General features: G+C 32.6%; 2 protein-coding genes and 2 long non-coding RNA genes across 4 annotated transcripts; 1 reads left to right on the plus strand and 3 right to left on the minus strand.

The window, feature by feature from the left end:
• Positions 1 to 1,409: 1,409 nt before the first annotated feature.
• Positions 1,410 to 3,624, minus strand: LOC107913025 (cytochrome P450 84A1). Its single transcript, XM_016841457.2, has 2 exons — positions 2,591 to 3,624; positions 1,410 to 2,359 (listed from the first exon to the last, which is right to left on the minus strand). The coding sequence occupies exons 1-2, from the start codon at positions 3,530 to 3,532 to the stop codon at positions 1,736 to 1,738; spliced, it is 1,566 nt and encodes a 521-aa protein (XP_016696946.2). The 5' UTR covers positions 3,533 to 3,624; the 3' UTR covers positions 1,410 to 1,735.
• A 43,955-nt stretch (positions 3,625 to 47,579) lies between these two features.
• Positions 47,580 to 48,402, minus strand: LOC107944523 (uncharacterized). The gene is made up of 2 exons (XR_005904949.1): positions 48,266 to 48,402; positions 47,580 to 47,956 (listed from the first exon to the last, which is right to left on the minus strand). It is a non-coding gene; the product is annotated as an uncharacterized lncRNA (long non-coding RNA).
• An 8,664-nt stretch (positions 48,403 to 57,066) lies between these two features.
• On the minus strand, positions 57,067 to 58,154 carry LOC121209819 (uncharacterized). The gene is made up of 2 exons (XR_005904950.1): positions 57,681 to 58,154; positions 57,067 to 57,416 (listed from the first exon to the last, which is right to left on the minus strand). It is a non-coding gene; the product is annotated as an uncharacterized lncRNA (long non-coding RNA).
• A 10,192-nt stretch (positions 58,155 to 68,346) lies between these two features.
• Positions 68,347 to 69,012, plus strand: LOC121209990 (putative glycine-rich cell wall structural protein 1). Its single transcript, XM_041082047.1, has 2 exons — positions 68,347 to 68,605; positions 68,735 to 69,012. Exons 1-2 carry the CDS (start codon positions 68,347 to 68,349, stop codon positions 69,010 to 69,012), a joined length of 537 nt encoding a protein of 178 aa, XP_040937981.1.
• Positions 69,013 to 72,089: the final 3,077 nt, after the last annotated feature.

Consider the following 72,089-nt stretch of genomic DNA (forward strand, 5'->3'; position numbering starts at 1 on the left):
AAGAAATGTCGGAATCATCAATGGGAAGGCATTCCTCGATTTCAGCCATCAATTTCAACTTTGGCGTATAGTCAGGTTAGTTGGTAACCCGAATTCGGAGACCCCGACATGACATTCCGTGAGTGCTTTTGATTTCAACTTCCAAACGTCAATCTTCTATGCTAGAAACACTTACGTGGGCATGCCATCAAATTATACTGATAACAATCCACAAGTAGTATTAGTTTTAACGTAGGATTTACAAGAACGAAGATTGTACTCCCTACAACCTACACAAACAAAGGGACATCTAATAATGGACATGCAACTGTGGTTGACAGCGAAAAGGGATATGAAATCGATGATGATTCAATTTGGGAGTTGATAAGGGCACACTTTCAACCTCCATGCTGCCACCTCATGCCTTTTGCTGGAGAGTTTTTGTCTTCTCTTTTCAAAAAAGACCTACAATCCTAAATTTTGTTTAAAATCAACACATTTACGTAATTAACCCATCTAAAAAATGCCATACTTTTTTAAAAAAAATATATATAAAAGATGAAAATGGTGAGAGATAAGAGTATTTTGGTCGTCCACTTCCGCCTCACCTAAAAATATTACAATCATGTGGATATAAAGCAAAGAAGGAGCAAAAAATGAAGGTGGAGGCATTGGTGAGTACCACTCGTAAGAAATAGAATTCCGCTTGGCATCTCCAATTTTGGTAGATGATACCCTGGTTTTAATATCTACCAGCCTACCTACCATCAATTTCATGCCTTCTCAACTTTTGAATTAATGGAGTTTTCACATATATTTACCTATATTCCATAAATAATTAAAAGGATTTTTTATGTAATACAGACACATAACTATCATCTATTAAATAAATTTACATTAAAAAAAACTACAAGGAATATGAATAAAAATATGTTAGGATTACCAAATAATTAAATCTTGGATTTTAAAGTACTTGCTCTTTTAGGTTATTAAATTGCTATAACTATTTCTAAATTCGTATATTATTTTTTTTATGGAATTTTATTAATGTCTGGTTAAGTTGAATGTGATTCATTAATTGGGTTTTTAAAAAAATTAAGTAAATATTATTATGAGGGGATTTTTATTATTTTATATTTTTTTATGTAAAATTTTAAATATATATATATACAATTTGAAAGCTTATTATATAAAAGTTTAGATTCAGAGTCATAAAATAAATTTGAAAATGTTTTTGGTAGCATGGAAATGTTTAGATTAAAAAGGTGGTGACAATATTGGGTTACCTAACCCCTCTATTTATTTTTTCCTTACCTTTACCTTAAAAAGCATCAACATAAATAACTGAAAGGTTTCCTATAGAAGATAAAAAGGAACACTTGTGCTTGCATTTCTACACTAGTCCAAATAGCATTCCATTTTTCTGATGCTTTGATCCAAATCAAATGGTTTTTCACATTGTTTATTGAGAACAAAAATAATAGACAAATTTCAACACAATTCAAATGAGCAGCAGAATCTTATCCACAGGAAACGAGAGAATCCAATTTCTCGCTTGCATTTTTCCTTTTTAAAAATCTTGCCCCAAATATATAGTAATAATAATATTGATTATATTGATGATGATAAAAGAAAAACAAAATTCCAACTTGTTAAAGCCACCTCTGTCACCTTCTTCTTCGGCATTCCTCGGGTTTACTCTGCATAAGTTGCAATTCAAGACTCAATGGAATTGTTTTGATTTTTTACAGTTCCATTAAAAGAGTGGGCAAACGAGGCGTTTCTTTGGCACCGCATACAGTCTGTTCGCCCGAGGTGCAGTGAGTCCGAAAATATCGCTCATGTCCAATTCACTCGGTTTCATTCCATCAGGCAATTCCCACGTAAAACAGTGGAGCAAATGAGCCACCGCCATATCAAGAGCATATAACCCGAGTTGCATACCCGGACACGACCTGCGGCCCGACCCGAACGGGATGAACTCGAAGTTGCTGCCTTTGAAGTCCGGGACTCCTTCCCTCAAGAATCTGGATGGCTTGAAACTATCAGGATCCTCCCATGAGTTTCTGTCCCTGCCAATGGCCCAAGCGTTGATCATCACGCGCGACTTCGCCGGGATTTGGTACCCCGCCACCACGGCGTCCTCTGCCGTTTCATGGAGCAAGAGGGGGATCGGAGGGTGGAGCCTGAGGGTTTCTTTCAGTGTGCACTTCAGGTAGGTTAGTTTATCGAAATCGGATTCTTCCACACGGCGGTCGAGCCCCACCACCTCCGCCAGCTCCTGTTGGACTCTCTTCATTTTTTCTGGGTTTCTCATTAGCTCCGACAAGGCCCACTCGATCGCCGATGCCACCGTCTCCGTCCCGCCGAACATCACATCCTGAAAATCCATCTCCTCACTCAGAACTATACATATGTGTATATGTGTTTATATTCGTATAAAGAAACTGACAATGACATGCATTTTGATGTATATTAAGTAGCGGGGGAGGGGGGCACCAAAGGGACAGCGGCATTGGTCCCAAAAAAGTAAATGATATTTTAATCCCTTCAAAATTGTAAAAGTTGTAATTTACTACCCTAATATAAAATTCAAAGGAATCATATATACCATGATAATGGCTTTGATGTTGTCCCTGGTTAATTTGATTGAATTTTGTACATCTTCTGATTCGTTTACTTTGGCTTCTTCACTGTAAAAAGTGAGCAAATCATCAACCATGTCGGTGTCACCATCATCGGGACCGTCACCGTTCCTTTTCTTCTTCTCGATGTGATCGTCTATGATGGTGTCAATGAACTTGTCCAATGCACAACGAGCATTCTCTAGCCGTGTGTTGAGGCCTTGAGGATCGGCCCAACCGAGCCAAGGAATAAAATCCGCGATATTGAAAGCACCAAAGAGCTTGGAGAACTCTTGCAAGATCCTAATGAACTCGTCTTGCCCTTCTTGGGAGATAGAACCAAAAGCTGACCTGTAAATGATGTTCTTCGTAAGGTTAAATATCAACTCACCCATATTAATGGCTTTCCCCGTGTTGGCTGCAACAGCTTTCACAAGCGAATCCACTTCGTCCCTTATCGACTCCCATGACTCTGCTCTTTTCCTACTGAAAAGCTTCATGACGCTGAGCTTCCTCATCTGCCTCCAGAACGGCCCGTAATGAGCGAAAGCCATATCGGCTCTATCGTACGTCAGGTAACTAATGGCTATGGTGGCTGGCCTGTTGGAGAATATATTGTCCTGAACCTGAAGGACCTGGCGAGCCATCTCGGGGTTTGAAATGGCCACCATGTGTAGGAACCCCATCTTGAGGTGAAATATGCCGCCGTATTGGTGAGCGAGCTTGGCGAGTCCACGGTGAGTTAACTGGTCCATCATCATCATGTTGCCGATAATTGGCAACCCTTTGGGTCCTGGAGGAAATGGTTTTCGACGGAGCCGAGAGATGAGGCCTAATAAGAGAAGGAAAGGTATAACGAAAAGAAGGGCCATAGGCAATGGTTCCATGGTTTGTATCGAAGAAAAATCCATGGCTTGTTTTAGAGACATGAATATGTGTGTGTGTTCACAAAATATGCAACTCTTGGAATGTTGCTAGTTTTTTTTGTCAGATATTAAGGGGGGTTTTATACAGGTTGTTGAGCATGTTCTTGTAGGAAATATATAATATTTATTATATATGCACATGCACATTGGTGATTGGCTAGCTCTATTATTTATGGATTTATTTTTCAATATAAAATATGTTGTGATTTGCACGTGAAAGTAAAGACTTGGCTTGTAAGAAAATAAGTAAAAAGGTGGCAACATGAAATAATAATTCACCTTGTCTTAAGAAAAAAAGAGTTAATCTTATTAAGATCCATATATATGTATACATAACCATATGGGGAATTAATACTAAAAATTTGGAAGAACATAAATTTCTATATATGGTTCTTATAAACATGCGTATCCAATTTGTTTGTTACGTAGATTTCAAAACCAAACATCTAACTTATTCTTCCTAATTTTCTTAAAATATTTTAAATCAATTTCTTCCTTCGGGGCCCAAGAAGAAATTGTGAGATAATTTTAAATTTTCTTATTTGAATTTTTAATGTTTGGAGAAGTCAAAATACTTTTTTTTATTTAAATTATTAATATTTAATAAATCTAATATTACAATTTTTATCGGCCGAAAACCTCACATTAACAAAATTACTGTTGTATATTATGTATGCACTTTTAACATTGCCAACAAAGTTTTAAGTTATAAAAAGACGAGAGTTTAAATATACTATAAAATATATTCTACAACTATCCTATCCCTCCTCCCTCTATATATTTATCTTTGACTTAGTTAAGAGGAAAAGATTAAAAACCTAAAATTTTTTGTTGTAAGGATATTTATGTTTTTCAATAATTTTATAATTTAAATTTGATAAAAATCTCAAGATGGATTAAAGATAAAATTGTAAAATTTAAGATTTTAGTGTTGGTGTTAATTTATATATTTTTCCTTCACTCATTACAGATAGAATTAACAATACTAACATATTTTTCATTTAATAAAACATTGTTATACTACAAATTGAAAAATGAATTTAATTTAACCACAATTACAAATATCTTTTTTTAAAAAAAAAACCTACAATTATTACTCCCATAAAGAAAAACACACCCCACCTGGTTCTTATGATTTTATCACATTATAATTCATTTCGGAATGGGGACGGCTTAACTTCTTTGCTGGAATTATTTACCAAGAAAAAAAAAACACTTTCGATTAATCAGTATTAAAGATAGGTGTTGGATGTTATAATAAGACATTTTATAGTCTTAAAAAAATATAAATTTAAATTTTGAACATAATATTATTAAAAAAGATAAGTATAAATCTTAAAAAGACTAAATGTGGTTTAAAGAAATCATAATCAAATATATTGATTAAAGTTTAGATGGAAATTAAGAAATGAATAATGATAGAGGGGAAATATCTGAGGGGCAGGGATATTCATAAAGGAAAGGTGAGAGATTTGATGCAAGACCTTGCCTATAACTTGCATCGCTATCTGCCCTAGACATTGGAACCGTCGACGTTTTCATCTCACCAGTTTTTCGTATTTTATTTTTCACATGAAAAGAAAACATTAGTCTGATTTTATTTATGATTGAATCACTTAAAATCTAAGAAAATGAGGGTGAAGAGATTGCGTGTTGTAGCATCTGTTAAACGTCACTGTTCTTCTTCATTTCATTTCTGACTCCCACTTAAACTTGAATTTTAGCATTTCATTTGTTGCGTCAGTTTATCTCATTCAATACTTTTTCATTTCTCATTTACCCCCACTATAATCTCTTTTCATATTTAATAAAATAAAACACTAACATTTTTTTTCTTAATTAAATTCTTTTTTACTAAGTAGATGTACATCTCTACTTTATTTATGGTTTTTACACCTATAAATAGTGATTTTGGAGAAATTTTATAAATCTTTTAATTGATCAATAAAAATATACACTCTTTTGCTTTCCTATTTTCTTTGTTATTTACTTTCTATCTTTTTATTTTATAATATTTATTAATTAATTATTATTTTCATTCTTTTCTTTATCCAACATCTTTTAATTTAAAACTATACTATATTTTAATGTCAACATATCCTAAACGAAATGCATATTTTTAATTAATATCAGCTAATGACATCCCACAAAAAGAATACAATGGTTTATATTTGAGTGAAAAAAAATGTATTTCTTTAAAGCGAAGTTAATTTTAAAATTTTATGTAATTTATTTTTATTTTCTTATATATATTTAAGCTTTTTCTTTTAAAAAAAACATCTTATGAGTGAAAGCTATATTTCCTTTTTGTCCCTCTTTAATTTTTTTAATGATTTTGTTAAATTAATTTTAACTCAATTATATATTAATTTTGAGATTTTATTTCTTTTAAGGTAAATTATAAAAATAATTACTTTTGTTTGTCTTAAATTACATTTTAGTCACTTACATTATCGTTTTATTACGAAGTGGTTAATCTACTGTTAAACTCTATTACCTACCTAACACTTATCTTATTTAATATTTTTTTTGAAAATTCTGTATTAATTTAAAAAATTAAATATTAAAAATTTCTAAACTATTGAGTAAGTATATTTACACTAAACATCATTAAAGTTATTGTTACAAATAAGCTTCTCAAATACATAAAAAAAAATCCTTAAAGAATGTCTAAACAGCTGAAGTAGAAGTGGACCAACAACCTACCTATAGGCCCCTTCAAATGACGATTCAACAATATTTTAATAAGCTTTCAACCCTATGTGATTAATTATCTTGAAAATTACTCAAAAAAATCTGAAGAGATAATAAACAGGATAAGAATAAAAATGAATATCCGCCAAAGTAGAAACTACTCTCCTCCCTCTATCAACAAACATAAAATGAGAGGAGGAAATTAAAAGTTTCAAACAATAACTATTTCATATATTTACTAATCTTTTTTATACGTTTAATATAATTGATGTATACTATAAGTACACCTTTAAGTTGACGAGTAGGCTTAGAAAACAACTTAATTGATACGATATTAAGTTTAAAAACGTACTCAAATGGAACATCACCGCAAGGCGAATCAAATAACATGTTGCCAGGTGCGACTTGATGTAGTTTGAACCTAGTTGATCGCTTTCGATTTCAACAGCATTCCCAAAGCTGGCCTATAAGGTTCCAGCAGCCCTTGGTAAGTGTCCACCATGAAATTAATCAATTTCAGTTTTTGTTTGCAGTCAAAATCCCCAACTACAACCCTTTCACTTCAATCCACAATCCCTTCTTTTCTCAAATCACAAACACAAAAACTAAAACAACAGAAATGACAATGCACTTTTTTTACCTAAATTTGTTCAACTCGCCACGGGTTTCCAGTTTACTTTGGATTCAATGTTTTGGTTTACTGACCAAAATCAACCATTTCCTTGGTTTACCAACAAGCAAAACATTCTAGAATTTTCCGGTTTTATATATATATGAAAAAAAAATTTAATTTACCAAAAGAGGATATTTTCAACAGCCAAACTGATTCGCCGTATCATCTTAACTTTTTACCAATCATTATTCATTTATGTGTTTAAAAAATAATATTTTAGTGATACTGCCTACCGTTCTTAAAAAAATATTTATATTTTCTAACGTAAATACAAGAAAATAAAATTTTATTAGTGTTACCTGACACATCAATAATATCGTTTTAATTTTTTTTTTAAATTATTGGATGACACAAAAAAAATTTGCTGCATAGAAAAAGGAAAAGTATTTGTAGTACCAATGTCTTAGGCAGCACTAATAAAAAATTATTATTATTTTCTTATTTTTCTCTCCTGTATATATTAAAAAATATAAATATTTTTTTAAAATTTATACTGATACAATTAATGTGTACGACACCACTAAAAATTATTTTTTTAAACATGATTGAATGATGATTGATCAAAAAGTGAATGATGCCACCAACCAATCAAACAACACTAGTGTTTACTGTTCAAAACAACATATTTTCATAATTAATTTTTATTCCTTACCATTTTTGTATTTACTTTTTTTTATTATCTATATAAAAAATCGAGAATTTTCTATCTACTAAGATTTTGTTTCAAGTCAATTATTGATATATATTATTAAGCAAATAGTTTTATCTTAAGTAATTCCAGTTTCACTATTTCCATTTTTAGGTAAATTACTTAAAAAGGACATATTTTTATAAAGGTTATTGGATCAGGCCGATTTGGATAGAGTTGGACGCATTTTAAACGGATTTGGTAAGAAAACGCTTCCAGCTGGACATGCTTTTCTCCTTAGCCAGTAAAGTGCATTCAATTGGACGCGTTTTCACACTCTCTCTAAGTTTTTTTAGCTATTTTGTGGGTTTATGTTTAGGGTTCTTTTAGGGTTAGAGTTTTGAGTTCTTTTAAGGGTTTTTAGAGTTTAGGGTATAGATTTTTTTGTTTTAAGTCCTTAAATTATTATTTTAGGAAATTTTTTAATTTTAAATAATTTTATAATTTTTATATTTGGTGGAAAATATAAATTTTAGAATTGTTATCAATATTTTGAGTTTTAAAAATAATATTATTTTTAAAATTTTGAAATTATTCAAAAACATTTTGTCAGTATTTTTAGACCAATGGAAATTTTCAAAATTGACAAGTACCAAAAGGATATTTATACCAATTTGTTATTCAAATTGTAAAATTTAACTCGATTCGAAATCGAAACTCGAGTTACTCAATTTGATTAACTCGAAATTCATATTTTTTTTAATTTTTTTGAATCAAATCGAGTTTTGGTCACTCATAGTTTAAGATAGCTAGAGGTCGACCCGAAATGTTCAAAAAATATTATCTCAGGATTCTCGAGATATCTAACAGGTGAGTGACAAGTTTACGTATTGAGCAAGAAAGCACGTCCAACTGGAAGCGTTTTTCTGTCAAATTCACTTAAAATACGTCTAGCTGATGCAATTTTAAAAAAACTGATCTAATCTGATATTTAAAAAAACCGTACTTTTTAAGTAATTCACCCTCATTTTCATCCACCAAAAGCTCAAAGTCCAAGGGAAAAAAAGATATGTTTTTTTCTGTGATTGGTTTACATGACTGGCTTTCATGAGCATTCGGATGGTCAATCATACTTTGGAACTAGGGTTATTTATGAAATGAATAATAGCCACAAACAATGACCTAAAAATAGTCAAAACATATATTGAAGCTAGTGGGCATAGCAGTGCTGTGATGCTGCGCCTTAAAACTTAGTCCAACTACCACCTTATCATCATCAATTTGGGTTTCCAGCTATATAGACCATAGTGTGGAAACCAGAAAAATAATGCAGGTCTTAAATGTGAATATTAATAGTCCATTTCACGTTTGCGGTCTCCTCAAGGCTCTTACTATAAAACTTAGATTTGATTAAAAAAAAGTTAAAAAAACCTTCAAATTTTAAGTTAATTGAATCAATTTCTTCGAGTCAATTTAAATTCGAGTCGAGTTAAATTTTATAATTTGAATAATAGATTGGTGTAAATACTCATTTGCTTTCTGTCAATTTTAAAAATGAGTAAATTGAACTCTTTTAACAAAAATTAAAAAAATTTATAATAATTTTTAAAATTCAAAATATTTATGGAAATTTAAAATTTTATATTTTTCAAAAAATTCTACAAATTTTAAAAAAGTTTTTTGAAGAATATATAAAGAAAGTTAAAATTTTAAAAATTTTCTAAAATAATAATTTTAGAGATTTAAATAAGTTAATTAATGATTAAAGTTTATCATACTAAAGTATTTTATTTTATTTTTTTGTTATTTTGCTTTGAAAAAGTTTTCAAATATATATGGTTTTAAATTTATGTGCTCTAACATGAAATTATTTATACTATAACAAGATTTTAATTTGACACGTTTAATTTTTTAATTTAACTTGAACAATTTCACTCGATTCAATTCGAAAAAAATTCAAATCGGATTAAGATAATAAAATAAGACTCATCAACTCGATTAATTCGAAATTTTTTCACTCGACTCGATCGGATGCTTACACTTACTCACCAATCTAAATTTATACTATTTTAAAGAGGTGCAATTCAATAAAAAGATTTACTTATGTCATAAGAATAAATTTAATACATTTTTTATTATTGAATATCTCAAATAAATTTTTTTTTACAAAATATATATTTTTAATATAAAAAGTTGAAATGCAAATCGAACAACGATATATTGTTATAAGTACCTTGTCTAATTATGCCTGTAATACCCCAAACTCAGTTTAGAAGTTAAAACCAAATCTGGAGGGGTTACATCAACACATCGAAAACTAATTTAATAATTATCCAAAAAACATTCAAAATTTTACTTGATCTGTGATGGAAAATCTTTTCGGAATTTAACGTTGAAAATCAAAATTCGTTTTATCGATTTGAGAGATTTTGTAGTTGTGCGTTAAAATTTATTAAATACTGATGAATTTAGCAAAAACTAAGACGAGCTCAGAAATAGATTACAAACCCAAAAGATCAAGAACATTTTTACATTATTGCAAAATAATCTGAGCTCCCACATGTTATCTGGTCCTAAGTCAAAGACTTACCTAAACACACAAAGGTAAACCATGGGTGAGCTATAAAGCCCAATGTATAACCAACATCAATTACAATTAACAAAATATAATACATAAATCAGAGTAACACGGAGAACTTAATAACAAGTATAAGAACGAAATGGAATAAACGAGGGTATCCCAGATATTTCCATCATGCTAGTATAATAGAATAATACAAACTAACTAGAACCGAATCAGGTTTGGTTCTTAACCATGTCCAATTCAATTTTCAGCTTTCCCATTTCTTCATTAGAGGCCTCCAACCTATGGTCTCTTTCAATTTAATCCTCTAATTATTTCAAGTATCTGAGTTAATTGAAAACTAGGTGTTACATTTCTAATACGGGGTGGTTTTTTTTTGTATTGAGGGTTGGTTTAATTTTGTAGGTTTGTGATCTAGTTGCCATGCAAATGATTTAGGATTTGGATTGTTCTAGTTTGATTGATAATTATTCCTGTGTTACAACTAGTGGAGTCTATAACGTGGTCATTAGTGGGATCAAACTCGATGCTAAGTGGATCCCTAGTACCTAGGTTTGATATGTTTGTCCACACTTACCGCACTAATTGTTAAGAATTTTTTTAAATATTTAAACAATTAAAATTGGGACAATGTCATAATTGGTACCTATACTTGCATAAAATGTCTAATGTGGTACTTGTACTTTGAAAATGTTTATTACGGTATATGAACTATTAATATATGTTTTCTTATGGTCTTTCATAAAATGTCCAATGTGGTACATGTAGTTTGAAAATGTCCAATGTGGTACCCGAACTATTTATATGTGTTTTATTACGGTACTTGTTGTTAACACCAGTAGTGAATTACTAAGCAAGCCAATAAAAACTCAAGAGATAGATTTTTTTTTATCATCAAGTCCAGTTAAATAATATAGCATTGTGTGAAAAGCTAAATAAAAAATAAATTAAATTAAGTAAATATATAGTTAAGAAGTAAATACTAAAATTACATAAGCAAAAATATCTCGTAAAAGTTTTCTATTGCGAGCTTGATGATTGGTTTAGTAATTCACTAATAGTGTTAACAAGATGTACCATAGTAAAATACATATTGATAGTTCATGTACCACATTAGATGTTTTATAAAAACACAAGCACCATAATAAAAACATATATTAATAATTTAAATACCACATAAAACAGTTTATGACATTAAAAATAAATTTATGTGAAGATAGATAAATGAGAATTGGAAATGGGAAGTTACAAAAATTGTTGAGATTGAAGGTCTATAGTTTTCCAATGTTATAGGAATATAATTGATGATTTTCAAAAGATGGAAATCTAGTAATTGACCTTTTTATGTGTTTATATAGATGAGATGATTTTATTCTTTGACTTTTATTATTAGGGAATAACTTAATCTAATTTGCTTTCAACACAAACTTTCTAGTTTTTCATTATAGAGAGAAGTTGGACGCTGCCGTTTTATGACTTGGTATTAAACTTTATTAAAAGCAAAATAGGACATTGAATTGGTTAATGACTTATAACACACGTACGGTCCATTTACTTCAACAATTTAATTTTCCTAATACAATGATTATTTATTTATTTATTTATCTTATCTCATTCAAACATTCATTTTTCTTTTCTTTTTATCAAAATTGTACAACCCTAATTTCAATTTTAATTTTCTATATAAAAAAAATGGGGTTTGGAAGATGAGTTTAATCTACATAGTAATCATTTAAATATAATGATCGGGCGTAACCGGGGAAGGGGAAAATTCCTTTATAATCCCTCTTCAAATTTTAAAATATTCAATTTTTTTAACTTATTGATTAAATAAATATTCAGTCCTTTTTAAAATTTTAATAATTTAATTTAAGCATTTTTAATAAAAATTTTGAATTTAGCTTCTCAAATTTTATACTTTTATCTTCATCCCCTGAATTAAACTTCCGCCTTTACCCTTATTTTGATATATTGAATATGTGGACTTTTATCAACGATGAAACAGTCCAAATGTTTGACATTCACAAAAATACAGGGGGAAAATAGAGGTTCATGATATAGAAAAAGCTTAGGAACAATGGTGTACTATTCAGCGTATTCCTCCATTTTTTCCTCTTTTTTTTTTTTTTTTGTCTTCCACTATCTAGGAGAAAAAAGAGCATGACAACCCTCAAATTTTATAAAATAAGTAATTTTAATTATAGAATTAGTTTTTCTATCTCTTTTTTAATTTTTGAATTAATATTAGTTATCAAATCACTTTAAAATAAACTGAAAAAGTTAATATGGCATGGTATCCACGTGAATAATTTTTAAAAATTTGAAAATATAAAATTTATTTAATAATAAAATTATAATAATATTCTATAATATTTGGTTTTTTTAGAATTTTATTAATTGTTGACGTGGCATCAACAGAGTTAATAAAAATTAATTTTTTCATCCATTTAGGAGTATTTTGACGACTAACACTAGTTTAAGGGTTAAAAGAGGTAAAAAATTAAATGAAGTGTTAAAATTATTTTTTTTGCAAAGTTAGAATATCAAATAGGACATTATGTCAAAAAAAGGCTTCCTACAATCTGTTAAGCACCATAAATATCAGTAAGGTTAAAATATGTCATAAATCCTTGTATTCTTCTCAAATTTAGAATTTAATCCACATTTTTCAGGATTTTAGTCATTTTACCTTTTAGATTTCAAAATTTAGATTATTTTTTAATATTGTTAAATTTATTAATATTAATTTTAAAATAAAAAAGTAATCACTTGTTTGTTATATAATTAAAAAAATGATATTGTAACAAACATATATTTAACAAAATAATTTTAATAATTGGAACTAAATTTTTAAATATGAAAAATAGATGGACTGAATTGATAGAAAACAGAGTTAAAAAGGCCTGGGGCATGAGAACATAGAGTTACATTTTGCATTTGCATGGTAAAACCAAGAGAAAAAGAATTGAGTGTTGGGTATTTTTTTTTAAAAGTAAAATAGGATAAATGATAAATTTAAGGGCAGAGAATATATGGGTTCTCATGATTCTTGTTATAATCAATAGTCATTTTCAAACTACTTAACAAATTGTATAATCGTTGGCGAGTTAGAAAAATTTTTGTAGAGGTCGGAATTAAATTGTATATTTTTATGATAATAAAAATATAATTTTATTATTTTAATAATTTATATCTTTATAAATTTTTTAAAAAATAAATTAAATTTTTATTATTTTTAAGGAGACCATAATTAATTTATACAAATTATATAAGTAAAAAATAAAAAAGAATAATAATTGAAGGATAATGTAATTAAAAAATAATAATAAGTGAAAAATAATTATTCAAAAAATAACAATGAAAATGTAAAAACAAATTATTAAAATTAAAAAAGTTTAAAGGAATAGAAATGATGAGGTCCAACAACTATATTAATATTAGACGTGAAGAAGTATGAAGTCATGATTTGAAGATGCATTTGAGATTCAAGGTTGATTTAGAAATATTTATTTTTTATTTCACAACTTTTTAACTAATACTTTCACAAGACAAATATAGCTTTCAGTTTTGGTGTGGTCAATGCTGCCGCCCCAACCTTTTGTCCTATGCACGATGCTTACGTTGTAAATTAAACTGTAAAATCATTATCTTATTCCTTGTAACATTTATGATGTAACGAGGGTTAATATTCTGTCCATGCAATTCCCTACTGTTAATGTATAGTCGTTGCTTTTTTTAAATATTTAATTTTTTTTTTCCTAATCGAATCAAACTTCAACATATACGAAATTACACGTATTTAAATACTCGATGAAATACTATTTTATAAATCGGTTGCTTCTTCAAGCATTTAGAGTTTCTTACCTCATAAAATAATACCAAAGTGGATGGTGAATTTGAGTACCGAAATTAAAAAAACTTGAGTGGCTTTAGAATAAACACGTTTTCTAAAAATGTGGGCTATAAAATAAGAGATTGGGGGCTTATCCCCACATGAGTGATCTCTGTTTTTCCAAAACATGTGACGCTGGTGGAACAATCTCTGCGTTTAATTTTCCAATATTTGGACCCTTTACGCCATTGACATGAAGGTTTCGAGCATAGCCCGCCACTAGCAAAATCTTTTACTCACAATCACTTACCTTTTCAACTTTATAAAAAAATTTATTTTAACTTTTTATTTAATTTTTAAATTTAATAGTTTCAAAATAGATAAAAATTAATATTTATTAATTTTACTGATGTGATGTACACGTAAATATCACATTATTAATTAATTAAATTTTAAAAAATTAAAAAAATTAATTAATAACAAGTATGCATATGGGCTATCAGGTGGATGCTATATTAACATCTTTATCTATTTTGAAATAATTTGACAAACAATGATTCTTTTATAAAATTGAAGAGTTAAATAATTAATTTTATGCGAATAGTTTAATTAAACTTGTAAAATGTTTAACTAAATTTTACTTTTCATTACAATAAAATTGTGAATATTTTGATTTGGAATTTGATAAACAAATTGGAGAATGACATAATAGAAAATAAGGTGGCAAAATTGATGGTGCCCAATGACGCAGAAAAATCAGTACATCTTACAAATTATTCAATCACGTACTATAATGATCATAAATCATAAATTCAACACAGTTGGAGCTAGAATGGTTGTGAAAATAATTATAAAAAGATTCTAAAACTTTTCTCAATAAGTGAAAGTCGGGAAGATGACTTGTTTAGGGTTTATGGGTTCATCCGTAAGATGGATTATTTTTTTCCTTTTTAATGTGTAATGGAGAACTGTGGAATAGTGTAAAACAAATTTCTGATAAGATTGGGACCATACATGTCTATCAAATTATTGCAAACTGGGTTGGCAGCCTACTTTTGATCTTTAGGCAATAAAAGAAACTAATTCACATCTTCAATTTGGAATAATAATAATAATAATAATAATTTATCCTCTATTTTCAAGCTACCCCAATAATAGTAGGGAGTCTCTCCTACCGACTTAATGGTGGGAAATAAAACCGACTCTTACTTTCAAACTACCCTTATTTCAACTCAAACTTTGACGTGGGATGTGAGTATTGTAGCGACGTAAAAATTTCGCTTTCGATCGCTAATTGAGGTGATTTAGTGAAAACTTGAAAACTGAAGTTTGATTTTAAAATAAAGAGGGAGTCGCCATCGATTCTTTTTTATAGGTGTGATCGGACACCTGATAAATTTATTTTTTAAATAGAAAGAAGGCCGAGTTTAGGTCTACGTCAAAAGCCAGAATAAAGTAGGGTTCGGGAGTCGGTTACGCGCGAGGAAGGTGTTAGCACCCTCGCGACGCCCAAATTGGTATCTTGTTAAACATATGTTGTCTTGATTTTCAAAAATACAAGTTCAATGTAGCATTTAATCGTGATCAGATTAAAACACGAGAGATTTTAATTTTCTTGGTTTTTGAGAAGGACATACCGTTTTAACACGAGTTGATTGATGTTCACCCAACATAGCGATGAAATCGATAACTTAATATTAAATCGGTATGTTGCCTTGCTTATTGAAATTGATTTAAAACATGAATAAGAATATTTTTTTTTAAAAAAAACAATAGAGACTTATAATAATGTTGTAATAAAATGCGATTACGAATATATAAAGCAGATGATAAAATAATAATTATAAGGTATTCACGATGCATTTGATACTATGCATGATAATAATAACATTAAACACGAGATAAAACAATAGATTGTATATATATACATATAATCATAATTAGTAAAGTGATGGAAACATGATGTTAAAAACATTAATAATGCGACCTATACACTTACGTATATGCATTAAAATATAAACATAATAGTATTACGAAGTATATACATAATATTAAAGATAGATATAGTATATACATATTAGAAATAATAATAACGTTAGAAACAACTATTAATAATATTACATAAATATATATTAAATTAATTAACGTGAAAAAACAGTAACATATGAGTAAATACAAATGAAAGAGAAATATAATAATAATAGCGATAATGCAATAATAATAATAATACGAAGGTGTGATAATACATAAGATAGTACAAAGGTAATAATAATAATAATACGGATGATAATAGTAACCATATTAGGATACAAAAAGCATATATATAATATAACAAAAAAATATCAAAATAAAGTAAAAAAATAATACCATTAAAAATATGTATACGTATACCTACATATATAATAAGAATAATATACCCTAATATTAATAATAATAATAATAATAAAAAATAATAATGGTAATAATATTGAAATATAAAAAGCATATGTAATATAATAAAAATATTAAAATAAAGTAATTGAAATAATACTACTCATGAATATATATACATATATAAATACAATAAAAACATACACTAATATATAATAATAATAATAACAATGTGATAAAACAACAAAAGCAAAGAAAATGATGGTATTGAAACTAAAATAGAAATTTTTAGGAGCAAATCGAAATAAAACGAAAATATGGGGCCCAAATATAATGCGCATAAAGGGACAAGGACCTTGAGGGGAAATATTCCGAGCCTTCAAAACGACTCCGTTCGGAGATTTGCACATTGAGAAGTTTGAGGGTTAAATTGAAAATGGATAAACAAACGCAGGCCAAAATTATAAAAACGAAAAGGACCATATTGAAACATCCTCAGAAAACAAAAGGACAGTGAGTGCAATTGTCCCAGTCACAGCAAAACACGCGGATCTTTAAGCGTCGGGTCGGGTTGCACGCGGGTCAAACGAAACGACGCCGTTTTTGGCGTTCGAACCCTAGGTACAAAACAATGTCGTTTTACCCTATTATAAAAGCCAAGTTTTTTTGAAAAATTTTCATTTCCTTCCTTCTTTCTAAAAAAAAACTGAAACTTCTCCCCTAAAAAAAACTCTCAAGCCTTCCCCTCCTTTCGGCGGAATCCCGGTCGCCGGACCAACACAGTTCGCTGCGCCGACCACCGTACACGGTGGCCGGAAATTGAGAGGTAAATTTTTTTTTACTATATTCATGCCTAAATATTTACATTATTTTTTTATAAAATAAAAGTTAATATGCATAAATAGGTTCGAAAAAGAAAGAAAAAAAGAAAAAATAAGGGGAAAGTAAATAAACCTTTATCTCGTAAACTTTAACTCTGTTTGTGGTGCTGTTTGTTGCGCTTTTGTGTTTGTATTAGAGTTTTTCTTATCTTTTGATTTTTTTGCTCCCTTTTTATGTTTGTAAATCCTTTTTTATTTTTATTTTTCAGAAAATAAAAAGGTCCTCTTTGTTTACATCTTTGGGGCTTTTATAGCTCGATTCTGCTACTTGTTTGCTGTCACTTCTTCTCTGATATTTTGTAGGTGCAAGTAGCGGTGGCAGGTGGCTGACAAACGGTGGAGTTGGAGGTGGCAGAGGTTAGGAGCGGCGGTTAGGGGGCTAGGATTTAATTGAGAAGAGTTTAGGTTGTGGGCTAGGGTTTTTTAATTTTGGGTTTGGGTAGTTGGGTTTAGGTTATTTATTTGGGCTGGGGTCTGATTTTGTAATTGGGTTTTTAGTTGTAAATGGGTTTAATTGGTTGGGTTTTAAGGATGAGTTTATGGGTTTAAATTGTGTATGGATTATAAAATGGGTTTGATGTTTGGACTGTTAGTTTTGGATTTGGGTGTAGATGGGTCAAAATTGACCTACAACAGCTGCCCCTCTTTGCTCATTGTCGTGTAACGGGAATAGAGCAAAGACACAAAGAAATGCCAATTTTGCCCATTCTTGCCGAGTCTTGACTTCTTTGGTGCTCTTCTTGCTCAGGTAGTTTCTTTCCAGTCCATCACATCTTGTAGCTTTGGTTCAATCCACTGTAACTTCAAAGAGATAGAAACTTGTATTTTCCATCTACTCGCATCTTCAGGGATATAAGATTCGTCGTGATCTGCTCTTCTACAACTTCAAATAATATAAGATCTACAACTTCAATCCGCTCTTCTACCGCTTCAGTGAGATAAGGTTTGTGGTATTTTTTTTTGCCACTTCAGAAAGGCAAGATTTGATGTCCTCGATCAGCTCCACTGCAACCTTAGGGAGACTAAATCTAGTGTCTTCAATCAGCTCCAATATTTATTCTTTACTCGGCATGTGATCTTGAGCTCAACTCATTTCTCGCAATATGAATTGACTCTTTAAAAACAGACATTAAAAACAGAAATTGAAAATAGCTCAACACGTGAGCCAAAGCTTAACTAACCTCTCACAGTATGAGTTGGTTTTTGAAACTTAAAAGAAGATTTTGAAAATACCTCGACATGTGACCTGAGGCTCAACTCACCTCTCGCAATATGAGTTGATTTTTGAAAACTTAATTTGAAAAGTAGATTTTGAAAATACCTCGACATGTGACCCGAGGATCAACTCACCTCTCGCGATATGAGTTGATTTCTAAAAAATATAAATTGAAAAAAACAGAAATTGAAAATACCTCAGCGTGTCCTGAGGCTCAACTCACTTCTCGCAATATGAGTTGATTTCTGAAAAATATAAATTGAAAAAACAGAAATTGAACAGCAGAAATTGAAAATTCCTCGGCGTGCCCTGAGGCTCAACTCACTTCTCGCAATATGAGTTGATTTTTTTGAAAGATAAAAATTGAAAATACCTCAACGTGTCTTGAGGCTCAACTCACCTCTCGCAATATGAGTTGGTTTTTAAAAACAGAAATAAAAACATCAAAATACCAAAAGATGTCATCTGGTGGAACTCAGGTGTCTTTTCCTTTGATTCAGTATAGCTATCATTACATTCTCTTGCTCTACTGGAGTACCTGTATATGTCATGCATGATGTTATTATGATATGCACATGTTTGTCTTAAATGTCTTTATGCCTACACGATTATGCTATGCGCCTTAGGCATGTTCGTCGTATGTCCTTTTTCGTCACGATTTTCGTGATGATCTGCATTCATTACTTTGGTTCTTGACTTTCTCTTTAGGCCCTGTACCTATCCTCAAGCTTCACGAACAATCTGTGCTTTTCAGATATCACTCTTTTGCCCCTGGTTGAACTTTGTTCTTGCTTTGAGGCTTTTGTACCTATCAAATTCTCGTCCGGGTAATGCTCAACATTTTTTTTGTTCAAAGTATGTCATTTCACTATTTATCATTTAATTAAACCACATATTTAGATGCATGAAAATGGTCAGGTAGGGACAAAAGGATACCTCACATTTATTCATTTCAAATGTAGCAAACAAAGAAAGTTAACCAAAGATAGTGAAAAACTGTCATAAAGAGAAAAGGGATCGCATTCAACGGGTACAAATGCTTTAGATATTCAATGCATGAACTCTTCCCCGTTCTTCAATCAAGAATCTTTTCAAGCATGGCTTCTTGCGTAGAAGATCTCGAGCTTTCAGAAATGCTTCAAATACTATAGCTTTGTCGTTTGACCCACCGTTCAAATCGCTTTGATCTTTAAGCCCAGGTTACTTCGTTAGGACGCCCTCTTAGGTTTTCATCCTAATCTTTTGTGTTAATCAAGACGCCCGTTTTAGGTTTTCACCATGATCATTTTTTTTGGATGCCCTTTTCGGGTTTTTATCTTGATTTTCTTTTTTCAAGCATAATATTTTTTTACAGAATCTGAATTCACTGGATTAGGTAACTGATTCCCATCCATCTCAGTGGGAATCAAAACTTCACTCGAGAATGCCTTCTTTACGATATATGGTCTTTCCCAGTTTGGTGCCTATTTTCCTCGGAAGTCTTTTTGTATTGGGAGAATCTTTCTCAGCACGAGTTCTCCTTCGTGGAATTCTCTTGGCCGTACCTTCTTGTCATGAGCCGCTATCATTCTCTTTTGGTACATCTGTCCGTGAAAAATTTCCTTTAAACGTTTTTTCTTCGATGAGGTTTAACTAGTCATATCGAGCTCGAACCCATTCTGCTTCCTCTAATTTCGACTCCATTAAGACTCGTAGAGAAGGGATCTCAACTTCGATGGGTAACACAGCTTCCATTCCATAGACCAGAGAGAAAGGAGTTGCTCCCATAGATGTCTGCACAGATGTACGATATGCATACAAAGCAAATGGTAGCTTCTCGTGCCAATCTTTATATGTCTCGGTCATTTTCCCAATAATCTTCTTAATATTCTTGTTGGCCGCTTCAACAGCTCCGTTCATTTTCGGGCGATAGGGTGAGGAGTTATGATGCTTTATTTGAAATTGCTCACACACTTCCTTCATCATTTTGTTGTTTAGATTCAATGCGTTATCTGAAATGATTCTTTCAGGCAAACCATATCGACAAATGATTTCCTTTTTCAAAAACTTGCAAACTGCAGTCTTCGTCACATTGGCAAACGAAGCGGCTTCTATCCATTTTGTGAAGTAATTAATAACCACAAAAATGAATCGGTATCCATTAGAAGCTTTTGGGGAAATTGGCCCTATGACATCCATGCCTCACATAGAAAAAGGCCACGGAGAAGTCATGACATGAAGGGGCGAAGGGGCTACATGAATCTTATCGCCATAAATTTGACATTTGTGACATTTTCTAGCATAACTAATACAGTCACTCTCTATCGTCAGCCAGTAATAACCAAGTCTCATAATCTTTCTGGCCATAGTGAAGCCATTGGCATGTGCCCCACAGATTCCCTCATGGATGTCTTTAAGTATTTTTCTGGCTTCAACAACATCCACGCATCTCAAAAGCAGCTGATCTTTTCCTCTTCTGTACAGGATGTCCCCATCAAGAACGAATCCCGCTGCCATTCTTCTGATTGTTCTTTTGTTATTCTCATTTGCTTGTTCGGGATACCTTTGATTCTTGATATATTCTAAGACATCATAGAACCATGGCCATCCATCTGGTTCTTTTTCAATACTGAAATAATGTGCAGGGACTTCATATATGCTCATTTGAAGAGGCATTATTTCTGTTTCTCTGTTTGCTTTGAACATTGAAGCCAAAGTGGCCAGGGCATCAGCCAATTGGTTTTCTTCTCGTGGGAAGTAATTAAAAGTTATTTCTTTGAATTCTTTAATCAGTCCTGCCATTAGGTCGCTGTATTTGACTAATTTCGAATATCTCACTTTCCAATCTTCACGGATTTGGTATATCACCAACGCTGAGTCCCCGTACACCTCTAAGATTTTGACGTTTCGTTCAATGGCTGCATGAAGTCCCATGATACAGTCCTCACATTCCGTTATGTTATTAGTACAGAAGAAGTTTAATCTGGCAGTGAATGGATAATGGTTCCCTTCTGGTGATTCTAAGACTACTCTAATCTCATGCCTCAATGCGTTCGATGCACCATCAAAACTCATCTTCCATGACTTCTCTTTTGGTAACTCGCACTCTTTTTCTGTAATGCACATTAAGTCTTCATCCGAAAAATAAAATTTCAATGGCCCGTATTCATCCATTGTTCGAGTTGCTAAGAAGTCAGCTATTGCGCTTTCTTTTATCGACTTTTGGCTCACATAGACAATGTCGTATTCTGATAGTAAGATCTGCCATCGTGTCATTCTTTCTGAGAGTGCAGATGATTCCATCATTTACTTTATTGGGTCTAGCTTTGAAATTAGCCATGTCGTATGATACAATATATATTGACTGAGTCTCTGAGCTACCCAAACCAGAGCGCAACAGTATTTTTCAATGGACGAATACTTTGCCTCATATTCAGTGAACCTTTTGTTGAGGTAGTAGATCGCCTTTTCTTTCTTTCCTGACTCGTCGTGTTACCCCAGTACGCAACCCATTGAATTTTCAAACACAGTCAAATACAATATCAATGGTCTTCCCGGAGTCGGCGGTACTAGAACTGGAGGACTAGACAAATATTGTTTTATCTTATCAAAGGCCATCTGGCATTCCTCATTCCATTCTCCCGAGTTATGTTTTCGAAGAAGTAGAAAGATTGGGTCGCATTGGTTGGTAAGTTGAGCGATGAATCGGGCGATGTAGTTTAACCGCCCTAAAAATCCTCTGACTTCCTTTTACGTGCGCGGAGGTGATAAATCTTGAATGGCTTTTATTTTATCTAGATCAACCTCGATACCTCTTCCACTGACAATGAAGCCTAGCAACTTTTCCGAGGTAACCCCAAACGTACATTTGGCTGGATTAAGCTTTAGCTGAAACTTTCTCAGCCTTCTGAACAACTTCTTGAGGTTCACTACATGCTCTTCTTCCCCTCAAGATTTCGCAATCATATCGTCGACGTAGACCTCTATTTCTTTATGCATCATGTCAAGAAATAACGTCACCATAGCTTTCTGATATGTTGCCCCAGCATTCTTTAACCCAAATGGCATCACCTTGTAGCAGAATGTTCCCCACATTGTTACGAAGGTAGTTTTCTCCATATCCTCAAGGGCTATCTTGATCTGATTATACCCCGAGAATCCATCCATGAAGGAAAACAATGAATGTTTTACTGTGTTATCCACCAATGTATCAATGTGGCGATAATCTATGCACATTCGTACTTTACCATCTTTGTTTGGTACCGGGACTATGTTAGCCACCCATTCTGGATATTTGGAGGCTTGTAGGAAGCCAACATCAAATTGCTTCTTGACTTCCTCTTTTATCTTTAACTGCATTTCAGGTCTCATTCGTCTTAACTTTTGTTGAATAGGTTGGCATTCTGGCTTTAATGGGAGCTTATGGACCACTACATCTTCATCCAATCCTTGCATATCCTGATATGACCATGTGAAAACATCTTTGTACTCGCGGAGCAAAGCAATCAAATTGTGCCTGGTGCTCCCTGAAATAGAGGTCCCAATCTTCACTTCTTGCTTCTTTTCTTCAGTTCTCAAATTTATTGTTTTAACAGATTCTTGATGAGGCAAAATCTGTTTATCCTCTTGTTCTACCATTCTTAGCAAGTCAGGAGACGAGACATAGTCTTCAGCATTTTCTTCAGCTTCGAATTCTCCTAAACAAACAGCCTTCTCAAAATCGATTTCAGGACTCGTAACGGGTTTGTTCATGCCGTTGATATCTGAGCACCTGAAAGTTGAATGGAAAAGGAATCTATAAAGAAGCATCAAAGTATTGGGACCAACAGGCATGATGTGAGATATATGCAATGACAGGTTGTGAGAAGAGGGAAAAATTATGAAGTTAATGAGAATGTAAAGACTATGACAAAATGTATCTTCATTACTGTTCATTTAAATGATAAAGAGCAAATCATAAGCTCTTACAAAAGAATCCCTCTATTACTTAGGGACACACAAAAAGAATAGTGTTAATATTGAGCATTACTCTAGAGAAGATTTCGAAACTACAATGAGCTCCACAGCAGTCCAATTGTTCAAAACAAATCCAGGAGGACAAGGGCATATCATTGAAACATCTTTAACTGTATTACTTCCTTTGTCAATGACATTTATACTAACATTCTGAAGACCCCTTTCAATTAATAACATTATGCTTCGTGGATTATCTTCCCCGGGGTATATCATTCCTGCAGATGTAAATATTTTTGACAAAGGAGGGTACGTTATGGGCTCCCATTCGAGTTCTCGGCCTAAAGTTCTAGCGATCTTTCTTTCTTGATCTTTCTTCCATTATTTTCTTTTTTGACGCACATCTAGTTGGAACCCTAAACCGTATCGAGCTTTGTGATATACTGGCTTTAAAGCCCTGACTATTACTTGCAGGTACCTTCCCAAACCTTTCCTTTCTCGGGCTCCTCTTCCCACAGTCATCTTGATGCCCATCCTGGTATTTTTCGACAGTTTTGGCACGGGAATTCTGTTTCCCTCAGCGACGAATGTGGCATTGACAAATTCAAGGGATCGGAAGGAATATTCTATAGCATCTTTACTCACTTCAATATATGGTGCGTCGGTAGAAATAGACGCTACAATGTCTTCTTCTCCCTCGACAGTGACCAAACAGCCATCCATGATAAATTTCACTTTTTGATGGAGAGAGAACGGAGCTGCTCCAGCTGAATGGATCCAAGGTCTTCCCAAGAGGCAATTGTATGATGGTGTAATGTCCATGACTTGAAATTCAACATCGTATGGGCCCACTTCCAGAAGGATCTCAATCTTTCCCATGACTTCACGCCTTGTCCCATCGAATGCCCTTATCGTGGAATGATAGGGCCTTAAATAGAACAAATCCATCAGAATTCTGGAAAGTATGGTCAAAGGCATGACGTTAAGTGCCGACGCATTATCGATGAGCACGTTCGGTATTATGTAACCCTTGTAGCGGGCTGTGATATGCAATGCTTTCACGGAGCCTCTACCATTGGGTGGTATTTCATCATCACTAAAAGAAATGAAATTATCTGCGTTTAGATTATTCACCCATCTGTCAAGCTTTTCAACGGATATATTGTTTGCCACATAAGCTTGATTCAACACCTTTAATAAAGCGTTCCGGTGTGGCTCTAAATTTAACAGTAGAGATAAAACTGAGATTCGTGCTGGTTGCTTATTCAATTATTCTACCACATTGTACTGACAGTGCTTGATAAATTTCAAGAACTCCTGTGCTTCCTCCTCATCCACAGGCTTTTTAGTTTCTTGCACGGGTGGAGTTTCCTGCTCGACTTCAGCCTCATACATCACTACCTTTCCTTTTTGCTTCCAGCAACTGTTCTTCTTTATCGACTCAATCTCTTTACAATAACACCGCCCACTGCGAGTAAAATGGCCTACCTCTCCAACATCTCCAGTTGTGGTTTCGAATTTTTCATCTTCAGGTGTGACAATATTGATATCGTATTTCCACGGTACCACCTTGTCGTCCTTGTAAGGGAAAGGAGATGGTACTTCAATAATCATATTTGGTTTTACCGGCTCCTTCTTCGCGTCGTAATAAATTATTAACGGTTGGTCGGCGCTATACGAGAAACCTGACGATTGATTGTCAGAGGCGCATATTTCTCCTCTATCGGGCTTTTTGCCTTTATAAAAAATCCCAATCTCCTTATTATCTATCATATTTTGCAGTAATCTCCTAAACTCCTCGCAAGATTGAATGTCGTGCCCTTCAATACCATGGAATTCACAAAAACTTTGACCTTTTGCATTTCTTCCTTTGAATACTCTATTAAGATGATAGAGCAACCCCTTTTCAACTAGTACCTCCCAGATTTTCTGCAGAGGTGTTCTTATTTCAGAAACCCATCATCTACTTTGTCGTTTGTCCTCCTCTCCTACTGCGCTCACATTCCCTTCGATGTGGTTTAAGAATGGGTTCCCGGTCGTACCGCCAGTACCGTCGAATCGCAGAATACCCGCATCGATGAGTCCATGAACTCTCATTTTAAAGGCAAGGTAGTTATTCGTAGAGTGCCCCTGGTTCTCGGCATAGCATGCACAACTAGCGTTTGGATCGTACCGTTTCGGGTATGGAGGCTTAAGGGGTGTCATGTAATGCGGGGATATCCATTGCTTCTCCAAAAGTTTTGGGTACAATTCCCCATACGACACAGGAATATGAGTAAATTGCGGTTTCTCAGGATTGGGTCTCGCTGGCCTTTGTTCGTTTTTAAGCTGGCCCTGAGAGGGTATAGTATTTTGTAAAAATGTGGCGGTTGGTCTTGGGTTACTTGTGGCGTAAACGGGGTAAGAAGAGTAAGTGGGTGGTGCTTGGTAGTAAGGGGTTTGGGGAGGATAATAAAAATTCGAAGGTGGATAATTTCGAGGTTAGGGTTGGTTTGGATACGAATTAGGGGTATAACTACTTGCCATTCCCACCATATGAGCTTCTGGTTCTTTCTTCTTCATGGGCGCTACCCTTCTTGAACTTTCCTGACCTTCCATTCTACTGCTCTTGACGGTATTCTCTATAAGCTCGCTGGATATTACAATATCCGCAAAGTCCTTCGTGGCACTTCCCACTATTTTGTCATAAAACGGCGTTTTTAAGGTGTTGATAAAGAGAACGGTTATCTCCATTTTTATTAGTGGGGGTTCCACTTGGGCTGAGACGTCTCTCCACCTTTGAGCGTATTGCCTAAAATTTTCTGCTGGTTTCTTTTCCATCATTTGTAGGGTCATTCGATCAGGCACCATATCCGATACATGCTTGTACTGCTCACAGAATGCTGACGCCAAGTCCTTCTAGGATCGGATCTTTTCCCTACTAAGCTGATTGTACCATCGAAGAGCCGATCCTACTAGACTATCCTGAAAACAATGTATGAGTAGCTTATCTTCATTCACATAACCGGTCATCTTCCGGCAAAACATGATGAGATGCGCTTTTGGGCATCTTGTCCCATTGTACTTTTCAAAATTCGATACCTTAAACTTTGGAGGCAAAACTAAATCGCGTACCAAACTGAGCTCTTTAGCGCTCAGTGCAGAGAAGACTTCAGTGCCCTCTATCGCCTTGAGCCTTTCCTTTAGGCTCCTATATTTCTCTTTTGCATCGTAATCATCCAATTTCAACCTAACTATCTCTGCTGAATCGTCCAAATCTGGAACGAGTGGATCAGCAGGACTAGCCCCCCGGGTTTTATATGAATATTCCTTGCTCCAGATTGGTAGGTGGCGCAGGTCGTTGCTCCATGCCTGTAGATTCCCATTGAGCGTACCCTCTTCGTGTTGCGTGGGCGTGCAGTGGAGTAAATCCTAGAGGATGAGGCGGATCCTGATCGAGGTTAACCCTTAACTGTGGTTCCACAACGTCAGGGTTCATAGGTCCCTTTCCTTTTACCAGAGCCGACATCATTTCCATCATCTTGGCCATTTGATCCTTCTGTTCGAGTGACTCTTCTCGAGATCTCACCATTAAGTCTCTTGTCTCCTGCTGCGACTTGGCCAACTGCTCTTGTAATTCCCTTTGGATTCTTTCTATCCTTTCAATCCTTTCATTGAATTCAGCCTCCATTACTCTAACTTCTCAGCGTGTCCTATACAAATGACGTGGTTCCAGTCTTGTGGTATTACAACTGCGAATTGTATGTTTTAACCTCAACGAACGATTATGGGATATGCAATGAATGAATGGATGAATGCATAAATGTCAAATGAATGTTAGTCATGAATGCATATGCAAAAATTTGGTGTTGATTTCAAGATAGCCCCTATTTAGGCATTTCATTTATCAAAAGAGTCCATTACAAAACATTTTGCCATTTTCGATTCAGCCATTACACAAACTTCCTAGCTATATCGCCATATTTCTTTACTCGTGCTAAGAATTCTGATATGTTTGATCTTCGATTTGGAGGTAATTGGCACATGAGAATTTCAGCTTCTTTCGATAGTTGTACCACGTACATGGCTACCCCACGAATTTCATTGATCAAATAGCTAAGTCGCATTTCTTTTTCTTTGAGGCCCTCTTTGTAGGCACGAATGTCTCTATTATACTGACTATTCTTTTCTTCTAAAGCCTCCAAGAGAGTATCTAGCTGTTGTTGATGATCTTGCAGCATGTCTTCTAAATCCCGTATCCTCTCTTTTAGTTCTTGGCGTTTAGATCGACTAGTCATTACCTCGGCAGACATAGCTTCTTATTCGGCGTTTTTCTTCCTTAGCTCCATCATAGCCCGCGCAGCCTTTTCTTCTTCTTTCTTCACTTTCCCTTTCCAGAATTCCATCCCTTCTTTGATGTTGCTAATTTCCTCCTTCCATTCTACTAATGATTTGCCAAACCCACTGTTTTTTATTGTGCCTCTTAACTTTTTATTTTCCAGATGGAGGTCCCTTAAGTCATTTCTTACGATTTCAGCTTCTTTTTGCACTTTCTCGGTTCTGGATCTTTCAATCTGAACATCGATTTTCAGTTGATAGTTTTCCTCTTGAAGGGCGCTAAAGTCCCGAGACATCTTGGCCTTTCCTCATTCAAATTCTTGTCTTGCCATTTCTAGCTCAGATGGCACTTCTTTTGAGAAAAGATTCTGGACGGTGTAATTTGTCGACGAAACATGCTGACTATTCATTCGTTGCTTTCTCCATATGACATAATCTTGGGTGAGAGTGTCAACGTATAGAGCTAACTCAATGAGATGAATTCTCTTCCAAGACTTTGCGATATCTCGGACCCTATTCATATATCCCTCACCAGTAAAAGTAAACTCAGATTATGCTAATCCTCCGGTGGCGGGTATGAATTGTCGTGAAGAAAATTGCCTTTGGACCATTAACGAAGCTTATCCAATTCCTTCCTATAACCCGAGTAGTGGCACCCAATCTTGATTTCCAACCTTGTATAACAGAACCAAAGGGCGGATCCACGGTGTTCTCCAGGTTACATCTTCAGCTCGAAGGTTCTGAAAAACTGAAACCTAATGCTCTTCAGTGACATCCTTTGGCCATTCTATTTCAAGATAGGCTTCCAATGGAGCGAAGGTTTTTGAAAACATGTGGTACGGTGTGCGCTCTACTTTCTAGAAATGGCTCAAAATCCAGATATTGGGTAACTGCGCGCATCCGATAAAGCGTCCTTTCTCTATTTTCCTACAACTGTTTAAGGATCTGAAGGTCTCGGCCAAGATAGTCGGGACAGGGTTGATTCCTTGCTTTAATCTTTCGAAGAAATCCACCACCGCAACTTTTATGTGTCCAAGGACCTTCAAGAAGACGATCAATCAATAAATGGCCAAAGCGAAAAGATTCACTCTCTTCAACACATCGGGATAGCTTAGAACCAAATCTCGCAGGGAAAACCACAGGATACAGATGACTTCATTCTTCTTCTTTATTTATTTTTCGGCCCATATATCGGTCATATCTGTCAATTTCACTATTTTTTTCTTGAAGGTCATCGGCTTGGGCTCTTTCACATATATTTTATGGAATTGCACATTATCGATACGAAGCAAAGCAGCGTATTCTTCTATAGTCGGGGTCATGTCTTCCTTATTGAAAGTAAAACATTGATAGGCTGGATTCCAAGATCTGATCATGGCTTGAATCAAACGCTCGTCTATGTTGATAGTGATCAGATGGGCTATATCTCCGTACCTCTCAGTGAAGATACCCCTAGTGTCCGAGTCCCACTGATTCCAAACCCGAACCAAATCCTCAAGGTTATTCTGGCAAACATTCACAATTACGTGTTCGGGCAGATTGGCAATACATCCCTCCACTAGACTATCCCCTTTTTCTTTCTGAGTTTTTAGAGACCAGTCCCGAACCATAACATTTTTCTCGGTTGTTTGTATAATTGACTCTTCCATTAGAAACCCGTATTTTGGCAACCGATCTCTAGTCAACACCTTCCTAATATGATGCCTATAATGCATGATGAAAAATAAAAATAAAGACAAACAACCTTAGTTAGTAGTCACAACAAATATAAATTACGGAAAATCCAAATAAAAAGTGTAAATGTCAAAGAAATAAAAGGTAAGAAGCGTTTCTCCCATGTACTTATTTTGGTGACTATTAACGGACAGAGGTTCGGCATGGCTCTAATTAGGTGGTCCATATGGTTCACTATATGCGGTTTTGGTTCTAGATAGGTACTCAAATTGTCCGTACTGTCATCAACTAAGATTAGTACGAAGCCTCGGTCGTAGCCCATCACAGGCTCACGAGTTCAATTCGCCTATGCGGAGGGACAAGTTAACTCACGAAAGCATAAGTCATATGTAACCCGAAAGTATTCACTAGCCTGTGCAGAGGGACGAGTTAACTCACGAAGGCATAGCGTTTACTTCCACTTAAGCGGACGGAGCCCGGGTAGAGAGCTCATGTGATGCAAAACAACAAGTGCACGGTGTGTGGGGAGAAACTCACAAACCTTTAAGTTTTCTTTAAAAACTAAACCAAAACTAAAACCATAAAAATTTAAAGCTGAAAAACAACCAGATAAAACAAGTTAGAAGAATATATACAACACGATGCAAATGCATGATTTTTCAAAAACACAATTTTGGGATCACGACTAAATATTAATTTGAATAAGGAATTTTGAAAATTTTGACAACACGCGTTTAATTCGACTCGACTCTCAAAAATGCGATCCCTAGTGGACTCGCCAGCTGTAGCGACGTAAAAATTTCGCTTTCGATCGCTAATTGAGGTGATTTAGTGAAAACTTGAAAACTGAAGTTTGATTTTAAAATAAAGAGGGAGTCGCCATCGATCCTTTTTTATAGGTGTGATCGGACACCTGATAAATTTATTTTTTAAACAGAAAGAAGGCCGAATTTAGGTCTACGTCAAAAGCCAGAATAAAGTAGGGTTCGGGAGTCGGTTACGCGCGAGGAAGGTGTTAGCACCCTCGCGATGCCCAAAATTGGTATCTTGTTAAACATATGTCGTCTTGATTTTCAAAAATACAAGTTCAATGTAGCATTTAATCGTGATCAGATTAAAACACGAGAGATTTTAATTTTCTTGGTTTTTGAGAAGGACATACCGTTTTAACACGAGTTGATTGATGTTCACCCAACATAGCGATGAAATCGATAACTTAATATTAAATCGGTATGTTGCCTTGCTTATTGAAATTGATTTAAAACATGAATAAGAATATTTTTAAAAAAAAAAACAATAGAGACTTATAATAATGTTGTAATAAAATGCGATTACGAATATATAAAGCAGATGATAAAATAATAATTATAAGGTATTCACGATGCATTTGATACTATGCATGATAATAATAACATTAAACACGAGATAAAACAATAGATTGTATATATATACATATAATCATAATTAGTAAAGTGATGGAAACATGATGTTAAAAACATTAATAATGCGACCTATACACTTACGTATATGCATTAAAATATAAACATAATAGTATTACGAAGTATATACATAATATTAAAGATAGATATAGTATATACATATTAGAAATAATAATAACGTTAGAAACAACTATTAATAATATTACATAAATATATATTAAATTAATTAACGTGAAAAAACAGTAACATATGAGTAAATACAAATGAAAGAGAAATATAATAATAATAGCGATAATGCAATAATAATAATAATACGAAGGTGTGATAATACATAAGATAGTACAAAGGTAATAATAATAATACGGATGATAATAGTAACCATATTAGGATACAAAAAGCATATATATAATATAACAAAAAAAATATCAAAATAAAGTAAAAAAATAATACCATTAAAAAATATGTATACGTATACCTACATATATAATAAGAATAATATACCCTAATATTAATAATAATAATAATAAATAATAATGGTAATAATATTGAAATATAAAAAGCATATGTAATATAATAAAATATTAAAATAAAGTAATTGAAATAATACTACTCATGAATATATATACATATATAAATACAATAAAAACATACACTAATATATAATAATAATAATAACAATGTGATAAAACAACAAAAGCAAAGAAAATGATGGTATTGAAACTAAAATGGAAATTTTTAGGAGCAAATCGAAATAAAACGAAAATATGGGGCCCAAATATAACGCGCATAAAGGGACAAGGACCTTGAGGGGAAATATTCCGAGCCTTCAAAACGACGCCGTTCGGAGATTTGCACATTGAGAAGTTTAAGGGTTAAATTGAAAATGGATAAACAAACGCAGGCCAAAATTATAAAAACGAATAGGACCATATTGAAACATCCTCAGAAAACAAAAGGACCGTGAGCGCAATTGTCCCAGTCACAGCAAAACACGCGGATCTTCAGGCGTCGGGTCAGGTTGCACGCGGGTCAAATGAAACGACGCCGTTTTGGCGTTTGGACCTTAGGCACAAAACGGTGCCGTTTTACCCTGTTATAAAAGCCAAGTTTTTTTGAAAAATTTTCATTTCCTTCCTCCTTTCTAAAAAAAACTGAAAATTCTCCCCTAAAAAAAACTCTCAAGCCTTCCCCTCCTTCCGGCGGAATCCCGGTCGCCGGACCAACACAGTTCGCTGCGCCGGGCACCGTACACGGTGGCCGAAAATTGAGAGAGGTAAATTTTTTCTTCTTTTTTTTTACTATATTTATGCCTAAATATTTACATTATTTTTTAAAATAAAAGTTAATATGCATAAATAGGTTCGAAAAAGAAAGAAAAAAGAAAAAAATAAGGGAAAAATAAAGAAACCTTTATCTCGTAAACTTTAACTCTGTTTGTGGTGCTGTTTGTTGCGATTTTATGTTTGTATTGGAGTTTTTCTTATCTTTTGATTTTTTTTGCTCCCTTTTTATGTTTGTAAATCCTTTTTTATTTTTATTTTTCAGAAAATAAAAAGGTCCTCTTTGTTTACATCTTTGGGGCTTTTATAGCCCGATTCTGCTACTTGTTTGCTGTCACTTCTTCTCTGATATTTTGCAGGTGCAAGTGGTGGTGACAGGTGGCTGATAAACGGTGGAGTTGGAGGTGGCAGAGGTTAGGAGCGGCGGTTAGGGGGCTAGGGTTTAATTGAGAAGAGTTTAGGTTGTGGGCTAGGGTTTTTTTAATTTTGGGTTAGGGTAGTTGGGTTTAGGTTATTTATTTGGGCTGGGGTTTGATTTTGTAATTGGGTTTTTAGTTGTAAATGGGTTTAATTGGTTGGGTTTTGAGGATGGGTTTATGGGTTTAAATTGTGTGTGGGTTATAAAATAGGTTTGATGTTTGGACTGTTAATTTTGAATTTGGGTGTAAATGGGTTAAAATTGACCTACAACAAGTATATTTTAAAAAAATTATATTTGATAATTACTTTTTTATAAAGTCTAGTTATTATTTTATAATTTAAAAATTTTTAAATAAAAAAATATTATATAATTAAACATTTTTAAGTTTACATTGCAATAATACCGATATCAATTGAATCGATTTAAAAATATATATTATTTATATAAAAATAAAGATAAAGAAGAAAGAAAAACATTTTCATCACAGGACAAACCATTCTCCATGGGTTTTATTATTTATTACAATGTGGAAAGACTTCAATTTAAGTTTTTGAAAAGTAAACTTGAAATGTGGCAACACCCCAGGAGCTGCCGCTTTTGGATCTTTCTAAAATCAAATCAAATAAAAAATTGTAATTAAAAGTAGGAGCAAAAAGTAATGAATACATGACACCCGCATTACAAATGTTTTTTTTTTTTTTATGGTTTTACGGACAGTTTGGATCACAGAATGTAAATACATAATCATGTTTACTTCAAATATAATATCTTAAATCAATAATGCTAATACAACTTTCAAAATTTTTATCACATTCTTAATTACTTCAATCTATTTTCATTATAACATAAATGAATTAAACTATCCACTTATTATTATTATTATTATTATTATTTGTTGGAAACTTAATTATAGTATCTTAACTTTTAATTATTTATTTATTATAAAAGAGTTTTTTTTTATTTACAACTTTTTAAACATTTTCGTTTGTTTTTTTTTTCTCTATTTTCATAATTAATTTCCACTCTCATCATAATTTAATAACTTTTTTTCATCCTTATTTAGGATTAAGGTTAATTTATGACAATATACTTTTAAGCAATTTTATATTTTGTGGACCAAACAACATAAAATTACATTTTAACCAAATTAACTCAACATAATAATATAATGTAGTCAATAATATGTTAAATAATTTAAAGAAAGAGTAATCATAGATAACCCCAAACATTATCCAATTCAAACACTTCCTAATAAACTTTGAATTGCCATCTTTTTGTTTTGCTCATCAAATTACAAAAACTTTCAATTTTAGCACTAGTGTTTTTGATCAGTTCTAGTTTGATTACTCTCCATTAAATGGTTAATGGAAATGATGGTGTTTTCTTTTTTTTAATTGGTATAATAACATATTTACTCCTTAGTACTCACACATTCTATCAATCTGAACTTAATTCTTATAATTTAACAAATATTACCTTTCACATTTACAAATTCTATCAATTTAGTCCTCAATCACATGTATATTGTGAAAAATATAAAATATTATATTTTTTTATATTTTTTTAAGGAAATCGTACCCAAACTAGATAAGAAATTTAATATATTTCTCTTTCAAGCATAAAAACAATTAACTCTAGGTTAATTAATTGAAATTTCTTTCTAATTAAAACCTCTATTATCGCATTAATTCAATCTATGGATCCTTCTATTAGATTTTACTCTAATCTGGTAGATTTATGTCATCCTATTCTTAGGATTGCATACAGCTCTATTCAGTTATGCAATATCTAATCACAAAAAGGGTTTATTCAACCTCAGACTTATGCACATCAAACATGGATTAACACTCTAGAATTATTAACCCAAGAATAATAAAGCATTCATAATTAAAAATAAAGAGTCTAAGGTTGTATTGCATTAAAATAAAAATCAAACAATAGAATCAATCCTAGGGTTCATCTCCCTTAGCTATTAAGAGAATTAGTTCATACTTACAAGAATAAACACCAAAAATGCAATATAACTACTAAAATAAAAGAAATCCATGATAACTCCCTTGGAAATCAGCTTCGACTCTTGAATCTTGATAGAGAACTGCTTGGAAATTGGCTTCAATTGTGTTCTTTTGGTAACTTTCGTGCTATCTCTTGATGATTGCTTATTCCCCCATTTATTTCCTTATTTATGACTTCTTAAAGTGCCAAAAAAATCTAAAAATCACAACTTTCAGCTGTTAGTGCACATAGCTTCCGAAATTGACGTGCTCTAGACACACGGCCGTGTGTATTGCCCGTGTGAAAGTATATTTATGTGTACAACTTCCAGATTACTCCAATGTTCTAATTGCCACCCGTTTTTCACTCCTATTGCTCCCAAGGGCCCTATTAAGCATCAAAACATGAATATAAAAGGATTAGAAGTATATAATTTACAGTTAATGTCACATAATCACCCAAAAATGCACTAAGAATGACACTAAAATATGTTACTTTTGACACTTATCATGTTTTCTTGCTTTTTTGCATTTTGCTACTGTGCTTTGATGTTGCTTCCCTACTGTTCTGTTGCAATTTCTTTATTGGCTTATTGTTGTTTTTGGTGTTGATTTGCTGTTTTTTTTTTCAGGCTATTTCATTGTTGGTTTTAATGTTTTTTTGCTACTGTTTTTTGTTGCATTCTCGCTACCATTTTGTAGTTTTTTCATTGCCATTTTATTATTGTTTCGTTGTCATTTCACTATTATATTGCTACTATATTATTGTTGTTTGGATATTGTATAACTCTTGTTTTATTGTTAAGTTTGTTACTATTTTAGAGATATTTGCTTGCTAAGTTGCAATTATCTTAGTGTTATTTAAGTAAAAGACTTTTTAAATGTATTTTCAATTTGTTGGAAAACATTTATTTAAATTTTTTTAGTGTATTTGATGTATTATATTTTTAAAAATTTGTTTTTATATAAAAAATAATCTAAAAAATTTAATGCGGGTCAAGTCGGGCTTAGGTTTAGCATTTTTAATCTGGACCGAGCTTGGGTAGAATTTTTACCCATTTTTTAGGTTGGATCAGGCCCAAGCCTAAAAAATGGGCTAGTAGATCATGCATTAGCCCGATCCAAACTTGGCCTATCCCATGATTAGGTCTATCATAATGCAAGGGCATATATTGATCAAGTAATAAAGTGATAAGAAGAGACCGTTCCCACAAAACCAAATTCTAAATACCAACTATTTAATTTTATCTAGTTCATATCAATAAAAGTAATTGTAGTTAGTACTAAAATTAAACTAAGCAAATTACAAAGATTTTTACTAAATTAAAGCAATGAAAACTTTTGAGTTTCTCAATCAATTTTATGTAGCTAAAACTCTAAGTTCACTTAATCCAATCAATCAATTATCTCTTATTCAATTGTTCAATCTATATAATTACTAACTTAGGATTTAATGGCATTAACTAAATCTTTCTAGTATCTAGCTAAGTTAATCCCCCTTCCCACTAGTTATATTCCTATGCTAGGCAAGTTGGGTTAGGCCATTAAGAATAAACCTATTGGGTTGATTAGGGCATCAGTTATATTTCTATCCTAGTTGCAAATTAACTTGTTCGTCAGACTTACTGGAGTTAATCTTAATCTTTTAAGTCTAGATCTCAACTAGAGGTGTCCATGGGGTCGGGCCAGGTTCGGGCTGATCCCTAACAAAATTTTAAGCCGGTTTGATAAGCGAAAAATGGGCCTAAATTTTTTTCCAAGCCTTGCAGGGTAAAAATGCTAAAACCCCAGCTTAGCTTGATCCACCTGTATTAAAATTTTTATATATAAAAAAATTTAAAAAATATAATACAGCAAAAACACAAAATATTAAAATAAATGTTTTCCAACAAATTAAAAACAAATTTTTAAAAAAGGTCTTTATACTTAAATAATACTAAGATAGGTGCAACTTAATAAGCAAATATCTCTAAAATAGTAGTAAAATTAACAATAAAACAAGAGTTATACAATATTTAAACAATAACAATATAATAGTGAAATGATAATAAAACAGTGGGACAACAGTAGCAAAACAACTTTTTTGGCAAATTTGAGTCCAGCCCGAGTAAAAAAAACCTTACTTGAGGCCTAACTCGTTTTCTAAACGGGCCTTATTTTGTTTTGCCCAAACCCATTTTTGGGCTTATATTTTTGCCTGAACCCCTCTCACTTTTCAAGCGGGCCGGGTGCTCTGGCCTATGGACAAGTTTAATCTCAACCCTAACTTTCTCTTTCAAGACAAATTAAGGTTATCAATTAAATATAACTTGATGGTCCGACAAGCAGATTAAATAAGCATAGGATTGGATAAATAATTAACATAGATCAAAATAATTGAAGAGAAAAATTAATTAAGATATAAGATCCATCATCATTCTAGAAAAATAGTTTAGTTCTACATGAGTTGAGAAAATATCACACAAATAAATTCAAAAATAATCTTGAATCAATAAAAAGTAAAAGAACAAATAGATCAAGAAGTTAAATCGAGCTCCCCAAATGTATTTTCTTGTTTGCAAGCTTGAAGTTTCTCTTAGTGTAACAAAAAATTTCTTTTGCCTCCAAAATGATTTCTCTTATTTTCTTTCTCTCAAAAACTGTTTAGCTCTTAACCTTAATTTTTGGGTTTCTATTAAGTCACTCCTTCAAAGAAATTGTGGTGGGGCGAATTGTTTGTTGTCAAATTTTTTTAATTGAAAAACATGCTCCACCATAAATTTAATCCGTTGTAGCAGAAGAGTTCTCTTTACCACTTCTTGCATTATGCTGTAATTAATTTATTCTTCACTTTGGACCTACAATGGCAAAAGGAAAATAGTAAATAAATCCAAACTAGCTTTAAAAATGATGGAAATGAACAATATTCAAATAAAACATAATTAATCCAACAAAGTATGAAATGAAATAGAAACTAACTTGAACCTTAAACCCTAATTTGTTGCCTAAACTTTTTTTGTCCAATTTAGTACTCAAACTTGTCAAATATTATACAAACTACTCCAATATACTAATAGTGTTGTTTTCTTATGAGGTAGCAAAAATAACCAATATATCACCAACATGTGATAGATGACAAGGAAATTTTTTTATATTTTAAATGTTCAATTACCTTTTTTTTTAAAAAATTAACATGTTGAATTTATTTTCTTTAGGTTTTTTAAACTCTTGTTTTTTCTTCAATATTCATTAGTTAAGCATAGCTCAAAGCAAAAAAATTTAACATGGATTTTCCTTGATACTAATGATACTTTAATAGAAATTGAGCGTCTTGTGAAGACCAGATCATACTTTTAAGCATATAGTCCTCTTGAATCATTCCTGCCATTAACAATCAAAGTAATCCTAGCTTCTATGAAAAGTAAGATTTCAGCATATTGTTGAGTGAAACAAAGGAAACTCTTAATAAATGTAATATTTCATGCCATTAAATCTCATGACAACTACCACATGTTGGTGATACATTAGCTATTTCTAGTTCTACAAAAAAGTGTTTTTTTGGTAATTTGTATGAACATTTGAGAAATTTAAGTATCAAATCGGACCAAAAAAATGCTTAGGTCAAATTAGAAAAAAAAAGTCAAGTTGAAGTACCAAATTAGATAATAATAATAATAAAGCTTAGGTGTCATACCCCAAGTCTGGCATATCCAAGATTTGGGAGTGTAAGTGGTGAAATAAACTGTTTGGTGAAGTATAATCTGCCCATTTGCTTCTTTAGCGTATATGAACCGTCGTGTAAGTTAGTGAAGGTTCTATTTCAGATTATTCTGTTAATTCAAGAGAAATGTTTTGTTAAGCGAAATAGTAATTATGGTATGAGTTATCTTTAAAGGTATAGTTCGCTTTGTTTGCCTTAGTATTATTCTGGTTGGGTTGTTAAGTGACCTAATCAGAAACCAACTAGATAGACTAGTCTGATATCTTTTATGCAGGGTTCTCATTTATGTTTATTTCAAAAATTGTAGACCATTAAGAAGGACAAATTCTGAAATTTGTGACACTTGTTAAATTCCACTAAGTAGGATCGATCATATTTATATGTGTAAGAAGGGTTCTGTAAAGAGGTTTTTTTTCTTAAATACACTACTCTTTGATTCTTTTCTTTAGTTCAATGGCATCTTTTTCTCCTTAAGTTGGGAGCTAAAGTTTTTGGTTTAATTAAAGGTCGTTCCCTTTCCAAGTAAGTATTACAGTTCTGCATGTTAAGTTCTGAAGGAGTAAGTCTGTATATGGGATATGAATAGTAAGGCTTTAAGTACAAGACTTTGCTTAAGGTTGTTAGCAATTGAGATGATAAGTAAATTGTGTGTATAAGAGTTGTGATAGTGAATTTATGTTCTTTAAGCAATTGTTGTTACTGGTTCGAGAAGGATGTTTGAGTCCAGAACATCGAACAACTGTAGGTGAGTATCAGGTGAGTCTATACCTTGACTCTTATTTATGAAATGTTCAAGTAGAATTATATATATAAAAGATGGTGTAATCTACAACAATTGGTAAGTGTAGGAGTATAGTAAAGATGAGAGATATGTTGTAATGATATTTATAAGTTCTGTTGAAAAGAATGTTGGTTGGTAAGCATGCATATAAAGCTTTATATCCAAAAAGTATGAATCATTTTGGAATACGAATAAATCTGGGTAAGTGAATACAGAGCAATGTCCCTCTGTGATGCCTTTGGTAGGGCAATTATATTGCTAACCAAACTGGCAGATCATGATATGAAAATAAAGGTAAGACTATGAGGTTGAGACCCATGGCATCGCATGATATGTAAACATTCACGGTGTAACCTCCAGAACGATGAAAACTAGACAGGCTGTTCACGATACATGGAAGTATGCAAATCCATGCGAGTAAGACCCATGACAATATATGATTGTATGAATGTTCATGGTGTAACCTTCAATAATGTGTAGATTGGAGGGGCATATCACAATATATGAACTTATGTGTAAGTTCATAAGGGAGAAACCCATAGCACCTTCTGTGAAAGTCCATTGGGACAATTAACACATGATTTTGTATGATGCCCTAGTGTGGCTTATTATGTTTAGTCCTTGTGGCGTACTTTGTTAAGTTTGTCTAGTAGAATATGATTATCTACTCTTAGGGTAAGTTCTGGATAAATTCTTATTGCTCTGTACTGCTTTGATAAGGGTTATGATACATCTGGAATTAAGATAGTTGAATAAGATCTGTGATGTAATTGAATAATTCGTAAAGAAATTTCTTGAAAAAAAAAGAATGTATTTGTATGTTCATAAAGGGTATCCGCCATGATAATTTATTAGTTTGAAATTTGGGCATGTTTGTAGTTATGAATGAGATAAGTATCCATTAGTCTAAATTTGTCTATACCCTGTAGGGTCAAATCTAGGCTATTTGGTATCCACTATATTTGAACAATATAATGTATTCTTTTAAAATCTTGTGAAATCTGAGTTATCGTATCTTTGAGTATCTAGGGTTCTAAAATAAAATTATGTGGAATTTATTTGGATTATCTATATAATTCATTATTAGTGTGATCTTGTAGGGTATCAAACGAGAATAAGATTTGACTAGCAAACTGATAGTATTTAAATCTGCGTGAGCATCCACAAAATGTGTATGTATCAACAAGTGAACAATATCCGTGATCAACAAATTTTGAAATCAGTATATGTATGAAGAGATGGTACGTCTGTATTGGGCTTTGAAGAGTTATTATTTAAAAAGACCCTTTGGGGTTCTAAGAAAAAGAAGAGATTAGTGAAATATCTGTATCTGGAAGGATCTTAAGTTAGTTAGATACTTCAGAGAGAAATAGTACGATTAAGAGTATAGTAGTTGGCATTTAAGTGTAAGCCTGAAACTGCGATAGCATCTGCCCAAACAAAAGTAAGTGGTAAAAAAGGTATTTGGCATACAGAAGTTTCTCAAATATGATTAAAGAATTCACCAAGGTATTTTGTATTAACTCTCATTAAGTTTTCTTGAGCTTATAATGCTTGTTATTGTTTCAGGTGATGTGGTAAGAGAATGTGCCATGAGAGACTATGCTAGGAGTATGTCAAGATGGGTTATTATTCACATAGTGGAAAAGTGGTGTATTGTAGGGTTACCCCCTAAGAGTCTATTTTTAGTAAATTTATGTGTTGCAATGTAGTAATGTGTTGTACCAAGTGTGATGCAATAATTTAATTTTTAAATACTTTTTTTTCTTCTTTGAAATTAACTCTTTAAAAGAAATGATAAGAAAAATGTTTTAAGTAAAGAGTGTTTGTCTACTATTTCGAATTTCGTTAAGCATTATGTGTAGTAACACCCAAGATCCGAACCCGGTAAATTAGGTCGGGTTGAGGGTGCTACATTAGGTGTCAAATTAAGAAAAAAAAATGTAAAATTCAGATATCAAATTAGATGAAAAAACTTAAATACCAAATTAAATTAATAGGGTGGAACTTAACTCTGAATCACAAAATTTAAAATACAGATAATAATTTTAGTACTAGTGTGCAAGGATTAAAAAAGAGAGTTGACTAATTATTCAAATCTAAATATAATTATTCAAACAATAAATTTAAAATAATTTATCACTCAAATAAAAATTTTAAATCCAAGAATTTAAATATATTTAATTTTAAAATTCATATTGAAATTTAAGTTTACTTAAAATATTCAAACTTCAGACTCTTTCTCATTCAAATAAAGATATACATGTTTGTAGTAATGTGAACAGAAATGAAATACATGTTGAAGAATGAAGGGGCCATTAATGCATGAAAAAGACATCAGGATGGGATATTTCAAAATTTCAGCTCTCATGTCATTTCTCTCATCTGAATGCTACCAATTTCTTTTATCCACCAAATCTTGGTTTGAATCCTGTGATTTCAATTGATGATAAAAGCCCATGCTTTTCATCTGTGGGCCGAAGCAACACTAACTAAAATTTTCACCAGGCTTATGCCAAATATGAAAAAAGGTTTTGCCCCTCACACATGAAGGCCATGAAGCAACTGGGAAAGACATAGCTTGAAGAAATGGGATTTGAGTCACATCACATGGAGAAATGATGAGATTATCTGGATTGCACTTGAGGGATTTTGAGTTGAAACAGGGAATGGGCTGTCCAAGCTCCATCATATTTCAACCACTACGAATTTCAATCGTCAAGCAAAAGGCATATTATCTCACCTCACATGCTATGTTTTGGAGAATTTATTACCATTTCATATCAAAATGAGTCATTCTCCTATAATACATTTTTCATCGCCTTTGTCCTCTTCATGCGGCTGCCATTACTTTTCCTCTAAAAGTTTCAGTATAAATAAATGGCATAATAATTTATTTTTCCTCCAACTTTATAAAAAAAATCACTTTAACTTTATATTTAATTTTTTTTATCTTTTTCAGTCTTTCAATTTATATTATTTGTCAAATTACTCTAAAATAAATGGAAAAATTAACATTTGTTAATTTTGCTGACATGGAATACACAATTAATTATTTTAAAAAATTTTAAAAATCTTTGTTTATAATTTTTATACTTTTAAATAATTTTAACTTTTTAAAAAGAAATATATTTTTAATTTTTAAAAAATTAATTAATTATAGGCGTGGCATCCACATAGTAATTCACGTGTATGACATGTCAGTAAAGTTAACAAACGTTAATTTTTCCATCCATTTTGGGGTGATTTATCAAACAATGCAAGTTTAAGAACTGAAAAAGATTTAAAATTAAATTAAGAGCTAAAATAACTTTTTGTATAAATAAAATGGAAGGGACAAATAAATAATTAATTTAGTAAATTTAATTAAAATATAGTGCTAGTTTTCATTGGTATTTGAAAAGGGTGAGATATATGATAATTTTTTATTTAAATGAACATAGGATGGTTGATAGTTTAGTATGGTTATATATAAAAGTATTTATCTAAAAAATAAATAGTTATATTATTTCTTTTAAAAAGGATAAAAATATATTTTAGAATGTAACAAACCAATGCATTTGTTTTGGTATTTATTAATATATTAGTAAATATGAATGTGATATAATATTTTGAGTGTGTCAATTTAGCAAAGAGTTTTTTTTTTTTTTTTATCGTCTAAACTTTATACCTTTAGCATACATCAAAATGAAATGTAACATACAAAATTAAATTAATTTTTTTTTCTTATTTCATGTACTTACCAAAGAATTTGCATTTGTGATTTGTTTATGGATGGTTTTGTTTTGCTACTGAATTGTCTGTCCTAAAAGTTCATGTGATCATTCGGCCTCCCGATTTAAATTTCTTTTACTACCATGCTCCTTAGTTTTTCTATTTCATTTTAATACTTATTATTCTTTTGTTATATATAAATTTTAGTAAAAAAAATTAACAGTATTAAAGAAAATAAGTAGCACACTCAATCAATGAAATCGTGTTAGGTGACATTTCTTTATTCGTGATAATTAATGAAATGATATGTTATAAATTTATTAAGTATTAAATATTCAAATTTCAATTTAAAATATGTATAATTTTATGTTACAAAAGAAATATTAAATTTAAAAAATCAACCTTTAAGATATATCAATTATATAAAATAAAAAAATTTATAAAATATAAATAATTCAAAAAATAAAATAGGAAAGGTTTCTAAAATTTTAAAATTATATATTAAAAATTAGTTAAACTTTTAAAATTTTAAAAAATGTCAACTCAAAAATATAACTTTCGGTAACTAAAATATATAAAAATTATTAAATATATTTTTTCAAATAAACTTAAAAAAAACAAAAACTATATATTTAATTTCTAAAAAAAACTTAAAGCTACAAAAAATTAGAAAATCAAGTTAATATTTGACCAATCAACATAGTCAATTTTGATATATGCGATCTAATTAATGGTCAATGGCCACATCATCACTAACATGGAAGAAAGATGTATGGTGCGTTCTCATTAGTTGGTGTGTCACTTTTTTTTTAACAACATTAATTTTCTAGACAAAAATCTAATAATTTTTTTTTTGGTGAATAACAAAATACACAATTGAAATTAAACTAACTCTTCTAATAGGGAATTTTCAAATAATCTGAAGTCTGATCTCCTATCACGAACCATCCGAACAAGACCATCAGCATATTTATTTTCATCATGAGAGATATGTTGAATTTTCTAAAGCCTTGCAATTTCCAAGAGCTAATGAATTCTCCTTACAAGAGCCAAAGTGAAACCCCCGAATGATTCCTCTTAAATGGCATTCACCATTTCAAGATTGTCAGTTTGAATCAAAATGCTTCCATAACCCTGTTCTAGAATAAGATTCAAACCATTCAAGATACCTCAAAGCTCAGAGTCCAACACCATGCACATACTCAAATATTTGTTGTGGTCGAAAATCCAGACTCCATTATGGTCACACACATAACCCTTAGCAGCAGCAATGCTAACATCCATCCTGACAGAACCATCCGTAGTCAGGCGCACCCAATTCCTTTCAAGTTGGGGGTTACTAGCAATACCTCTTGCTCTATATACTAGAGATTTTGGAACAGAATCGTACTGCTTCACCCAACCTTAGGATATCTTGATGATTTCATCAATGTTCCATGAGTAGCCCTGAAAAATGAAAATGTTGCGGTTCTTCCAAATTCACCAAGAAATCATCCCAAAAAGGCACGTCCAATCAACTCCCTTTGGATAGAGAAACTACTGATTAAGAAGTTTTTTTGTCATCCACTCAATAAGTGACCCAGAGTAAAATTAGGACAATTTATCCACTGGAATAATCTTATTCCAAATACCCCTCACCACAAGGCAATCCTTTAGAACATGCAATACATTTTCAGATCCATGTCTACAAACTTGACAAGCGTTGTCAATTCCAACTCCTCTTCTTCCTCTCTCAGCATTTGGGAGCAAACATTGTTTGAGAACGAGCCATGGAAAAAATCCAACTCTTTGTGGACCTTTGAATTTCCAAGGAAGCTGCCAAATGGGTTTCTTCAACTTCTAAGTACGTTCCTAAAACTTGCCATAAGCACTTTTGAGAGAGAAAGAGCTTGTCAAAATGCCCTCCCAAATGATCCTGTCAAGTCCAAATGAAGGGTGGGGTGGCGAAATTCCAACAATCTTATCAATGGTTTCCATAGTAACCCATAAATTGAAGAACTTTAAATTCCACGAACCATCAGCTGTAACCATATTGCTAAAAGGGCAATCCATATTAAGATTAGAGCAAGAAGGAATTTATTTAAATAAAGGTCTGATATTTGGAATCCACAGGTCACGCCATCAATTATTATGTCTCCCATCACCCACAAACCAAAGTAAATTTTCACAAATGATTGGCTATACCTTGGTGAGGGATCTCTATAAGAAAGAACAAGGTCCTCTCGATAAAAACTTAGGCAATCTACATTGAACCCTGTATTTTATGTGAAGAACCTAAACCCATAAGACATTGGAATTGGACACAATATTGAAACTAACATTCAACATGAAAGAAGCATTATGATCTTTTAAATGTCTCAACCTAAGACCTTTATATGATTTAGGTTGGCACACTAATCCCAGCTCACTAAAGCCATCTTTTTAATCCCATTATAAGAACCCTAGATAAATTGTCTCACCATTTGCTCGATCTCTTCACGCAATACTTTAGGGATCGTCATAGGCTGCATAACTTGGAATCGACAATAATACTGACTGTGCCAAGGTTACTCTACCAACTAGAGAGAGATGTTTAACGTCTCAGCCAAAAAGCTTGTTATGTACCTTATCATCAATGAAACATAAAGTGTTGTTAGTGACCTTATCATGAAAAAGCGGTACTCCCGAATAATGCCCTAAACTACACACTTCCTAAAATCCAAGAATTTTCTTTATGCATTCCCTTGATTCATCATCTACTCCATTTGAAAAAAAATATTAGTTTTCTACATATTAATTTGGTGACCTGAAATCTCATAGAATTCATCAAGAACTCTTTTGACAACTCTTGCTTGGTATTCATATGCTTGGCCAAAGAGTATCAAATCATCCGCAAAGAAGAGATGTGACAGAGGTGGGGCATTACGAGCTAGACGAATAGGAGTCCAATTGCCTGAACCAATGGTGGATTTGATACTATGGCCTAGCCATTCTATGTATAAGATAAAAAGATAGGGGGCAATAGACACCCCTTTCGAACCCTTTTAGATGGCCAAAATTTCCTAGTTAGGGTGTTGTTCCACAAAATCTGCATAGAATTATAAATAGCTGATATAATAATATTTTGGAGAAATATAAGAATACCTGCAGCTTGGAGGGAAGCTTCGATGAAATCCCAACGAACATAGTCATAAGCTTTCTCCAGGTTAATTTTGATAGTCATCCATCTCTTGATATTGTGCTTGCTCCTCATAAAATGGCTATGTAACAACCCTTAACCCTTATCCATCCTCGGAACAGGATTACGGGACATTAACAGTTAATACAGTTCAGTTATGAACATTAATTAAAATAATTATTTACACTTATCCTAAATTTAACATATCGTCCCTTTAATGGGCCTTCGAATTCCAATATGAACAGTAAAATCAATTCGGGACTAATTTAAAATCACTACAAATTTTTCTTAAAATTTCAAAATTTTCCTATCGAATAGTACCCACACGTCCGTGTGGTCTATGGGACACGCCCGTGTCCTTTATTCGTGTAACTCTCTGACTTATTACTTATGAAGAAATTAGTTTCACACGGCCAAGACACATGCCCGTGTGCCAGGCCGTGTGGACTCAAAATAAGTCTTACAATTCAAGTTTACCAACCTTGCAAATCATAAACCACAAGCAATTCAATTTCTAAAATTTTAACATGTTATATAATCAATCATAATCATTTGTAACAATATTTACAATAATATCCCAAAATGACCACTTTTAACATCCAAGGTACATGCCATTTACCAAAGGAAAGTACTTTACCACTTTGAGTTGGGGATTACCTTGAATGCTAAGTCGTTAATCACTTTCGTATCTAACCAGCGCACGAAAATAAACCGTATGCTGAGTATGCACTCAATGGTACTTCTATAATCTGAACACTTAACAATATATCATACACTTAAATCATATGCCAATCACAATTATATATATATTCATTACAAAAATTAAATCTTTTATAACTCACTCAATTTTTTTTCTCATCTACTAACCCGATTAGCTTTCAAACTAAATTCACAAATCATTTGAACGATAATATTTTCTATTCATATCCAGTTCAGAGATACTTAATTCACATGTCTCACTCATACTTCAGTTCACTATTTAATATCAATAAATAATATTCAGCTATTCACTTCTCAATCAGTAATCTGTTTTATTCCAAGGTCAATATCAGTCAATATTTTTCAATATCAATCAATTTATCAATATCAGTCAGTAACAGTCAATATTTTTCAGTAGCGATCAATTGATCTTTATTATTCAGTAACAGTCAACCATTAGAGAAATCAGTCATTCAATACTTTTATTTACCCCTATTAACATGACTCAGACATAGACGGATACATGGATCCAACCAACACACCAGTACGGCACTCAGTACCTCATCTGCTATGCCGAAGTAAACAGTAATAGTACGGTACTCAGTACCTCATCAGATTAATCCAAAGTAACAGTAACAGTATGACACACAATGTGCCTCATCGACTTAAAGTCGAAGTAACAGTACGACACTTATAGTGCCTCATCGACTCAAGGTTGAAGTATCCCTAAACACTTCCAATCCTATGGCGTGCCAACTATATCTGACTTAGCCCGATACAGTTAATAGGGTATTCAATTCACTTTCAACTTTTCGAATCAATTCACATGTTAATTAATCACATAAATTCATAATTCAATACAATTCAACTTACATTTTCAATAACATATATTCAAATTCCACAATAATCAAATATTCATATTTATTTCATCACATTCCCAATCAATTTAATTTTTTAATATAACATACATTCAATATTCAATTTCCACATCAATCAAATATATCCATATAAATTCAATAAATTTATCACATACCAAATCAATCGATTTCAATTGTAAAACACAATTCAAATAATTCTCACCTTAATTACTTGTAATAGGCCCATTTCGCCCGGGCCCATACAAAAACCAAAAAAAAAACCAAAATAAATAAAATAAAATAAGGTCCAAAGTCCAACATTACAAAAAGCCCAGCTTTTGGCCTAATACCAAATTTACATTTGACCCACATACAATTGAAGCCCAAATTTTAAACTCATTTTACAATAATGCCCAATCTTAAAACGGCCCAAATGGCCTGAGCAAATTGAAACTTCTGGAACCCTAGGGTTCCTTTGCGCCGCAGCCTTCACGAGTGGCCTCGCCACATCGTACGTGCAACCCCTTTCCTCCGTACACCCCACAAATGGCCTCGCCATGTCAGCAGCACCACGACCTTCGTACCTACAACGAACTATCAACTCACAGTAGATTGACAGCAAATAGATCTAAGGGAAAATTTTTTGTATTTATTATTATTATTCTTTTTATTCGACTATAAAGGCCAGTGAAATCGAATGTAAAGAGGATCTTTTCCACAAAAAAAATACAATACAGATACAGAAAAACAAAGAGCAGGATTTGACTTTTTCAAATACAATGAGATTTTCCATTTTTCTTCTCTTTAAGAGGTGATTGGTGATTCTGATTTTCCTTTTTAAGTTTTTTACAACAAAAGAAAAAGAGCAAAAAGAATGAAAATATCAAAGGTACCTTCTTCAGCCATCGTTATTCACGATCGAAATGGATTAGCGGCGCATTTGAGCCCTAGCAGAGGAGAAAGGGAAAAAACCCTTCTGCTCCTTTCGATTTTGAGGCAAATGCCTTTGAAGGGAAGGTTTCTTTGTTTCTTATGCATAAAACAAACGACACTGTTTAATGAGTGAAAGAACCCGCGCGTCGACCCGACCCATAGTCGGATCCGAGCATTTTATTCTAAAAGGGGATAATTGTGCGATTTGTCCCTCCCTTTCGCGCTACTATTCGGTTGGGCCCAATTTGAATTTGCTTTATTTTTAATTTTTTATGGAAATTTGCGTGTTGTTTCAAATTAACCTGCGCTTAAACGTTTCGTTTTGGAATTTGGTCCATTTGCATTTTTAATCCTTGATCATTTGAGCGCATTTTATTCCAGTCCTAAATTCTATTTTAACAATCTGATTTATTTGTAAATTATCCTTCTGATCTTGTTTTTATTCCAATTAAGTTTCTTAGTTTATATTTTTGTATTTTTATGAATTATTCATCATTCATTTTTTGACAGATGAACTTAATATATTATTTTGAATTATTTTATTGATTTCACTATTCTAGTTTCATCTCCTTTTGTATATTTTTATTTTGTTTTATCATATAACTTGTTTATTTCAAAATTCTCTTTTATGAACATTCTTTGCTTCAAATATTATATTATTTTTGTATATATTATTTATATTAAACTATTTGTATTTTATGTACATTATTTATTCATATATATATTGTTTTGTATATAATTTATATTGTTTCTTCATAAAATTATTTTTTTACACTTATATATACGTAAATGTTTCCTATATCATCAGTTTTAAATTGTTGTTCATTATGTTTTTTTGTACATATTGTTGATTTTATATTATTTTATGTAAATATTTTCTTTTAAATCTTTATGTATATATATATCTTCTTTTAAATTTATTTATGTATCTAATCTATTTATTTATATATATTTTATTTATATTAAATACTTTCACAAATTAGCTTATTTGTATATACATTATTTATATTAAGTTTTCAGTTTCATATATATCATTAGTTAAATCAATTTGTTTTATTTGAAATTATTCTATATATTATTATTTTGAATTTCTTTTTACATAATATATATTCTAATAATCATTTATATTTTACTAGTTTTATATACATATAAAATATTTCGAATCCTAGCATGTGTTATTCCTTTGTATATGTTTCATATGATTTTTAAATTGTTTTGTAATATGTTGGCTCCTAGTTTTCGTATTGTTCTGCATATTATATGTCATTTTTTAGTTTTTATGTTATTTCACATATTATTGTTACGCATTATTTTATTCGTTTTTTTGTATAATTATATCAATTGTTATTTATCCATGCTTGAAAATTTAGTTATATTTTTCTTTGATTAGTTATATTCTATTGTTTGTTTTGTTAATTTGTTTCTTAAACTTATATTATCTTCATTCACCAAGTATAGTACGTTATTTGTGCATATTGTCCCATGTGTATAATTTCGCTTCTAGTTTGCAAATGTTACTTTGTAATTTGTAACTTTTTGTTTTAAAATTAATTATTCCATTTTATTTCAAGTCAAATTAATGCGTTTTGAGCTAGTTTTACAATTGTTTATTTGAAAATTCATTAAAACGAAAGTAATGTTTGATATTTGGAAATTCAAGGAATCGTGCCTTATCGTTCTGGGTTTCAATTTCCCGTTTGTTCAAAATAATCAAATATTTCTTTAGAATTTAACTCGTGTTTCCTAAAACTCTAAAATAAGGCAATGTTCAATGTTTGGAAATTCGTGGAATCGTGCCCAACCGTGCTGGGTTTCGATTTTTCGTCGGACTAAATAATTGGGCATCCTTTTGTAATTTCCAATGTATAAGCTTTTGGAAGTCGAAAATTAACTGCGTTTTCGAAGGTATAAAGGATCATGTCCTATCGTGCTGAATGTGATGCTGTATTTCTTTGAAAAGAGAGAATTTTGACGACCAACTTGAGCCACTCAAATGTTTTAAAAGGAACCATATTTCAAAATCTTTTTAAATCTTAGATATAAGGACAGTACTTAATCAATTTGGTACCAATTCTGGGCGTAGTGAGGGTGCTAATCCTTCCTCATACGTAACCGACTCCTGAACTCGTTTTTTTAAATTTACATAGGTCAAAATTGATTTAAATGGAATAAAATGTTTTATTAGGTGATCCAATCACACCTAAGAAAAAGGATTGGTGGCGACTCCACACTTTGTTTTAAAAGTTGATCCCCGTTTTTTCGAAAATAAAAAAATGGTTTCGACAGCTTGACGACTCCACTGGGGACTGAATAAGAGAGTCAAGCTATAAAATTGATTAATTTCTGTCCTTTTGTCTAAAATTGGAAATTTGATTTGAAAATCATGATTCTTTGTTGCATTCGTTTGCATGATTGTTATTGTTTGAATTTTGTAGTGTACTCTTACATTACATTGCATGACCGTTATGGTCACACCTTCTAAGTGAGAGTGAGAAACTATGCCTTCGTGAGGTTTTCATCTCCGTATGGGCTAGTGGATTACTTCCGGGATACATCCGTACCTATGATTTCGTGAGATTTTCATCTCCGCATGGTCATAGGAAAATGTATTCCCCTGAACTGAACTCGATCCATATGAGCCTATAATGGGTGAGGATTGAGGAATCTGCTGGTTCAGGTACCCTTTCTCTAGAACCAAGCCACATATAGTGAACATTGAGAATCCACCTTAGGTAGAACCTTGCCCAAATTTAGTGGTCACTCGAATAGGTACTTTATTTGTTATTTATTTCTTCTGTACTAACGTGTTTTGTTTATAACTGCATTGCATTACATCATTATAGAAAGGAGGTGTTGATTCATATTTGATTGCTAAATAGAACAGTTTGTCATAAGAAAACGAATTTCTTGATAAAGTGGATTATAATACGGTTGTCTGAATATGGTCCAAGTAAACACAATGGAAAAAGGCTGATGGTTCACGGTGGAAAACAAGACTTTACTTGAGGATTCAAGCTAATAAAGATTGTTCGAGAGCTGTCACATCTCGACTTTCTTAAAGGAGCTAATCAACATCGCGAGGATAATAAGTCACGGCCTGGATCAAGCAAAAAGGAGCTAGTGGAGGCATTTATTAGAAGCTTGTGAGATTTGACTTTCACGAAGAAAAGGGATCAGTTTCTTCGCCTGGAATATGAAAACAAGGCCGTATACGTAATCCGTTTTATGTAAAGGAATTTGTTTTCTAGAAATGTTGTTTTAATGGAATTGAATTCAAAATTAACGCCTTTCTTTCTTTTGCATTCATCCCATGCATTTGCATTGCATTCATCCCATGCATTTGCATTGCATTGCATCGTTGCATCATTTGCATTAGATTTTTATAAAAGGGTCCCTAATTAGTTGAAATTATTTTAGTTAATCTGGGAACCAGTAAAAACTTACCAACCAAGCGTCGTTACGGTACCCGTGCTAACACAAAAGATATGGACCAAAAATTGGAAAGACTTGAACAACTTCAAAGAGAGATGCAAGACCAGTTACAAATACAGATATAAGAGCAACTGGCGAGGACTCGGCAGGATATAAGAGACCAGGTGTTAGAGTCTCAAAGGAATATGATGAATCAGTTGTCCCAATTTTTGACTATGGGGCTTGAAGAAAGAAAAAGTTCCATGATTAATGTTGGGGAGAACAATGAGGAGTCACTCTACCTTCCAAGTTTCATCCCGAAAAATGCTCAGACATGTCCGCAAGGTGTACCTATTATTAGAACTTAGCAATATCAGGCTGGCACCTCGGCACTAGTGGATTACCCGATAGGCTCAGGCTCTAGTCCGGGGGGCAACCCAACCAATCTTGAAGTTCCTGATCTAGATGAAACGGAAAAAGTAAAGAGGGAGTTGCTAAGACATTTTGAAGATGGTATAAGTGGTTAGAGGAAAATTTTAGGGCAATGGAGAATGTTGACTTCTACTGTGGGATTAACGCCAAGGATCTGAGTTTGGTCCCTGGTCTAGTATTCCCGCCAAAATTTAAGACTCCAAACTTTGAAAAGTACAATGGGACTAGTTGTCCAAAAGCTCACATCACAATGTTCTGTTGAAGGATGACAAGATATGTTAGTAATGACCAATTATTAATTCATTGCTTCCAAGACAGTTTGACCGGGTCAGCAACTAAATGGTACAATCAATTGAGTCATGCTAAAATCAATTCATGGAAGGATTTAGGACAGGCTTTTATGAAGCAGTATAGCTATGTAATAGACATGACACCCGATAGAATTACCTTGCAGAATATGGAAAAAAAGCAAAATAAGAGCTTCAGGCAATATGTCCAAAGATGGAGAAAGGTAGCAGCACAAGTCCAACCACCTCTTTTAGAAAATGAGACTACGATGCTTTTCATAAATACTTTGAAAGCCCCGTTCATTGACTATATGTTGGGAAGCGCTACGCTGAGTTTTTTAGATATAGTAATGTCCGCTGAGATGATTGAAAGCACGGTAAGAAATGGACAGATAGATGCAGGAGAGAGTGTTAAAAGGTCAACCCCGATGAACAAGGAAAATAAAGTAAACATCGTGAGCTTGCCTTCTAAATTGGTCAACATAGGCCAGCCGAGGGCTGTAACCACTAGTTATCAAAGAGAATTTGAATGACATATCCAAAGAGGGAACCAGGGAATAAAAGTTTCCAAACCCTTATGTACTTAGGGATGTTTTAAGCAATGGGACTGTGGAAGAAATCCCAGTATTTTTTAGAGCTGATCTAGAGTAATATTCAAAACACGCTTGTTGCTTTAAGCCTAAGGGCAATAAGAATCCTTTTGTGAAATAGGCTTGTGTCCAAAAAATTTTATTTCAATAAAATGCATTCTTTTTGAATAAATATTCTTTCATTCTTTATATATTCTTTTGTTCTTTAGACTGTCTTTTAAATATGTTTTCATTCTTCATTCATGATTATACCATACAAATAATCATCCTTAGAATCATTTATTCTTTGGAATTTGCCTTTGTACCTACAACAGGTCCCTAGATATCAACGACATGAGCAACGTTGTAACTGACTCCCTTTTGGGGTGAGATATGTGTTTAAGTGGATCTCAGAACTTTGACGATGACAGAGATTGTGACTAATTTCCTGATTTGTTAAGGACGGTAGAACAAGATAAAACACGGATCCTACTTTACGGAGGATCAATAGACATTGTGAGTAAGAGGCAAAGATCGAAGCCTGAGTCACCACAAACACAAAGCGAATCGTCATTGAGTTATTCCAAGAATTCAAAGATGTTATCGCATAATCATGTCAGGATATACTTGGGATACTAAGACTTGTGGACGCTAAAAAATGTCTATACGGGTGTCAGAATGACACATGTTAATGGTTTCATGGTAGCTACACTAATTATGAGGTTTGGTTACTGTTGATCCATCATGGAAGGGGATTGAGTTAGTTAGGCTATATTTAGGGAAACAAAATTCATGTGCCTCATTCATTTCTTCACATATTTTCTCTATGTGGGGCATGGATGTTATCATGCCATTCTCGTCTAATATACATTGATTCATCTTGGCAATCATTGATTACTTCACAAAGAGGGTGAAGTTCACTTCATATGCCAATATTACAAGGTCGATAGTCATCAAATCTCAAAAAAAAAAGAAGAAAAAGGGTTGCTGACAAGTAATGTCAAAAAAGGATCGCTTCTAATACAACTGCACAATGTCAAAAGTTTGCAGTCTGTTCAAAGATCAGACACTATATCACAGTGTAGCAAAGGCATCCAAAAAGAAAAAACAAAAGTACAAAAATAGAAAAAAAGAAAAGAAAAAGCAATAAAACGATAAAACAAAGGTCATAGTGAAGGACAACCTTGTAAGGATTGGCATAAAGAAGTTATCATTTACCTTTTATGCTTACCGAACGTCGGCTAGGACCTTCTCTGGGGCAGCACATTGCTCATTGGTTTATGGGATAAAAACAGTTTTGAAGAAGAGATTCTTTTGCTCCGAGTCTTGTCAGAGTTGAAGTTGGATAAGGCAGAATGGATCAAAGCTTGATATGATCAATTGAATTCAAAGAGACGAAATTCTGTCGTGGTTTAATACACCAGAAATGAATGATATGAGAAAATTCCATGAGGGGAACTTGATATTGAAGAAGATCCTTCTTATACAAAAGGACTTCAAAGGAAGAAATATGCCAAACTAAGAGGGACTTTATATAGTAAAGAAGACCTGTTCTGGAGGAGCATTGATATTGACCGAAATGATTTGCCTAGTTTGAGGAATTCAAAATGCAGTCAAAGAGTATTCTACCTAAAATGGGAGAGGCCAAGGTGAAAACCTGCAAAGGGCGCTTTGAGACATTAAAAAAAATCGAAATGTAAAATCAAAATCAAATGAAAAAAATTAAAAAAAAAAAGAAAATCAAAAAAATAAAAATAAAAAAAGAAGAAAGAAAAGGAGAGGCTAAGGCAAAAACCCGCAAAAGGCGCTTTGAGACCAAAGGGGATTTGAGTTGAAAACCCGAAAAGGGCAGCTTAAATTTGTATCAAAATAGGGCATACAGTAGTTTTGCTATGCCTGAATTAACAATAAAAGAAGTATGTTACGTCTTAGGGCATCGACAAAGTACTTCGGATCCCTTAAACACAGATTGAACTTAGAATGGTCCTCAAGAAGTTGGTACAGAGAAGCTCAAGCTGTGATATCTGGGCACTTAGCTTTCCATTTTTACACATTTTTTTATTATCTTATTCTTTTCAGGTCATGTCCCAATAAATTTCTTTCTTGGTTACATTTGCTTATTTGTTTCGAGATATGTTCTCAATTAATTCCTTTCTTGTCCATGGTCATGATCTTTTTCAAGCATTTTGCATTGAAATAATGATTTTTGGACTAATAATACTTTCATAAATGGAGTTTCGCATATTACTTTAGGAAGTTTCTAAATAATACAGGAGCCTGAAATAGGACTATTGTTTAAAACTCACCAATCTTAAGGGTTGGAAATATTTAAGCCCAAATTGAGATTATCTCCTTAAATTTTCTGTCAAAGATATTAATAAGTGTTATAATCCCGGCAAAGAATGAGCAATGGGATTATTCTCGAAAAAAGAAAATGGTATTCTATATTCATGCAGATATTAGGCATATACGTCTGTTCATTATACCCAGGAGATGGTATAACAGATCAAATTGATTGAAGATAATGCAAATCCTATACCTCTGAGTTGCCACAAGATGGATAAAAGAAATCAAATGATTATTCCCCTGAGGTTGCAATGGGAAGTTCAAACTTTATGTCCCAGAAGTTATAGTGTAAGGACTCTGAAATTATAGCGGGGCAAGCTTGCTGAGCAGAATGTGATTGTTTTTTTGGGTTTTTCTGTCAAGAATACCAGCCGAACAAGATGGCAGCATAATAAATCAGTGATAGTGCCCTGGTGAACAACGAGCGATGATACTTTAAGCATTTAAAAAAAAGATCATTTAAAAAGATCATTCTCATTTTTGCATTCATATATCATTCATAGCACATCTAGTTAGGAGTATTTGATTCATTTCGATCATAGCATCCTAATTATTTGACATAAGCATCACATCTAGTTAGGAGCATTTGATTCATTTCGATCATAACATCCTAATTATTTGACATCAGCATCACATCTAATTATGAGTATTTGATTCATTTTGATCATAGCATCCTAATTATTTGACATAAGCATGATACATGAAACCGAGTCTACAGGACATATCCAAGAGGACGGTGTAGTAACATCGGTGAAGTCAGATCTTATCTCCCTGAAGTTACAGTGGAGCAGACCAAAGATGGCGAATCTTATCTCCATGTATCGGCAATGGAGCAGATTTTAGCCGCTAGCCTTATCTTTCTGAGGTAGCAAGAGAGCAGGTTGAAGATGGTGGTCTTATCTTCCTAAGGTAACAAGGAAGCAGACTGAAGATTGAAGATCTTGTCTCTCTAAGCAGTAGTGGAGTAGATCGAAGATGGCGAATCTTATCTCCATGTATCGGCAATGGAGCAGATTTTAGCCACTAACCTTATCTCTCTGAGGTAGCAAAAGAGCAGGTTGAAGATGGTGGTCTTATCTTCCTGAGGTAGGAACGAAGCAGACTGATGATTGTAAATCTTAGCTCCCTAAGCAGTTGAGAAGCAAATCGAATACGGCGAATCTTATCTCCATGTATCGAAAATGAAGTAGATTTTAGTCACTAGCATTATCTCTCTGGCGTAGCAAAAAAGCAGATTGGCGATTGTAGGCTTATCTTCTTGAGGTAACAAGGAAGCAGACTGAAGATTGAAGATCTTATCTCTTTAAGCAGTTGGGAGCAAATTGAGGATGGCGAATCTTATCTCCATGTTTCGGCAATGGAGCAGATTTTAGCCACTAGCCTTATCTCTCTAAGGAAGCAAGAGAGTGGGTTGGCGATTGTAGTCTTATCTTCCTGAGGTAGCAAGGAAGCAGACTGAATATTGAAGATCTATTTCCCTAAGCAGTTGTGGAGCAGATCGAGGATGGCGAATCTTATCTCCATGTATCAGCAATAGAGCAGATTTAAGCCACCATCCTATTTCCTTAAAGTTACAGTCAAAATTCAGCAAAACAGGGTAAAATTGGCCCTATTTGAAGTCTTTGCTCTATTCTCGTTACACGACAATAAGCAAAGAGTGACAGCTGTAATAGGCCCATTTCGTCTGGGCCCATAAAAAAACGAAAAAAACAAAAAAAACCAAAATAAATAAAATAAAATAAGGTCCAAAGTCCAACATTACAAAAAGCCCAGCTTTTAGCCTAATACCAAATTTACATTTAACCCACATACAATTGAAGCCCAAATTTTAAACTCATTTTACAATAAGGCCCAATCTTAAAACAGCCCAAATGGCCCAGGCAAATTGAAACTTCTGGAACCTTAGGGTTCCCTTGCGCCGCAGCCTTCACAAGCGGCCTCTCCACATCGCACGTGTACCTCCGTTCCTCCGTACACCCCACGAACGGCCTCGCCATGTCAGCAGCACCACAACCTTCATACCCGCAACGGACTAACAACTCACAACAGATTGACAGCAAATAGATCTAAGGGAAAATTTTTTGTATTTATTATTATTATTCTTTTTATTCGACTATAAAGGCCAGTGAAATCGAATGTAAAGAGGATCTTTTCCACAAAAAAATACAATACAGATACAGAAAAACAGAGAGTAGGATTTGACTTTTTCAAATACAATGAGATTTTCCATTTTTCTTCTCTTTAAGAGGTGATTGGTGATTCTGATTTTCCTTTTTAAGTTTTTTACAACAAAAGAAAAAGAGCAAAAAGAGTGAAAAGATCGAAAGTACCTTTTCCAGCCATCGTTATTCACGATCGAAATGGATTAGTGGCGCATTTGAGCCCTAGCAGAGGAAAAGGGAAAAAACCCTTCTGCTCCTTTCGATTTTGAGGCAAATGCCTTTGACAGGAAGGTTTCTTTGTTTCTTATGCATAAACCAAATGGCGCTGTTTAATGAGTGGAAGAACCCGCGCGTCGACCCGACCCATAGTCGGATCCGCGCATTTTTTTCTAAAAGGGGATAATTGTGCGATTCGTCCCTCCCTTTCGCGCTACTATTCGATTGGGCCCAATTTGAATTTACTTTATTTTTAATTTTTTCTGGAAATTTGAGTGTTGTTTCAAATTAGCCTGCGCTTAAACGTTTCGTTTTGGAATTTGGTCCATTTGCATTTTTAATCCTTGATCATTTGAGCGCATTTTATTCCAGTCCTAAATTCTATTTTAACAATCTGATTTATTTGTAAATTATCCTTCTGATCTTGTTTTTATTCCAATTAAGTTTCTTAGTTCATATTTTTGTATTTTTATGAATTATTCATCATTCATTTTTTGACAGATTATCTTAATATATAATTTTGAATTATTTTATTGATTTCACTGTTCTAGTTTCATCTCCTTTTGTATATTTTCGTTTTGTTTTATTATATAACTTGTTTATTTTAAAATTCTCTTTTATGAACATTCTTTGCTTCAAATATTATATTATTTTTGTATATATTATTTATATTAAACTATTTGTATTTTATGTACATTATTTATTCATATATATATTGTTTTGTATATCATTTATATTGTTTCATCACAAAATTATTTTTTTACATTTATATAAACGTAAATGTTTCCTATATCATCAGTTTTGAATTGTTGTTCATTATATTTTTTTGTACATATTGTTTATCTTTTTTATTATTTTATGTAAGTATTTTCTTTTAAATCTTTATGTGTATATATATATCTTCTTTTAAATTTATTTATGTATCTAATCTATTTATTTATGTATATTTTATTTATATTAAACACTTTCACAAATTAGCATATTTGTATATACATTATTTATATTAAGTTTTCAGTTTCATATATATCATTAGTTAAATCAATTTGTTGTATTTGAAATTATTCTATATATTATTATTTTGAATTTCTTTTTACATAATATATATTCTAATAATCATTTATATTTTACTAGTTTTATATACATATAAAATATTTCGAATTCTAGCATATGTTATTCCTTTGTATATGTTTCATATGATTTTTAAATTATTTTGTAATATGTTGGCTCCTAGTTTTCGTATTGTTCTGCATATTATATGTCATTTTTTAGTTTTTATGTTATTTCACATATTATTGTTACGCATTATTTTATTCATTTTTTTGTATAATTATATCAATTGTTATTCATCCATGCTTGAAAATTTAGTTATATTTTTCTTTGATTAGTTATATTCTATTGTTTGTTTTGTTAATTTGTTTCTTAAGCTTATATTATCTTCATTCACCAAGTATAGTACGTTATTTGTGCATATTGTCCCATGTGTATAATTTCACTTCTTTTTTGCAAATGTTACTTTGTAATTTGTAACTTTTTGTTTTAAAATTAATTATTCCATTTTATTTCAAGTCAAATTAATGCGTTTTGAGCTAGTTTTACAATTGTTTATTTGAAAATTCACTAAAACGAAAGTAATGTTTGATATTTGGAAATTCGAGGACTCGTGCCTTATCGTGCTGGGTTTCGATTTCCCGTTTGCTCAAAATAATCAAATATTTCTTTAAAATTTCGCTCGTGTTTCCTAAAACTCTAAAATAAGGTAATGTTCAATGTTTAGAAATTCGTGGAATCGTGCCCAACCGCGCTGGGTTTCGATTTTTCGTCGGACTAAATAATTGGGCATCCTTTTGTAATTTCCAATGTATGAGCTTTTGGAAGTCGAAAATTAATCGCGTTTTCGAAGGTATAAAGGATCATGTCCTATCGTGCTGGATGTGATGCTGTATTTCTTTGAAACGAGAGAATTTTGACGACCAAATTGAGCCACTCAAATGTTTTAAAAGGAACCATATTTCAAAATCTTTTAAAATCTTAGACATAATGACAGTACTTAATCAATTTGGTACCAATTCTGGGCGTAGTGAGGGTGCTAATCCTTCATCATACATAACCGACTTCTGAACCCATTTTTTTAAATTTCTGTAGGCCAAAATTGATTTAAATGGAATAAAATGTTTTATTAGGTGATCCAATCACACCTAAGTAAAAGGATTGATGGCGACTCCACACTTTGTTTTAAAAGTCGATCCCCATTTTTTTCGAAAATAAAAAAAATGGTTTTGACATTACTTACCATAACATTTAATCAAAATGCAACAATTAATAATTAAATTCACTTTTCAATTTCAATCAATGTTCACTCCAATTCAAATAATCATCTCAATGCACTTAACATACATATTAAATAATAATTTCAACAATTAAATATTAAGTTCGGATTATAGAAATATAAACCGTAATTTCTCGAATTATTCTTTGTCCACGTTTTCTTTTCCTTTCTTCATAGATGCCTCGGGTGCGATGTTAGCTACGAAAAATTAAGATAATTTTCATAATCATTAATACAATACTAATTTACATTTAATATTTAAATTTCTTATTCAATTTCTATTCAATTTCTACTTTAATTTCAATTTTAATCTTAACTAAATTCACTTACTTTTCTATCTCAATTCATACTTTATTTCTACTCAATTTTCAACCAAACTTAGACATAACTATCTAAATTTCATCATAAAACCCTAATTTCAAAATTCTTGCAATTTAGTCCCTACTATGTATAACTACTAACTTTTTTTACAATTTAATCATTTAATCAATTCTAACTAAAAATTCTATCAATTAAACCCTTAATTCATCATTTTGTTCAACATGAACTATACTTATAAACCTATGAACTTTCAAAATATTAACTTAATTTCATCAAAACCTTGTTCTAAAGCTTCTCAAACATCAAAATTAAAAGAAAAGGACTTAATTAACTTATCTACTTAAGTTCCAAGCTTTAAAATCCCTATTTCTCCCTTTTCTTTCTTTCTTTTTTTTCCCTTCTTTCTTTCTCCCTTGTTTTTCGTTTCTATTCTGTTCTTTCCTTCTTTTTTGTTTCTTTCTTTTCTTTATATCTTATATATATATATTAGTTAATAATAATACATTATAATAATTATAATAAATATCTATTTAAATACAAATATTTAAATTACAATTGTCACCATTTAATTTGTTAATAATACAAAAATCTTATATAATAAATAATAAATATCTATTTACTAATTAGATATAAATATTACAAATGTATGTATTTTTATTAATACACTTGTACTAAATCATCACCCTACATTTGTCAAAATCTTAATTTATTTTATAATTTAATATTTTAATATAAAAATCTATTTACTTAAATAAAAAGTAATTAAATAAATATATTACAATTTTATAAATATATACATTACATATGTATCATTTAATCACCATACACTTGTCTATTTCCAATTTATTTCATAATAATATAATATAATATAATATAATATAATATAATTAATATAATTTAAAATATAATATAATTTAATATTAACCAACATAAAAATTTAAGATTTTTATGCACATTGCCGCCTCTTTCATTGAAATAGGCTTAATAGTCTATTTAGTCCCTTTTATATTCTTTTAATCTATAATTAAACTTTTACACTTTATTCAATTTAATCCTTATACATAATTAACCTTTATCCACCTATCCACAATCTAATTAACCTCACAATTAACTTCGTAAATATTTCTAATAAATATTTCTGAATCCATTTTTCAGAAACGGAGACCCGAAAATATACTTTTCCGATAATCGTAAAATTCGGGTTGTTACAGGATAACCTCCTAGGCAATAATAATGTTATCTATGATGTTTCTGCCTGCTACAAACCTGGCCTACTTAGGAGTAATAATCCATGGAAAGACAACTTTGAAACGATTTGCAATGACCTTCATAACTAGCTTGTAAAGGATAGAGAAAAGGCTGATTGGACGGAATTGGGAGAAGCTTTCCAGACTCTGAACCTTGGGAATGAGCACAATGACTGAATTATTTAAATCCAAGTCAAGGTTGTCTTAAAAAAAAACTTCCTAACCCAATTGCAGACAGATGCACGTACTGATGCGGTCGTTGAGAGCACCAAAAATATCGTATTTCCTACAAAATAATGAAAAAGAAAAGTAAAGGGGAAGTAAGGTCGAATCCTCAGGGACCAGGTTGCACGAACGGTTATTTCTCGAAATCTTAGGCAGAATCATGCCTAAGAAAACTTGCGTTCCTAAAAAAATAAAAATAAAAAACATAATTAAAAGTTTTGATCTGGAAAAATAAAATAAAAATAGAATTGAAAGTTGAATTGAAATTGCAAAATTAAATAAATTAAAATGGAGAATATAAAAAATAAACAGAGAGAGAGTTTCTTATGTGGTGAGATTCTAACCTCCGGTTGTCTCGATTCGCCTTGGGTCCAATTCTTGGCTTTTAAGTGATCCTTCTTAAGCAGAGTAAGCTAGTTATAGTGGAAGAGGACACATACGACCACCAACTCCAAGAATTTAGACTTAAGATTTGGCGGAACCTGACTCTAGCCAATAATCGCTTTTGTGAGACTATTTTCTGCTAGATCATCACTTCCCAACGGCGAATACCACGCCATTTTGTCTCTTGGACTCTTCAACCTTTGACGCAGAAAGCCAACGAACCGACTGTGCAACCTTCCCCAAATGTACAAAGCGATCGTTCCTTGCACAAGTTGAAAATTTCATCTATTAAGGGACATGGACGGCAGCGTCAGCCCCATAAGGAAGAGAAGCGATGAATACCCTGTTGAGAAGGCTAAGCGTTAATTCTAGGCCTCATGAACCTTTTTGGGGAATTTCGACAACCTTCGGCTACATTAGATTTAGTGGCTCATGATTTTTGGGAAAAAACAAAAAATGATAGAAATGGAATTTTTATTGAAAGAAAATATAGAAAGAACAAAAAGACTAAATTTATGGGGGAGAGAGTGTTTACAACAAAAGATGGACAGAATTTGTGTCACTTCATCCCCTATTTATAGTACTAAGAAACCTAGTCTATTCCTAATTAAATTCTAAAAGATAAATATAAATAAATAAAGATAATTAAAGATAAATAAAAATAAATCCTAAATTTAAATCTAAATAATTATCCTAATATAATAAAATATTAAATAGAGTCTTGTGCTATAAAATCTCTTCTTTTGCTCTTTTGCCCTTATGTCTTCCATACTTGCATTTTTGACACAACATTTTTCCCTATGTTGCATGTTGGCCATTATATCTTCAAATTTGCACTTTTTGCCTTTAAATTTCCTTTTGCCTCCAATTTAGTCCTTAAAAGATAAAAGACCATATAAAAGATCATAAAATAACCCAAATTAGTAGGATCATACTCAAAATAAACATGCAATTAGCACATAAAATATGTCGTTCTAGAGTATTATCACGTACATGCTCCTACTGACTCTAGTAAAACAAAGTATGATACCCATCACTTCTAGGAGCCTTTAACGGTGCCATATCAAATAGAACGGATTTAATTTCCTCATTAAAAGTCAATTTGCTCAGAAAAGAAATATCCAAATCAATAAGACGCAGGAAGGCACTAGGGGGTAACTCTCGCATTGGACCAGGGTGTTCAGCATATAATTTCACGTAGAAGTTAATTGCCTTGACTTTCAATTCTTCCTCATCCAAAACCCAATCTCCCATGTCATTTTTTAAAGTGACAATAATATTTCTTTTTCTTCTTCACAAAGTACGCATGTGAAAGAATTTGGTGTTGCAATCTACCAAAACCAATCAATCACATCTTACCTTTTGACGCCATAAAAGCTCCTCGTTATGTAAGACATGATTTAACTCTTCCTTTATCTCCATTTCCGCCTGATGAAGGTAAATCGAGTCTATAGAATCAAGCGCATTGTGAATATCATTAAGTCTGCAAATAAGATGATTCTTATGAGAGCTAATATGGCCATACACCTTTTTTATTCCAATGTCTAACTTGATTAGTAAAGATAAAGTGTGTCACCGACATGCTTTCAGAGATATTTCAATTCTCCTTAACAAAATTAGAAAAACTAGGATGCTCAACCCAACCTGTTAAAAATATAAAATGATGTCCCTTTGAAGGATTGCAGTCATACCTAAGGGATAATCGTAGGGGTCTACGATCTGATTTAAGCTTAGGCAAATTTGTCATCATAGAGTATGGAAAAACTGAGTTTCAAGCACCATTACAAATGGCCCTGTCTAACCTCTCAAAGTCCCCCGTCTTTGCTGAGTGAATTGTGAACCTTGGAAACCCATATCCAGAATATCAGTCGAATCCATAAAGTCACCAAAAAGAGGACACATTTCTCCTAAGGTATTTCCTCCTTTCATTTCGTCAGAAGAAAGGATAGAAATAAAATTTCTAATTGCTAACCACGAGGTTCTATCTATCGAAACACTATTTTTTAAAACATTCCAGAGATATATCCTTTTTTTGACTATCTGGACTTCTATAAACAAAAGTAACAATGAAGGGTTTTCTAAAGGAGCTATCTAAAATCCTAAGAAGAATCATCTAAGGATGACTTTTGAGAATATCTACGCAAATAGAACCTTTCTACTCAACCCAAATGCCACCTAAGAATCCTACCACCCCCATTCAATGTGAATGTTGAAAACCAAATTTAGCGATGATCGCATTTGACTTACCAATGCTGACCCTTGTTTTTAGAAGACCAGTCAAATTCGACCTATGCTCACGGTTATACTTGTGAAACACTTTTGCGAACTTAAAGTTTGCGCACCCCTGACAATTCCAACAAAATATAGTAAAATTCCTAAAAATCAAAAGATAGAGAAATATGACAATTGCTAGGAAGTCACCTCAGATCTAAATCTCACGTCTTAAATAAAATGAATGGACTAGAATCAGCAGTATCCTATAAAACTCGATAGTATGGTAGAAAAAAATATGAATCTTTCTACCATACTATCTATATCTATTATTGTAATGTAGAAAGATACAAGCTTAATATAGATGAATCCACAATATGTATCTTCATACATGTCAATATCAATTAAATATATGTACTGTACATAGTATCTCAATTTTATTTCTTCGCTTGATCTATTTTATTTGTGTTGATTTCAATTAATCTGAAATAATTGAAAGGCAAGTCTTACGATTTTATAATTCTTTCATTTCATGGATTTGATTTTTTTGGTGGATACCGAAATTCCTATTAAAATAATCAGAAATGAAGGGAAAATGGAATGGAATATGCATATATTAATTAAATTAATAAAAAAAGAAAAGAAAACCAAGTAATCTTTTTTTTGAACATTCCAAAGAAGTAATTCGTTGAGCAACTGACAGATAATCCAAAGAGTTCTATGGTAACTTTTCTTTGTATTTCGTTTTGAAAAAAGGGTATACCCTGCCGATTTTGAACATCACTATCATAATTTTCTGAAAATTGCTTGGTTTTGTCCGCTTCTAGCTTGAGAACTAATAAGTCTAGCTATAAAGGTCATGGTTTTTGGAAGAGGAACATAGGAATTACCAATAACCTTGAAAAATCCCTTACGGCCACAGATAGTTTTGCTTAGGGTCTTACAATGTATACTATTTCTCCCTTTTGGCCCTTCTAGAGAATTTTCACTTTCCAAAATCCCATCTGATTGAGAACTAATATTCGAATTTGGATCTAAGTTCTCTTTAAAAGTCACGGCTGAGTGTTGTTTGGGATCCAAGATTTTAGGATTTAATTCCACCACTGACTCGATGGGACCATTAAAGTAAGATTAAAATAAAGAGAGGAATTCCTATGAGTTTCGGCATGTGACTTAATTCCCTGTCTTTTTAATTCAGTGTGGTTAGTAGGAGTCGAATCCCCCACATTTTGACTGTCAAAATTATTCAAACAGTCAACATGGTCCCGAAAGCCCTCAACAACGCTGTCCCAAGATTTTCACCTAGCTGCACATTTGATTTTCCTTGTTCCTGACCATTAAAATCCAAACTAGGCCTAACATTCCTTAAGCCTAAACTCATACTTGACCCTACAGTTGAAAACCCACTCGATAGGCCTACGTTACCAGCTACAGTCTTCCTATTTTCTAACATCTCAGATTTCGCCCCTTCTTTTAAGCCTTTTAATTTCTTTAAAAATTCACCCTTTTGGAACCTAATTCCTGGAATATCTGACTCTACTTCATCAATGCCACTAACTTTTTTTTCTAATGAGGCCAACGCCTCAAATTTAGACTTTCCAAAAATCTATTTTTATTTTTTTTATTTTTGATTATGAGTATCCTTTTAATTATGGCGAGATATTCGCTTAATGATCATCCATGGCCCAAGAGGCTCCTCCCCCATCGCCGGAGTTGACCCCTCAACCATTGGACTGGAACTTTTCGCATTACCATTCACGGTGCACTGATCTAGAGCGATGGATGGGCAAAGGTTCTTAAGGTGTCCATAGTAACCACAAGCGAAGCAGACCGCTAGTAAGGCTTCAAATTCAACCCTTTGAATTCTTCCATTATTCAAGATTTGGGATACAAGCGACTTCTCCAAATCAACATAAATCGTCATCCTTGCAAAACGTCCCCTCGTGTCACTATCCATTTTGATGTCCAATCTTGCTACTTTTCCCACCAGGCTTCCTATCTCCTCCAAAACCTGTCATTTATAGAGGAACCCCGGCATTTCAGGAAATCAGATCCAAGTCAAAACCATAGTAGGGAAAGGTTTCAGTGGATCAAAGTCCACTGTCCACGGCTGGACGGTAAGGTAAAGCCCAAAAAAATTCATGGCCCTTAAGTCAAAACCATTTCATAATCTTATTTGTTTTGAAACCTAACCAAGTAATATCCATTTTCCACATCCATTAGATGGAAATGTTAAGAAGGCCTCTAGAGATTAGAGATCCAATTGTGTAACATTGTATACCCTATATTGCGTCCTAACAATTTTACAACCATGGTGGTTTCCATATCTTTAACTAATAGTTTCTGGATTCTATTCGAGAAATTGATGGCCGAAATTTCGTTGGCTATGGATTTCAAGATGTCTCCCTCTACAAAATTAAAATTCTCATAATCGAAATTACCTGTATTCGTCGAAGACGTCTTGGGAATAGCCTCCGTCCCTCCCAAGAGCTTGTCCTTCCAAGAGACTCCAACTTCTAGGCACAAATCCACCACCATGTTCACATCAATGTCATCCTTTTAACTCTTTGACACTGACTTTCTTGGTGATTCGATCTTCATTAGAGTCTTCACCTCCACCATCTCGGTTGTCGGACGAGATCACGATTGCATCCATAATAGCTCACAATGTTAAATGTTAAAATAAAAAATCTAATAATTTAGATAAAAAAAAAGTGTGGCCCAGAAATTATGCTTTGTTTGGTTTCAAGAAAAAAAAAAGCTATTTTTGTTTTTGTTTTCATTTTCTTAGAAAAATGAAAAACATTGAAGAAAACATGTTTGATTGAAAAATTTTAAAATAATTTTAAATAAAAAATAAAATATGTGAAAACTAGAATAACTTTTTATTGTTTTCACTAAAAAAGCTTTGTAAAATTGAAAATGATGAAAATAATGGTTTTTTATCTTTAAATGAATTAGCCCTAGTTCGAACTCATATAAATGTAAAATAATTTTATTTTTCAACAATTTTTCAAGTATTAAATCTAATATCATAGTTCGAGTCCATATAAATGTAGAATTTATTTTATTTTATTTATCATATTTCTATTATAGAAAAATTAGTATTTTTTTCATTATTTCAAATATATATATATATAGAAAGCAAAGGAAGCATTTGGCCTTAGTGGAAAGGAGGTAAAATGCTAAGGTCAAGCAATTCTTTAAAAAAACTAGTAAAAATCAGGATATAAGGTTTGAACCTTAGGACTTGATCGACAAAGATACTTAAACCAATACTACAATAGAAAATTAGCATTTGTAATTTTAAAGATAAATATTCTTTTTCATATTTCTTTTAATGTGGGAGTGTGAGATTATACTTTTGGTTGTATGAAGAACTATTATTATTTGAGACAAATACCATTCGATGAACCCATGTTGCTAAAAGACATGATAGTATTTGAAAACGAATGTGGCCCTCTTAATCATATGTCCTAAAGCAATTAAACAGGGTTTCAAAATATTCAGCATTGGAATGGTTAAGCAGCCTCTCCTTTTGGTGCTTACTTGGGACGGTGGCCTTGAAATTCACGGTTGCTTGAGGAGTAAACATAAAGATTTTGTTTGCATAGTGGAAGGGAACAGAGTAGAGTGTTTACTGTGAAGTGTATGGTTCAAGGCTCCATAGTGCAATAGGCATTAACTGCTTGAAAGTGGAAGGTGGGGACATATTGCGTCGCAAGGGATATTTTCATTTCATTTCCCTCGCTTTTTGCAGCCTTTTGAAAATGTTTTGTTGGATAGCTTGGAGTTTGTTTCATGGGGTTTAGCCTTTTCGGAGTTCAGTCGGAAGAGTATAAAAAGGGGTTGGAGGGAGAACAATATTCTTGCATTATCAAGTTGAGACATAGAGAAAATAGAAATGAGAAGAGAAGTTAGAGTTTTGTTTCTAGTAACGGTGGTGTTGATCGGCTGCCAGAGTGGGGCTGATGGAAGGGATGAGTTTCAGAGGAAAAATGAGGTTCCAGGGTGGTCCAATTCTACTTCTAGTGAGAGCCATAGTTTTATTGAAGATGTACAACACAAAGGCACAAATTCTTCAGCAGAAACTTTAGTCCAAACCAATATTAATCTTAGCCATGCTGGGAAAGGAGGAGGAAATGGTGGTGGTGGTGGTGGTGGTGGTGGTGGTGGAGGAGGAGGAGGAGGAGGAGGAGGAGGAGGAAATGGTGGTAGTTGCAGTCGAGGTGGAGGTGGCAGAGGCAATGGTAAAGGAAAAGGAAAAGGTAAACCTCACAAGAAAAGAAAAGGAAGAGGCCACTGTAGTTGTGGTGGTGGTGGTGGTGGTGGTGGGGGTGGAGGTGGAAATGGAAATGTTGGGGGAGAAGGTAAACCACACAAGAAAAGAAACCACAAAGGTCACGGATGGGGTGGAGGCAATGGAGAAGGTGGTGGGGGTAGGGGTGGCCAAGGTGAAGGATGGGGTTCGGGAGGAGGTAACGGTGGCGGTGGAAACCATGGTGGAACAAGAAAAGCAATTGGAGGGAAAGCTCCCTCTCCTGCTGCAAGGCCAAACCATGCACGTTGAAAGGAGTAAAGAAACATGCACTTGATCCCCCTCCAATCCAACTCCTACCGTATATTATAGCAAACGTCATTCGCCTCTAGTTTTTGCATTTCCCATGCAACGACTCTAAATAATTCCCTGCATGCTTTTGTATGTTCCACTTTTTCTAAATTTATAGTCTCAATTTTCTGCTATTCCAGATATTATACACATAAAAATCAGTTTGTATTAGTTTCGGAAGTAATATGCGTTGTGGTTTGTATTAATTATTCAACCTAGCACCATGCCAGTTTTCACGAATTAGGCCATTAGGTTAAGCCATGTCCACATTGAAAAGGGCAAAGCAAGCCCCATTGTCGCATTGCTTGAGACCATCCGCAATCCATAAATCCCATTTAACGAAAAATTGCTCCCATTTCAACATCCAACCAATCACCACAATTGAATTATTAATTAGTTAGCCAAATGAAAATCGGACCACCCATCAAAATTCAAAGCGTAAGGAGCCCAATGCACATGCTTAAGCACCCGAGTCAAACCAAAAAAAAAGCGCCGTTGACTCTTGATGGAGGAAGTGAGGTGGGCATAATCACTATTGCTTAACTACCATGTGGCATGTGGATAAGGGATACTACAAAGTCAACGTGAAGTGATGGAAATTAAATGATATCTGATTGCACGAAATTTTTAATGATTAAACAATGGTTTAATTATGCTTCCGGTTGTTGAAATCATTGAGTTTCTCTACGGATGGGTTTATTTATATGAATATTCAAAATTAAAATCTAATTGAAAAAATTCATGCACAAGAGTCTGAGTGGAATCATGTATAACTGGTTTTGATGAGATATGGGCTACTGATTTTGATGACTGAAACTACAAAAACCAAAATTTCCTTTCTTAGGGCTTTTAAAGCACAAAAGTACTTAATCCCTATCTTACTTTACAGCTGCCCCTGCTCTTCTTACAAAGAAACAACAAAGAGTGGTTGGAACTGGTGAGAGATAGCCTTTCACGTGATTGCCACGCAACAATTATGTGAGTGCACTCAAGATTTGGGCGATTCTTATCAAATTCTCTCTACTTTTAGAAATTTCTTATGCCTCTGGCTTTCCAATTAGTTGCGACTATATGCTGACTCAAACCTCTTTATATCTTTTTATTATGCATTCTATCTACCAATCAATTTTTAAAAATTTTATGTGCAACCATGCAGAATTAAGTTATGTATTTTCTTTTGAGAGTCAAAATATAATCTATTTATTATATTAATGTATATATTTATGATTTAAATTAAAATTTATTATTTTGGTGGTCAAATACATTTTAATTATTTATTAATTTATAATTTTATTAGATATAAAGATATTAGTATAATATTTTCTCATTTTAGGAGGGCAGCATGTAGTGTCACCCTATTGTTATTATGTGTAGGTTTTAGTTTAGTTTATTAGCTTTAGTCTAGATTATATTAATTATTAGTTCATTTATATTTTAATAATTTGATTATACTTTTTTTATTATTCAGATAATCCATTTGTAATAGTTTGATACTTATGATTATTTGAATATATATATATATTTATATTTGTACTTTGATTCTAGAATACCTATTACACTTTAAAAGAAAAAAATTTAACTAATTGTCAGCACATGATTCATTACTAGTGTATAAAATACAAACCCATTTACTGTTAATTATTTTCATAATTTAAACATCAAACTCAAAATGTTTGGGTATTGCAGGCGCCATAAATCAATAACAAAAGCGGCTTGGAGTTGTATTTACTAGCATTTGGATCAATATGGTATTTACTTGTATTTTATTCTACTGAAGCAGGCTGTGGAGAAGTCTCAGCAACAACTTTAAGCTCGACATTTGTCATGCAGTATTTTTAGGTATTGAGTGGCAAGGCATGAAAATAACCCCAATATTACGAATACGATACTAATATACAGTTTAATTAGGCGATACCCTCATCTCACCGTTCACTCTAACTATTTGTCTTCTTCTTCCTGTAATCTTTTAGTGTTATTTTTTTATCATTCATCAGCCTCACATTTCTCAGCGGATGACTAACCCTAAACCAATACAAAAGCGAAATGGCCGAAAGCTTATTCACGTATTCTGTTTTAGTGGCCATTCTCGTTTCTCAAGTCTCAATCTTCAAGTTTTTAATAATCATTAATACTACTTATTACTCCTGTTCTATCAATGATAGATAGAGTATCTAGGCTGTTTATTTCACATTTTAAATGCTATAACTTGATATATATATATATTATTTTTTGTGTTTGTTTTATCATTTATATTTGAGATTTGTAACTATCTCTCCCAATAATATTATATCTAAAATTTAAATCTACGTTCTCTTCTTAAAAATATAATATCTCTTACTATTTTACTCAATCACTTGATAGTTATGTATATAGTTATTTAATTTTTGATTGATGTGTATAAACAAATATTGTAGTATAATCTTCTAATATTAAAAAAAAAAGAAGCATACCAAGTATAATTTAATGCTAATACATCATTAAAAAAATTAAAATTAAATCAAGTGACTTGATATATAATAATATATGTTTATTATTGGTATATTAAATATAAATTCTTTAAATGTATTCAAAATACAAATTTGAGTGAAATTGGTGATGATATATATTATACACAAGGAAACCGAAAGAAGTAGACCCAGTGGCCCTGGTGCTAACTGTTGCAGCGTTTCTAGTTTCTTGAATGTACATAAATAAATAAGGAATAATTTTTGATCCGTCTGATAAACAAATATAATTTTATTTTAATATAATTAAATATTAATCGTAATTATTATAAATAAATATTAATAATTTTCGAATTTAAAATAGTTTCGAATTTAAAATTTTAGTATTTATTTATAATTAATTATTACATGCATACGACTTACCCAATGAAACCCAAATATTCAGCAGAGCCTGTTAAAATACTTTTTGAGTGTCATCAGCCCTCCCATTAGCTTTTGTCTTAGTACCAAAACATAAACAGCTTTGCTTTGAGTGTCTTAAAATCGTAGGCAAGGATATTCCAGCATGTCATGATTTTCACCAGACTGGATGAA

The sequence above is a fragment of the Gossypium hirsutum genome, chromosome A11 (assembly GCF_007990345.1).
Source record: "Gossypium hirsutum isolate 1008001.06 chromosome A11, Gossypium_hirsutum_v2.1, whole genome shotgun sequence".
NCBI classification, from domain to species: domain Eukaryota; kingdom Viridiplantae; phylum Streptophyta; class Magnoliopsida; order Malvales; family Malvaceae; genus Gossypium; species Gossypium hirsutum.

Bases quoted from the DNA above. Each gene is read 5' to 3' on its own strand.
- LOC121209990 (XM_041082047.1), top strand. From the start codon at position 68,347: ATGAGAAGAGAAGTTAGAGTTTTGTTTCTAGTAACGGTGGTGTTGATC. The intron at 68,606-68,734 runs GTGGTGGTGGTG...AGAAAAGAAAAG, and splicing joins TGGTGGTGGTGGTGGTGGTG to GAAGAGGCCACTGTAGTTGT.
- LOC107913025 (XM_016841457.2), bottom strand. From the start codon at position 3,532: ATGTCTCTAAAACAAGCCATGGATTTTTCTTCGATACAAACCATGGAA. The intron at 2,360-2,590 runs GTATATATGATT...ATGGATTTTCAG, and splicing joins ACATCAAAGCCATTATCATG to GATGTGATGTTCGGCGGGAC.